Raw genomic sequence first — 70526 nt, forward strand, 5'->3', positions numbered from 1 at the left:
CCTAAACTCAAGCATCGATGTAGCTTTCTTTTATTTATTTAATTTTTGGTCAATCATCGCTGTAGCTTCAACCATCAACCAAGCCTTAATCCTTTTTGTTCCTTAAATTTTCATCCAAAACCACTTAAAGCCCAGTTCAGGATACCCCGTATTATATATTACTGCCGCAAGGTGCAGCCCACAATTCACTGGACTGTTTTTTATTCGAATCTATCTACTTAACACCAATCTATCTATTTGTTTAAACGTATGAAAATTATGCTGATCCCAAAAAACAAGTACGTGAAAACCATATAAGAATAATCAAGTTTAATAGTTAGCAATCGAGTGACAACTTATATTTTATCTTTTACTCTTGACCATCTAAATAAAATCTAATAATCGATATTATAATAAAATGTATTTAAATTAACCTTAACTATAAATTTACACTGAAGCATTTACCATTAAAATTTACAAAAATTAATTTTGCTAACACCAAAACAAGGACTTATACATTTAAAACGAGATAGCTGCGTTTACGGCAATACGTTTTGCCTTCAACAAACTGTTACATGTGAATATTTACAACACACGTTAACAATTAACACATAATACATTACACTTTCTAAGAAACTGGAAGTATTCACGAGTAGAGGGGAAATGCAAAGATATACAACAATGACCAAGTTTTTCCACATTAAGTGAGGTAACTACTACATAGATTAAACGATGTCAAACATCTCATTATAACTCATATCTATAGCCAAATCACTGACTTCTAAACATTTCTTAATAATTTTACACATAATTTTCGGTCTCTCGCTACCTCTAGCACTCCTAATTATTATCAATTGAATTCCTGTCCACCAAGGTACCAATTTTAGCTTTAGGCATGGCTAGATTAATTACATGTTGAATGAAGGCCGCGGTTTCGGTGGCATATAATAAGAATCACCACAGTCAATTGGAGTTTGTAAAAGTGGATTACATCTGTCAAATATTATACGGCCCCCTCGGCCAATTCTGCCACTGAATTTATATGAATGTGTTGACACCCCATTTTCTGTAAAAGAATCTGACGGTGGAAGAATGCCTGCCATGGCCAACTTCTCTGGAAGTAACGGTTTTGTAAACAACAAAACTGGCTCCAGAGGATCCTGCATATTCCAAATGCAATAACGCAACCATATTGAATAGGTAATAATGATAAATGTTAAATTTACAGAAAGCAACTGATACAAGAGAAAATACAGTACACAAAAGAACGAAAGGAGAGGAGGAAAATATTAAAAAGGGAGAACCAATTAGTAAATTACCAATTTATGAGGCCACCCATGTGGGATATATCGCCTCTTGAATTCTTGCTTTGTGAACATTGCAGGCAGGTTAGTATCATAGGAAGGTAGATTCTGTACTGCAGAAGGCCGTGTATGAGAACGGATAGTCATGATATCTTCTGAATCAAAAAATTCCTCCTCGGTGGACACAATCTTTGAAGAGAAGGGAGTGAATCCAGGAAGTGCTAAGCTGTCTTCCAAAAATTCAGTTTCATGCTGAAATAGAGAACCATATATCAGTCCACAAGTTCAAGCAGACTACTCCTTATACATTTTCCATGTCCAAGTAAATTATAATTCGACATACTAATATATGCACAAGCTACAACAAAGTTCCTAGAGAGGATAAGATTGATCTGGCTAAAGTGCATAAAATGATTTATTTTCAAGCAAAAAAAATTCCCCTCCAGCACCCCACCGTACTTTTAGACTAGGGGCCAAATGTTAAAACTATAATTCAGCAAAAGTATAATATATATGAAGCGCTTGCATTGTATTGGAATGGTGACTTGTGACTTCATTAGCATTTTCCATAATTCAGTGATGAGTCTTATCCTTTTAAAAAATACTCCATTAAAAAGTGAAAATAAAAAAAATAAAAAAAAAAGTTTACCAAATACACTAAAGGTCATTTTCAGCATCTGAAATCTAATCAAAGCAGCCTATGCTTAGAGACACAATATAACAAGCAAGCCTTTTATTCAGAATTTCCCTCTAAAATATTATCTTCTCCATTTAGTAACTTGCCTTAAATCTCCCCCCGCCCCCTCCCCTCTAAATTTAACATCTAGTTTGATTATCATTAGCGAAAATTACTTTCAATTACTATCAAATTTAAAAAAAAAATGGGTATGGGAGTGCCCTAAACTTATATTATAGGTGTTTAGATATTAAAAAATTTTGCTTTCTAATAATTTTACAAAGTATTGTAGTAAAGGCTTGTAATCTACCCCACACACCAGGAAAAAAAAAAGCTGGTGTAAACCTGCTTGGGCATAGCTGGCTTAAATATACATCTTTTATTGAGAAAAAGAAGAAAGCAAGCCAGAAAAATAATACAAGTACCTTGTACTTCATTTGCATCCGTTGTAGTGTAACTTCACTGTCCATCACTTTTCGTTTTTTCTCCTCCCGCTAGTAATGATCAGATACCAAAAAAATAAGTAGAAAGCAAAAGGATAAACAATATAAAACAGTAGAAGTCTCAACAAAAAAATCAAAGCCACCTTGATCAAAGCTTGCAACAAGCTTTTTGCTTGTTCAAGGTTGCGCCTAACCTGTTCACAGAGAAAGATTAAAATAAATTCTGTACAGCATATTGGGGGGGGGGGGAGAGATCTAATTTGAAAGGAAGAAAACAATTTGAATAGCCACTTTTCTCACTTGAGAGTAAGTTTATCCCAAATTTCCCACACACAAGAATGGCATTTTAAGAAAATGGGAAAGTGAAGCAATGTTAATTGCTAGATAAAAACAATGTAAATACAATACTAGGCTTTTAACAGAGAAAAGGGTTCAAGCTCATTTTACTGACTTCAACCCAAGAACCATAACCAATTTAAAGGAGGCTAACCTGGCGAAGCTTTTCAAATGATTGCACATTGTTTTCTCTCCTTTGCATCTGGACAGAAAATAAGCATTCACTCATTTCCATAATTACGAACTAATTTCGACAAATGAATGCCTTTGAGGAAAAAGCATTTACTCAAAATTGAGGTACAATGAAAGCTAAGTTTTCAACCTACCCTTCTCGTGTGAAGCCTGTGGGCCTTTTCCCTTGGCCGAAAGACATTATATGGGTTGGTATCGTTAGCAGGTGGAGGTGGCTGAACAAAAAATGCAATTAATATTGTCAAGTAACTGTAGCTACCACAGAAAATTTTGAATACAAAATGGATCCAAGAATGAATAAAACTTGCTTATTAGAAGGAAAATTAAGTAAAAAATAGTTGCATTCAAAGAACTGTAAAATATGTCACCAGTCATCACTGGCATGTCTTAAAAATGCCTAAATAACCAGAAAAGGACAAGGTATAAGAAATTCAATTATAATCCCTGATAAAAAATTGATGTAAAGGCTGGTTAAGCAGACAGAGGAAAAGCTTAAAAGAAAAATTATAAATTGCTTAAATTCTACAAAGATATTGTAGCTGAATAGACTAAAAGAATTCAGAAATCACAAATCCAATATATCAGTGACAAAATATTAATGAGCTGAAAACCAACCTGCAAACGTCGCAAAATTGGCTTTTGCCACCTTTCTCGCTGCACCCAAAATAAATATGGTAAACAAGAAAAGATAGTCTCAAAATTATAGGAATTTAGATATAGTAGGAGGAAAAAGTAGATAAAAGAGATTGAATACGCTGAGATTTATATTGACTCGTGATAATACAAGGGTTACAATGGGATGCAAAATACATAGCAATAACCCTTATTTATAGAGATAGATCATAATCCTAACTAAATAAGAATGCAAATCATAAGACAATAAGGAAACATGGAAACCAAGGAAATAGGAAAACTAATCCTAAGAGATGACAATAGATATTCTAAAATATTCTTAAGATATAATGTTGATATTATGAGATAATTTTCATACATTATAACATAGATAACATAAGGCATCAACATTTTTATGAATACTGAAAGTAAGTGCAAGAAATCATTATGTATCATTACTTATTGTAAGAGCAAACATAAATGAGAGAAAGAGAATCCAAAATTAAAAGTATCTCCAAGTTCTTAGTATATTAGTAACATGTAAAGCATATTCAAGCAGCCTGAAATACATCCCTCCATATTCAAGCACTCCACATTCAGTCGTGAAGGTGGGGTATCACAAACCCTGTTCAGTACAATTTCCAGTAATAGCCTGAGGCTCATAAGTGATTGGAAGTCATTCAAAAAGTTAACTCGAAGAACAAAAGGAAGCTTATTCCTGATAGCCTGAGGCTCAAGCCATACCTTCTCTTTCCAGTAATCATATCCAGGCTGGATAACTGAATATTTGATCGACTGGGCTTGTAGGGCCTAACATTTAAAGAAAAGAACTTTTATAATCCCAACAATAAACATACATTACAAGCATCATATGGCAAAAAAAATAAAAATTAATTGCAGAATAATTATATTAAATGCATTCTTAAATTTGAAAGATGCTCCAAGTTCAACAGTATCAAGAATTTCAATAAATATTAGCCTAAATAAGGAAATCTTTGTGGAAAACAATAATTCCTTGATATCATCAGACGGTTTAGAAGCAATAGCTATATAGAATAACCATATCCAACCAACATATAATTCATGATGAAGGGTGTAAAATAAACAAATAAAATATTCAACTTTTTTACCCATCAAGAACAGTATGAACAGTTTCATGAATTAATATTTCATCATAGAAAATGAAATTTCATAAAACAGAAAAGCAAGAAGAAAGTATACACAGCATAGGCAACAAAATGCTGTTCTCTTGAAACAAACATACGCAAAATGACAAAAAAGAAAGGTAATAGAGAAAATAAAAAAGTAGCAGGGATGCCATCTGCCCAACTCTACAAGTCATAAGGAAACACCATTAATAATGCATATTTTCACTACAACCAAGTGCATAAAATGCAGACTGCCACAGATTTCTGGGCCCATTGTTGCCAAAAACAATATACAGAAGCATATAACAGCTGTCAGTAAGCAAATAGTATCAGAAACATTAAAAAACTACAGAATCTAACAAGTATCACCTCAATGGCAGCATCAAGACGTAGCAGCACAGGAATTGGTGAACCAAGAGTAGGTGTTAAAACTCCAGCTCTTTCACGGGCCTTATGATCCAATACCTCCAACTTGAAAATAAGACTCTCAAACCTATTTACCAGACATTAAATGAAAACCAGAGGAACAACACAACATCAAATGTAATACACATTTGTATTTATATTACAGAATGATTTAAAAAGATTAGTGGCAAACAGTTAAAAACTCGGTATATTAGAAGACTGGCTGAATTTGAATAGTTTTGGAGCCCTAGAAGCTCCAACAGGAAGTCCTGCACAGGGACTACCATTATGAGAACTATTATGCCTTTAAATCATCTATTCTTTTGGCCAGTCAGAATAAAACTGAAGCTCTCTATGGATCATGAACTATTAACCAACTTAAGCGTCACAAAGCAGTAGTTGAAGTGTAGCTGTGATTTTCTTTTAAAATGACTCTTTTGTATCAAAATATTTCATCCCCAACATGGAAAACTTATCCAGATGCAAGGCAACAGATTAACAGATCCAAACTTAAGTCATCTGAAAATGATGCCTGCTACGAAATTCAAGTATTATGACTAGCTGAACATTTATGGGGAACCATCAATGGGTTACGCCTTCAGAACTTAAACTTTATTTTCTTGACTATAAATGTATCTCCTTTCATTGGGAAAACAGAGACAATTATATCTAGTTACCTATGTTATACCTTTCAGAAACTGCACAAATTGATTTTAAGAGGGAGCAGCCACAACAGCAGGTAGCAATTGAATTTTTAAAGACATTTGAAAAACCAGGTGGTGGTTTAACTAATTAGCAGTTTAGCACTTCAACCAATCTCAAGCACCTGAATTGGGGCAAGCTTCCTGGACCTGTAACATGGACCCACAGGAAACCTGTCGCTCTTCAGATGCAGCAAAATCACAGGACACTCTTCACAATATTAAAATTAGAATTTTTGCAAGGATAAATAAAGAAAAAAAAATTCATGGATTAGTTGAGGATTTAGTGAGAAACCTAGATCAAATGGATACTAGTCCAACTAGATCTAGTAGAGTGAACAAAGAAAATTTTTGGAGGGAACTGTCAAACAAGACCATCTTCAATAAGGTTTTATGTATAATAGATAAAGCTCAATGGCATTAATTTATCCATATAGGTGATCCCATCTAGGGAGATAAAACTTGATTATTGTTGTAGAAACTGGAGCACATTTGGAATAAAAATCTAGGGTGGGTTCAATGAATAATTTTCTTTTTACCATATGGTTATAAACTTGTAGTTTTGAATTATCAACTACTTGTTAAGCAGGAAAACTTATATGAACCTTTCAAGTGATGACTTGAGCCTCTATAAAATTTTAGCTATTTGTTCTCAAGGAGTGGCCAAAAACTTTTCTGAAAAAAAAAATAAAAATTATGCCTAAGATTTTAATTACTTGATTGACCTAACACAGTTGAGCTCAATCAAAGCTTTCATCTTCACCATCTGAGCAAAGGTTGGTGCAGATTATTGTGCAGAGCACGAAGTACAGAATAACAGAAGCTAAAACTAACCACAGTAGCATATTATAACAGTTCTGTCATGATCTAAACAGTATGCAAGATTCTTTGTATCACAGAATCCCAACTCAAAATCCAAAATCTCGTTATTAATTTATACACCATAACAGCAGATTCAGTGTGACAGAAATGATAGTAAATTAAACAATTAAATTAAGCCATTGTCAACAGTACCAACTGGACTTCAAGCAATCTGAAATCATACTCTTGGCAAGAGAAATAAATAAAACAATAAAAGCAAAATAGAATGATCGATGAAACCTATTAAAAAGTAACCAGACCAGAATCTACCAAGTACCAAACAAAAATTAATTTATTAACTGAAATCAATGAATCCATAATTCAGTCTAAAAATTTACATTTCAGGTGTCAGAATGTTCCTTTCTTTGTTAAACTCTAAAAGCCAATCTTCGTCTTCATTGTCCAAGTCATACTCAACAAACTCTCCAATCTCTGTCCGAGCTGCAACAATTGAAAGAATTTCCAAGAGTTAGGGTTTTCAAACAACCCTCCAAAATTACCCTAATTGAAAAATCTATGTTGTGGCACTGGCAGCACCTCCTCTAGCCCGCAAGTACGAATTTGGTTGAGAGAAAGTGCAAGAATAATCCCTTTCATATGTATCCACAACAACAAACTGAGGTATAGGTATTTCAGAAGCCCCTTTCTTGTTGGGAGTGTTGGGAACTGGATGTACCTAAGAAAAATAAATACAAGTTAATATTAAAAATCCATACTCAGGAAGCTTTGTTATTTAATGAAAGCGGTACATATCATGAGCTTTTTAGACTGCAGGCCACAAGTGAAACACCCAAACAAATTAACTGGTTTCTTTTCTCCTATCATTCTTTGATAGGGGACCAGAGAAATCCATCATAATTTTTTTAACATATAAAATTTCAACTGTCAAAACTTTCACAAATATTTTATTATGACGCAATAATTCTTAAATAACAGATTGTACAGGTTAACATCATCAACATTTTCATTTTGTAAACAGAAAGTACTTGTGAGTTAATAAACTAGAGTACAACAGTGAAGCTCCCAAAGCTAACTTCAATCCAATGTATAAGTTAGAACTTAGAAGACAGATACAGGTAATTCAAAAACTTCCAGACTTAATACAACCCAAAATGGTAGCTGACATACACCAAAAGTAAACCGATTAACCGAAAACAGTTGCAATTAAACATCACCAGGAAGCAAGAAAGTAAAACCCTTTTAAGGCAAAGTGCCCCGTACCTCATTATCAACCTCAGGAGCTACACGTAACAACTGCGAATTTCGGGTAGAAGTAGGAGTCTCATCATCATCGAAGTCCTTGATAGACTTGACAATGGGGAGCTTCTTGTGAATGTCAAGTGGCCGTGGCCTAAAAGAAAGCCTAGTCATTTTCTGCTCATCAGTTTATCTTCACTTGTTCAGTTTCTATGCCACCCCTTTTTCTGCCCCTGCGTTTCAAACCAAAACTGACAAAGTCTTAATCACACTAGCAACCAAAATCACACACACATGCAAAGATTGAAAAGCTGCCTGCATCCTCTAGCAACACAGTTACTCAACCAACATAAATTACACGAAACACCGTATTAATAACAAATCTGCACTGTATCTGCAAATGGACATTTGCATATTCAGCAAAATCATTCGAAAAAGCCAGTGGAATTCATAAAAAGAAATTGAATTTTTTGGTCGGAAACAGCAAGAGGTGAAACGGCTTGTTCAAATTCATCCTTCACACACAACCACGTGTTGAACATGAAAATGTACCAGACGCACACGACAAACAGTGAGAAGAAAAAGAAAACCTCCAAATTGATTGATAGAAGAAGCACAACTTCGATTGCACTCACAGGTAGCCGCGGACGATTGCGTCAATCTGAGTGGTTCCTCACTCCCAGAGTTTTCAGTTGAAGAAAAACCCTAAATTTCTCTCTCCCTCTCTGTTTCTCTCTATGTTATCCAAAGCTTCAGAGTTGTGTTTTCAGTGTGTCCAAGCCGACCGAGTCGAACCGATCCGGTTCAGCAACGAGTCATCCCGAGCCGGAGCAATGTCTAGACTCAATCCCCTAAAGCCACGATGATGGGCCTGCAGCCGCCCGATTCATCACAACAATTGAATCTCAATCGTCAGATCAACATGCGGCAAATAAAGCACAAAACTTAAGTGATGGGTTTTGTGGTGTTCGTGTATTATTTTTTTTATAAATTACCTTTTTTCATTAACTATTTTTTAAAAAATTACTAAAACAAAGTAATATTTATTAAATGTACAAGTATATTTAAATTAACATGATTTATTTTTTCTATAACACTCAATGTGATTTTAATCTTAATCAGTCATTTTCAAATAAATTTTGTTCTGAAAAAACGATATACACCAATGAAAGATCCTGTTACGTATGAAACTTGACTAATCATATATTTTTAAATTGAGAATAGTATGTACTTGGAAGCAAACAAAAAGTTGTTATAATATCATATTATATTATTCAATGGTATTAGACATTTCTTGATTACTGATTTACTTTATTATTATCGATACAGACAAAATATAGAATATTTAGGCAAAATTTGCTATTACAAAGTATATTTTAAAAATGTCACATATTATAAAATATCTATATTAAAAAAATACAACTAAAGATTCATTCCGTTTGCATGTCTAATATCATCTCAAAGTATTTGGATTGTTTAAAATAAATTTTTTATATTTTTAAATGGAAAAAAAAATTTAAAAATTTTATGACAAAACTTTAACAATTACTTAAAAAAATGGTATGAAACATATATTTAAAGTCGTATATTTGCGTAATTATTATTCATTATTTGCAATTAACGATTGGATCTCTAACTGTCTTACAGGTAAAGAATAACTTCAACAATGATTACAATAATGGGTGACGAGTGTGTTAATTATGATAAATTATTGTGAAATATTAACTAATTAATCATATTTAGCAAAAAAAAAACTAATTAATCATATAAATAATAAATTAACAATTAGATAACCAAGTTTATGAAGGATTTTGAGAGTACAAGGTAGGGTAGGGTGGTTTTGTCGGCGTAAGATCGGTTGGTGGGACCCAGATGATGGCGATAGTTAGTTATGTTACGTTACAGACACACCGCACCGACCTATGGAACGGCGTCGTACCGGGGTTACCTGAGGGCTTTTTTGTCATTTTGATTGGTGATTGCGATTCCCGTGCCCTCATCATAAAAGCATTTGCTTGCTTCCTCGTTAAAAAAGCCCTTCGTTCTTTCCCCTACGAAACCTTTTCAGACATAATGTAAATTACTTTTATATGTACATTTTTTTTTATATTTTAATTTCTCTTTTGATTGAATTTTAAAAAAATTCGTTATATCAGTTTTATTTTCAGATAAAAAATCAAGAATCATTTGTAAGTGTAAAAATTTTAATACTAATTTTTACTCGTGATGTATGATTGTTAACTTGTTATTAATTTTTTTTTAAAAATTACGTAGGATAGTGAATATTTGTGTCACTAAAAGTTAAAATTATTGGATTTAAAGAATTAAAATAAAAAAATTAAAATTTTTTATATAATTAAGCTTTTAAGTAAAATATTGATTAAAAGTTGATGATCGAAAAAGATGATTAAAAGTACGTGAAACTGATTCTGAATTAAATTTAAAAATGAGTGCATAATAATTACCCGGGATTTGCATTCCAAAGACAGAAGGAGACCTTAATTGTTAAAGTAAATTATTACTTAAAGACGTAATTAATCTCCCTATTGACCACACTATAAATACGTCAACACGAATCATCTTAACGGATCAAGTCAACCGTCAAAAATCAGAAAAATTCAAAAGAAAAGAAGAAAAAGTAAGAAACATTGGAAAGAAAAGAAGGTTCATGAATTGTCTTGATCATGTTAACGCTTGTGAGCATGAAATTTCGTGTTTTTAGACACATTTGAAGAAGAAAGAAAGGTTGAAGAAGAAGAAGAAGAAGAAGAATAAGATAAGATCACACGCATAGACATCGAAGAAAAAAAGAAGAAAGCAATTGCATCAGAAAAAGACACGCCCCACCCCTTCACTTCCCTTCGCTTGCGCCTTCTTTCTCTCTCTAACTTCCGTCGCTTTCTCTCTCTCTCTCTCTCTCTCTCTCTCTCTAAACCCACGAAACTTTCCCTCTCTTGGCGAGGCTTCAAATACGACCCACAGAAGCAATGCCTCGACCTCAATTCCAATTCTCTTTCTTTTTCTGACCACTTACTCACTCACTCTCTCGCCATCGCCATAACCATGGAGGAGTTCAAGTTGCAGCATCGTCATAATCTTCACAGGCTCCATTGCTCTGTGAAGAACTACGATTGGGGTCTTCCTGGTCGACTTTCAGAGGTTGCGAGACTCCACGCGCTCAATTCTGCGTCGCAATTCGATCCCGAGAAGCCTTATGCGGAGCTTTGGATGGGTACCCATGATTCAGGGCCATCGTTTTTGGTCTCCAATGGGGTCACTCTTAAGGCTTGGATTTCTGAAAACCCTGATGTGCTTGGTGACAAGGTTCTCCAGAAGTGGGGTTCTGATCTTCCTTTCTTGTTTAAGGTGTGTTGATGGATTATGGATCACCCCTTTGTGTTTTTGTGTTAATGGGTGTCTTCGGTTTATTACAAGATCGATTTTTTATTTTTTATTTTTTTATTTTTGCATTGCATGTGTTATTAGGTGCTCTCTGTGGCGAAGGCTTTGTCTATACAGGCTCACCCTGATAAGGAGTTGGCTAGGACTCTGCATAAATTGCAGCCTGTTATGTATAAGGATGGGAATCACAAACCTGAGATGGCTCTTGCAATGACAGATTTTGAGGCTCTCTGTGGATTCATCACTGTTAAAGTACGGGATTTTGGGCTTTTTAATTGTTTTTTTTTTTTTTTATTTTAGTTCTTCCGGTGTTTATGAGTTTTATAAGATTAATTGGTTTGGTTTTTCATTGACTGTGTGTCCAGAACAATTAATTTTTTATGTCCGGAGAACTGTTTGTGTGTATTTTGCAATTTAAAATTGATGTTCTGAGTTTGAGCCTTATTATATATCAGAAAATTGGATAGGGTTGTCTTGAATTGAATTATCTGTCTTCAATATTGTTGTCGTAACTACGGTGGAATCTTTTTATGAATTCATTGATTGTTTGATTTGTTAAAAGTCGCTTTTTTAAAAGTAAAATATTCATTATTCACGTTCTTTGAGTGATTGGATATGAACTGCCCACCTGTTAGGTATAATTCCTTATGATGTGACTGAATTATCTGTTTTCTTCTCGCTTTACTTTACTTTCGTTAATATGTCAATCACATATCCACTAGTTCATAGGGTTCTTTCTGATGCAATGAAACTTGTGATAGCCGACCAAACAATAAATAAAGAGCAACAAGTGAAAAAAATCAAATGATAACCGTTTGAGTTAATAAACATGGATGTGTTGGTTACGGAAGTTTGATACTTTGATATTATCGATCTGTTAGTATGGGATTTTGATGTGTCTTTGTTTTCTGTCCACCTGTACATCTGGCTCTGCAGTATGTGGATTTACTCATCGGTGTAATTGTGAGCAACTTGGATATATGGATTTATGGAACCCTTTTAATCAATTCATAAGCTCATATAATGATCTTGCCATAGCATATTTCTTTAATTCTCTCAGATGGGAATTAAATCTGCATTTTGTCAATTCCCACCTTAAATAATTAAAAAGTCTATTTGTTCAATCAAGTAAGATGGATAATATATTGCATTTACTAAGCTGCCGTTGACTGCTTGAAAACCAAAATCTTACGGGTTTGTGACATGAATCATTATGTATTTTAACCAAAAAATTCTCCTGTTTTGTTGTGCGATATAGATCAGTCAGTTCCTTTCATACCTTTTACTTTTCCCCCCTTCGTTCTGTCTTTCTAAGGGTTCAAGGTTGCTTATGGTGGATGCCTAGACATGTTTTATTGGTTTATTTAATGCATCATTGTAATTGTATTCACTTTGAACAAATGAGCAATCTGCCGTCTTTCTGTTTAGGAGCTTAAGGCTGTGCTTCATGATGTTCCTGAAATTGTGGAACTGGTTGGTGTTGAAAATGCAAACCTGGTCTTACAAACCAGTGATCAAGATAGTGAAGAGAAGGTAAAAGCTGTTTTGCAGGCTGTGTTCACCCACCTCATGTCCGCTAGTAGAGAGAGAGTAACTGATGCAGTAAACCAATTGAAAAGTCGTCTGCTTAAGGAAAGTGAGGTTAGTTGATTACTTGCTCTATTTTGTTTTAGGTTAGGAGTTTATCTAATGAGTATGGACTAACCTATTTTTTGTGGTTTTATTCCTTTTGTCCCATAACATTATTTAGTATTATATACATACATACATATATATAGTATGTATGTATGTATGTATGTATGTTGTCAAAGTGACAGGAAAATTATTCAGAGATGAATGACATGTTTTTTTAAAGGATCAGAAATATGTGGTGTTAATAGTCTGTTCTTAGGGTCACATAATATTGATGGTCAAGAGTGCTGGATACTACTTATTCTTCAATCATTTGTGTGTTGCCAGCATTATTAACTTATGCCATGATATTCTCATTTTGCATCAGGTGAGGCAGTTGACCGATAAAGAGCAGCTGGTGCTGCGGCTGGAAAAGCAATACCCATCTGACATTGGTGTCATAGCAGCCTTCTTTCTTAACCATGTAAAACTCAATCCTGGTGAAGCTTTGTTCCTAGGGGCAAATGAACCACATGCATATTTATCTGGGGAGTGTGTTGAATGCATGGCAACTTCTGACAATGTTGTACGAGCTGGCCTAACTCCCAAACACAGAGACGTCCAGACCCTTTGTTCCATGCTCACATACAAGCAGGTATATGATACATCATGGTTGTTACTGCATCTTTTCACTTCTCAATTTTCTTTCATTATCCAATTTTATCTTTCTGTGGATTGGTCCGTATTAGTGCCTTCTGTTCTTGCATCTTTGGACTTCATCGTGTCACATGGATTGCATGGTTGGTGATTTGTTTTGGCAATATTGACTCAATTGTGGGCATCTACATGCATTCTAGTAGGCATGCATATATATATATATCCGACGACTGAATGCGTCTTGTTCTTGAATGCTGATCCCGTATTTTTAGTTGTCTTAACTTTTTGAGGAAAGATGTAGATTTGAAATGGCAACTCAATAGATGGCATGAATACATAAGATTTGCTTGATGTCAATGTTTTCTGTTTTCTTACAGGGTTCTCCTGAGATCTTGAGAGGAGTTCCTCTTAATCCATATGTAAATAAATATACCCCACCATTTGAGGAATTTGAGATTGATAGCTGTATTCTTCCTCAAGGGGAAACAGTGGTGTTCCCAGCTGTCCCAGGCCCTTCCATCTTTTTGGTCACAGTAGGGAAAGGAACAATGAACACAGGATCACCCCAAGAACATATAGTCACTGAAGGTGATATTCTTTTTGCAGCTGCTTACAGTGAGATTAGTGTTACTAGTTCATCCGAGTTGCATCTGTACAGAACAGGAGTTAATAGCAAATTTTTTCAGGCTTCCTAAGCTTCAACAGCACTTTTTTGTTTTTCACCATATGGTTTTGAGAGTCAAATAATGCGTTCATGTGTCATAGCAGCAGTATAGTGTACATGCAAGAGTAGTAAGATCACGTAGTATATTGAGTCGGAAAAATCATTTTAGAGAGGTGGGTTGTCATTCGTTAATAACTTTATTATTCATAATAATGTTGGTTAAAGGCCTTTTCGGATGTGTTCCTCCTATTTATCAATTTATATCAATAAATGAAGTGCCTACAAATATTTTTTGTGTTCTTGCTTTGAATTTTGTTGCACTGGTCGAGGGACATTAAAAATTATAAATGAGAACATATATAATGAAGCTTGACGATCTATATTTATACAACTCATGCCTAACTCATTCAAACTGGATATGTTTGGATATCATGTTAAATCTTATAAAGAGTATTCTGACTCTATTATGGAACATTTTAATATCATTCCTACGATCATATTTTAAAATAAGGGAAATAATTATTAAATGCAATATCATGTAAAAGAAAGGGAACCCTTTCTTTAGTTCACTTGAGCAAGTGTTGCAAGTTGCAACTAACAAACTAGAGTAAGAATTCAAATCAAGACTTCAGAAATAATTAACAAGTTAGTCATTGTCAGAGTAATTACTAGTTACCAACTTCATAATTAACTTCATGCATACTGTTCTGGAGTTTGTTTTCTACAACTGATACCAAGCTAGTTTTTCTTAAGGGAACAATGACTTATGTTTGTTCTGTGAACTGGCACATACAAAAGTAAGTTCTACCTAACGTCACACTCAGTTTTGAAGACCTACTCCCAGTGTTCATTGAGAAGTGATATTAACAACATTTAGCAGGGCCAACCATCATCAAGCTTTATTTTTATGGCATTAGAAAATCCTATGTTGAAGAAGTTATATAAAATTATGAATCAATTAAGCAATTTTAACAAACAATTTGGTCACTGGCTTTAGTGAAAAGCCTTAAAAAAAGTTGAAGACTAAACTTTCCAAAAAAGCGCGCGCGCGCACATATATATATATATATATATATATTGTTTTCAACTGGCATCTCGATGGAACCTCCAGAAATTACACCCATAAAATTGGTATATTACAGTGAGGACAAATACTGGATACCTCACGACAATGATTTTATGACTAGAGTATAATTATATTAGTGCTCATTACGTCTTTGCTCTCGTAATGTTATCTATTTTCATATGTTGGCTTTTTTCCCTTTATTTTGTATAATTATATAGAGGGCTCCCAAAATATTATAATAGATCTCATTCATAAGTTAGTCTTTTTTTTAATAATTTTCAAGTAATAATTAAGAATATTTGAAATAACGTGTTAAAAAGTGTGATATATCTTAGTAACTACGAAGTTTTTTTAAATAAAAAAAATTCAATTGATGTTTCAAACCAACGGATACTTGAAAAGGCAAAGTACATTTGGGTGCTCATAGAAGTGCAAATATACAGCTCAATCACATTTCTACTTGGACCTATCTTTATCACCTCAGCTTGTAGCTTGAAAGGTTGAAGACCTTCTACATTAATTGTAGCGATTTGAAGCAGCACAAATATGTTATGTACTCCTAGCAAAATGCAAAAATGAAACAAAGATTTCCTCTGCTATTTCGTGCCTCTTACATCTCTAAATCATTTAGCCATGAAAGAATAATTTTTGCACCTTTCTCCCATGAAACGTCCAGCATCATGTCATGGGCAGTTTCTTCAACACATACTGGTGACACATCATAAAACTTGGCTGTTTCTTTCAGTCCTTCTGCATCCTATAACCAACAAAGGGGGAAAACCATCCCATGAAAAAAAGTGTGTACAAACAAAACTCAATCAATGTTGCAGAAGTATTGATAGAAAAAATAAGTGGGCAGTAATAATTCAATGAATTAGATAATATCATTGGAAGAGAAAAAGCACTTAGATACTTAAAAGACCAATTTATAGAGATAAAATTACCACAATGAAGTCATCCTTTGCACCCAACACAAGAATTTCAAGAGGGCAATGTGGCACTGAAGGAACTGGAAGTGATGCATTAAGCTTTCTCAAATCAAACAATGGCAGCCTCGAACTTTCTTTCATTAGCTCTTGATATCTGAAATGAGAACAAACCAAAAAGGCTTTGGGACTTGAATAAGCTTGAAAACCAACAAAAAAAGTTGAGGATAAAAAGATGTGATAATCACCATCTCATGACCCCAAAACCTTCCAATTTGGTCCCCGTGTGTCTGAAATCTTGCTAAAAGTTATTAACGGAAATAAATTCCGCTATATTTTTATTGTGGATTGACTGAAATATTATTAAAATGCATGAAAGTGGCTCAAGCACATCCACATTAGTATTCACGTACCAGATTAGAAGCAAATTTGTGGTTAAGTGTTGAATAAAGATTTCAATTTGAAGCAAACTAGTGCTGACTAGATCTTAATACCAACAAGCAAATAGCTAAACACCAAAAGCTTTGGTACATGACATAGTCCATTTTCACAATTGAGTTTCATTTCCATTTTAGACATAAATCTTTGTAAGTAGTAACAACCCATGAATATATATTATTAAGCAACATCTTTACATTTCAAATTGCAATGGAAGTGCTCATGAGCGAATCATTCCAGGAAATCAAACCTTTTAACAACATGATCCTCCATAGTGGCTGAGAAAAATGTCTCCTTACAAAGAGAAAGAGAGGTTTGAAAAGCTTTTGCTGCCAAGCTGCGTGTCACCTGCCAGGTGGTGGATACATGCATATGAGAAGATTAAAACAGAAAAAGTGACATTCTTTAGAAAATTCAGTCCAAATACCTTGAAGGCAGCAATTGGCTTGGTAAAGAGATAACGCCAGACTAGCCCACTAATAAAAATAAAGAAGAATTATCAACCAGTGCAATCACATTTAAAGTTTCTTTATCTTTCTTGCTTACATAATATCCATAACATACTAGAGTTTAGATAGTTACCTATTACCAGAAGGAGGTACAGAGCAAACAAGGACAGCTCCTCTAAGCTTTGGGTATAAATCTTCTATTTATAGAATCAAGCTCAAACAGAATTAGCATAATGAACCAGAATTGTATACATATAAATTTGATTTGGATTTGATTGGATCAAATTTTCAAATTACAGCCGAAGTTTGATTGAATCTAATTAAAAAAAAAATTCTGAGTTTTGAGTATATTCATTCGGTTTTTGTATTTATATTGGATTGAACCCTTTATAAACACCCCAAGTCATTCATTACCAGAAAAAGACTTCTTTCTAAAGACTAAATTGTTAATCTATATTAGAAATTTAAATAAAAAAGACCTGATTATTTGGCCACATTCACTCTGGTGTTTTCATCTCAAGGTAAAAGTAACCAAAAATAGGCATCTAGCGTAAATTATTCTAAACAATTAACCATTGTACGAGCCTAAAAAACCAGAATCCTATAATCTAACCATTTTTCAACAAGCAACTGAAGGAATAAGCCAGAGTGAGAAACTACCATTGATTTTGCGACTTCCTAAATTGGAGATATAATACTGAATAATAAGTCCCCCAAATGAATGCCCAAGTAAAACAGGTGGTGATCTAACGTTTCGATAGATAAAATCGGCAACATCTCTTGCATGTGTCTACTGCAGAACATGGTACAAACAAAAGAAAATATTATCTAACCATGAATAATACATCATTAAATTATCAAACAATAAAAATGAAAAATCACATATTAAAAAAAAATAAAAATCTGAACTAGTACCTCAAGTGTACCAGCAACTGAATCAGCAGGTTCATCACTTTCACCCTGCACCACACGTGTGCAAGAACAGTAAGTGAAGAAACATAAGAGAGAGAGGGAGGGAGGGAGGGAGGGGGAGAGAGAGAGGAGAGAATGTGGCATAGCATTGTACCTGTCCTAACAAGCTAAGAGCATAGCAATCATAGCCGGAAGAAGAAAAAAAGGGGAACCAGTGTTCTGCCCAACACCAAGCAGCGTGGTAGCTTCCATGAACAAATACCAAAGGTGGGTATTCCACATTCTTGTTCTTCTCTGCATCACCAACACCCTTTTGCACAATCACCTCCATGCTTAGACCAGAGGGCAGCTCGTGGAATATACGAGATTGCCCTTGCTTCAGATCGTAGTGGACACGCATCTTCATCTTGTTGTCTTTGCTTATTGTTGCTAAGGGCTTCAAATTCGAAGAACAATTCAGAAAATGAGTATGGAACCGTGAAACACACACTGCCATTGCCCCTTTTCGTTTTCTTCTTTAAAGTTTTGGTCTTTAACGCCAATAAGATAAGGGTCACGCCCACGCTGAACCTACACCAACACCAACCTCTTTCTTTTTCTCTCTTCAGTAAACCATAGCAGAAACCTATGTCAGTTTGGAACATGCATTGAAGTTAGTTATCTTAGATTTAAACAAGTGGTTGAATACTTTAAATGTAATTAAAATATCTTCAATAACAAATCCTCATTTGTTGATTTATGTGATGAAAATAACTATTCATTTTGAATTCAGTCCAATAAACTATAAATAATTATTAGATTAGTTTATCTAATTTTATTCTATTAGATTTTATGTATATTTGGATAACCAAAATCATATGATGTCAGCATTTCTCTAATCAGTTTATGGCAACTCCATTAGAAATTTAGAAATAATGATCTTAGATTAAAACAATCTCAAAGCCAAAATTCAGTTTTTTTGGGTCAACAAAGCCCAAATTTAGTTGAAGTGGGCCGACACGATGCATTGGGCCAAACATACCACAAAAGGAGAGTAAGATCCTATTGTTGTTCAATTGAGCAGCCACACACACCCTTCGACGGAGGTAAACCCTTTTCCTTACGTTTCATATTTTCTCATTTTCTGTTCAATTGAGTGTTCTTTTGTTTGAATCTCAATCATTGACTCATTTCACCATATTTTATTCATTTGCTGTCTATTTTAGCTTCAGTGAGTGAAATCTTGAAAGGTGTTAAATGTATTTTTTTTGTAGATGTACAGTTTGATTAAATGGTAGTTTTACCCAATTGTGGTCTATGCTGACTTTGATGCTTGGGTTTGTGCTGAACCTTACAACTGTGTGTGCTTGAGAACATGGGTTTAGGCTGAGGATGTCTTTTGGACTTCCATTTACACAAGTAAATGGTTTCTTGGACTTGAATTCTGAATTTGCTTGCTTGTTTGCTTAAATATGCACAGCATGAGTGCAAGATTGTGGATTCGGAATCTGATGATTGGATTTTCATGTTTTAAGTTTGATTGATTCTTTCTGAGCTTTGTACTTCTGTTTTTCTTATTCTTGAGTTTTAGAACTAAACCAAATCACATATTATTGAGCTTGATTTGGAGTTATATAAGACTTTGCCTACATTAACAAATGTAAATGCATGTTTGTTGTGCTTGGTAACTTTGAGGTCCTGTTGTCTTTGATTAGTATCAGTGCCACTTTAAATAAGAATAATGCTTAATAGTACCATTTTTTTTAGTACAAAAGTCACGAAAACTGTTTTTAACCATGATTGAATGATTCCTGTCCAGTAAATCTCATTTTAAAATTTTAATGGTTTAATGTTTAACCAATAAAACACAAAAATATCCGTTCGAACCAATTTTGTATGTCATTTTTCGTACCAAATAGCAGCAATCCTTAAATAATGATTGAAGCATCCAACCGTCTTTTGTTCCCTTCTAATAGTTCAATATACGGAGATGGAAACGGAATCTTGTGATGCTGTGCATCCTAGGCCCCAGGTGAAGGCGACAATTTCACTTGGATCAGAATCATATTCTGTTCAGGCAAACAAAGGTTCGTTGTCAGAGCAATTAGTTTCACTGAAAGAGGAAAGCATGACCATATTGAAGGATTTCATAACAAAGCATAATGTTCCTCATGATGTTCCAGACGAATCATTAGAAGCTTCTTCAGATGAGGATGATGAGGATATTCCGGAGAAGCCTCAAGTGACCTCTAAGAAAACTAAGTTGACTTAGCTTTTGAAATATGCCATATGAGTTTGAAGATTTGATGTATGTACTGTATGATTTAACATATAGTTAGTTTGTTGAAAAATTTACGTAGTTTTTTTTAACAGACGAAAACAAACTTTCATTTTAATGGAAACAGGGTTGTACCTTCACTCTTCATATGTTTCCAGTTTGAAGTTGCTCTTTCGTTTATTTGCCCTTGTCTGTGTTCTATTGCAGCTGAAGTAAGGAACCTTCAACGGTTTTAACTCTCAACCAGACAGATACATGATAAGAGTCCATGCATTACGCTTGCTAGTTTAACAAAATAACAAATTTGTGCATTTTACCCACATAAAGTAATGTAAAATATAAAAGGATTAACAATTTTTTTTATATTAGATGAAAATTCTAGATACGAATGATGGATACAATTTTATAATTTCTCGTTGCTTTTACGGTGTGCATGGCAGTTACATAAGAATTTGTCTTGTTCTTGAAATGTTATATATATTACCTAAATTTGGAATTAAATATAAATAGGACTTGTAATGGTACTACTGTAGTTTATTAGTGGATTTTATTACACAACTGCAAAGTTTATATTTAAGTGATAAATATAAAGAGAAGTTTAATTGAAAGTTTGCTTTGCATTGGAAATAGATACGCGTGAGATAGAACAAATAACTGATTATGTAATATGTGAATTGAAGACCAAAGATATAAAATACCAATGAAATTTATATGTAACTTCAAGTCAAACACGACTTCCTAAAATTCTTAAACTTCAAACGAAATCCTAGTTTACTTCTGTGCTTAACAGTGCCATCTATAAAGTATGACCCTCTTTTCTGGAAGTTCTGGTCATGGCTTTGGTGATGACATGAGTAAGAATCCCAATAGGGCAAAAGAACAAGCAAAAAGAAACCGAATGCCGAGTTTCAATCTGATTCTCCAGTCCATCTTGGAAAACCTGCCTGCATACATAACCACAAATACTATTAGAAAAATAACTAACAACGGGGTGCAGAGGGAAAGCAAAGAAGATAGATAAAATGAAGGACCTTGCAGCAAAAAGATCAACAACCAACAGGTGAATCCAGGCAGAGGCTAAAGTCAACTCACTGGAGAACATTTTTCCTATACTAGTCAGCTGCACATAACACGGTTTATCAGTCGAATAGAACTCTTTTGGGAAAAGAAACTTCATTGTTGAATGCATACTCACCTCTGGTAGCAAGTATTTACTTGCAAAAATCAATTGGATTGTCTCAGGGGTCCAAGAAAGGTACAATAAATATGCATATAGAATGCCAAGTACTACATACGGTATACTACTTTCCATAGACTTCTTGGTCTGCATTTTTGCATATAAGGAAAATGAATTAGAGACATGGACTACAGAATCAAAACCCAATAGAAGATATGAGAAAGAAGAATATCCAAATTCGCCCAAAAGAATAATTTTACAACTACAGAAAAAAATAGGTCCAGGTATAAGCACGTCTATGTATATAAATTTTTTTTGCATATTATATATACTTAAGAAAACGTGTTGTTAAATGAACCTAAAAGTTGCAGCTGCATTATGATTACCAATTATAAATTTTCTCAAATGTAGTAAGAAACATACTAGCTCAGATTTTGGAGCTAGAACCATGAGTGTGTAAAATGGGAGCACTGCTATTGTTCCAATTGTAAATGCATTGCTAGCAAGTTGAGATCCCAAGAACCCTGAAACATGAAAGCAGAAAAAGGAATATAAGGAACAAAAATAGTCACCACCATTTATACAGAAAGAAGGAATGTTCAATCAACTATATATAAAGAGTACAGTTGACTATCGCTTTGCTCCTTACCATTATTAATGATAAAAGAATCATTCATTCCCATTACATATTACAGCACTACAGAAAAAATTACTAGGATATTTAGAGTTTAGACTGGAGAAAAAGAATGATTGTAATGATTTCAACAGTTAAAAGCAAAACTTTATACCCAACCAGAATGATTGTAATGATTCTAGGACATAGACTGGTACATGAGTAATAGTCAATCTCCCTTGGACTAGGGAAAGGTGGGAAAAAATAAAACACAACAAAATAAGGGGTCTTTATTCTTGTGGAATCAAGACACAATCTACACAAAAGAAACTCACCAGATTGGTGCAAGGATTGCACAATAGATGCAGTGAATCAATATTAATTCCCTGGTAAGACAAATCCAACATTTTTCACAAAAGAACTAAAATTTATCCCAATTAAAAATCCCTCACAGCACAATTCTACTGAATGATAAGTTATATCAATGAAGAAATAGCTTGCACCAATGATATTATATCAATCAGAATGCACAGAAAATTTCCATGGATCAAAAAGACCTCAGATCACTGAAAGTAATTTTAAAGCAAAGAAGCCTAATAACAAAAGCTCCAACTTTACCTGTAGGAAGCTCTGAGAAATGAAAAAGTGCTATCAACATGCAAAACCAAAACACTAGAGACTTGGTAAAAAAATTGGACCAGCACAAGACACACGAATTGTAAAACTGAGTTTCAAAAGTAGAAAATGTAGCATAAGAAAGGGTTACATGAAGCATGTATTTGACCGCATTTGGGATAATGAAGCAATCTTGTGGCTTTTGGTTTCACAATAAATTTGGATCCTCCTATGAAACTCCAATCTCCGCTCAAATTGACTCTACTTCTCACAATGTGTCTGTTACAAAGCTCAGCACCTTTACTTCTGATAGGGAAAGGAAAATTTAGCCCCTTCCCAACTGAATTACAAGGTTTTACAACCTGCCCCAAACGTAAGAAACATAATCTCAATCGTAAGCAAAATTCTTGAGCCCAGAAATACACATTATATTATCAATGCATGAGAATAAATGAACCACATTGATTGATATCTAACATTTCTTTTTCTCAGTGTGAAATTATCAGGTTGTGCTGACGATTCTTTAAATGACAGATTAACTCAGTTCAACATGCAAAGATCACTCGAACAAACCCATGGATTTTACATTAGAGGAAAAGTGAGTAAATTAAGCTTGATTTTGAAACGAACTCCATTTTAATATAGATCCACAAAAAGCAAAACAAACAACCATGTCAAATCTAACAAATTTAAAAGGGAAAAAAATGCACAGACGCCCATTTCGTTGGAAATACTTTGGTGATTCAAATCTATACCAGAAAGCCATTTCAATGAGATATTCAATCAAAGTTTAAATCTTTGAAGTTCAAATAGAAAGCCCATTTAAGGGGTGGTGAAGAAATGAGTAACAGTCCACAAAAACTGCCTCAAAAAGAATGAAAAGAAAAAAGACAAGAAATTGCAGATAAGATCACAGAAAGAGTACCTCGAGTGGCAAAGGTGAACGGGAGAAGCATGAAGAGAAAGACATGACTGAAGAGCAAACACAAATTGGGTAACAATGGGCACTTCTTCATAAATGGTAATATGAAGAGTGAAGTGAGAGCATTGATAGAGAGGAGAGAAGTGAGCAATTGGAAACAAACTCAAATAGTTGGAGTTGTGTGGAAGGTGAAGTCAAACAAGTAAAGGGTGTGAAAATGAAACTGAAGTGTTAGCAGTGCTCTCTCTTTCTCCCACTTGCACCTTCTTTGTTTGTCCTTTCTTTGCTTCTCCATGTTGGAACCAATTAATGAATGGTTGTGTTTTCCATAGTTTCAAAATTTATTTCTGTAATTTTTAATTAAAATATATATTTAAAAATAAATTCAAATTAATTTATGTACATATTTAAAATTATTTAATATTTTATTTATTTTAAAATATATGTTTAAAGTAATAAATGTATTTAATTATTGAACTTTAACTCAAATATGCAATAAGTTAATTATGTCATAACACTGCATATTCAAATAGATATCTATAAATTATCTTATGAAGTAAAGTTTGAATAAATTAATAAAAATAATTTATAATATTAAAAATACTATTTATCTTATAAAAAATCTTATTAATTCACTTAAATTAAGATATTTTATTAATTATAATATAACTTCTCATTAATTTATTTATTCATTAAACTATAAGATATATATATATATATATATATATATATACGATCTTTAAATTAAATATATAAATTTTTATTTTTTTCAAAAAATTATAATTTTTTATTTAGTATTTCATTTTTACATTTTTTTAATCAGTCTACCAGTTTTTTTAAAATATATATTTTATTCTTGTAATTATCACTTATTTATAAATTAATTTTTTATATTTTAATAATAAAAACTTAAAAATTAAAAAGTAATAATATATTTGTATAGAAATTAAAATATAGAAATTAATTTGTAAACATACGTGATGTGTGCATTTATTTATTTTCATGTAATATGATACCTACAATTGAATCAATGCATGTAATCAAGTGCTGTACACTGTTTATAAGAACACACAACAGATTGTATAATTTTCTGGGAAAATGGTTCATATTTTCCCTCGAAAGGTCAAAGGAAGTTGTCACTCCTGAAGTAGATGCCAACTTGGTTTTCTTCAAACACCAAAGCCTTCCACTTGTGTTCACAAATGCTTTGCTTTTCTCTCAACTTTCATTCTTGTTGCCCTATTCAATGTCTCTATCATTACCATTTGTGTTTTCTAATATGCAAAAACATAGCCATTTTGGTCTGATTTTATTTTTAAACACAGAACTACGACAGTGCAATGCTACAAAACAGTACCTATTTCAATTTAAGAATTATATATATATATATATATATATATATAACTTTTATTATTAATATAGTTATAGGAGAAAAAAATTCAAACCAATGTCATCAAATAAATAAACTTTTTAAGAATGATAACATACAAGCTTATGACATAAATATTTTCATCATTGTCTTATCACTTAGCTTTTATCACGATATTTTACCATTTGAATATGTCATATAAATATAAAGTTTAATTGACTTGCATGCCTTACTTATACACTAATTTTGATATGTGTATATTTGTATATCAATTAGTGTTTATTGTTAAGTCAAATGTTAATAATTTCCATAAATCCTAATTATATGCATAGAAATGTAACTAAAAACAAAGAGAATAAACATTAGGTATACGTACAAATTTTATTAATTTCCTTGATTTAAGTAATGCAAATAGAGTCATATAATTTAAATTAACATCAACCACTAAAAGATTTAACAATCAAAGCCCAAATTTCAATTTACAAAAGATGGATCCAGTTCGACGATTAATCATCAAGACCAAATTTAGGATTGTTTATTTTAGATCTTAATATTTAAAGGTAAGATAAAATAATTACTTTTATTATAGTAAACTAAAATTATTTTTTTACTTAAATATAATTATGTTTTGCAAAATTTAATGGGTTATATAAATAAAACATTTTTTAAAGTGCAAATCAGTTCAAACAATACATAGTAGTATTATGTGAGAAAGTTCTTTTATGTGAGAATAGAAAAATAAATTTTAATTATTAAATTTTATTTTTATAAGTGATTATATAAATTTTTAAATCTTATCATCATAATAATTGATGTATCATGTATATTAAAAATTCATTTCATTAAATACCTCATATATATATATATATATATATGACACAAATTGACTTTTGCTTGAATATAAACAAACACCTAGCCCACATAATAACTTGAATAATTGACATAAGATTTAAGAAAAAAACCTTTATCAACAAAGAAATTTGCGTGTTTATATGAATTTAATTATAAGAATCATTTTCAACTTTTTAATTGAAACAAAATCTCTTTCAAAAACATATTACTATATTAATGTATTAAAGAAGAAACCATTATCTGTTAATTTAAATAGTAAATAATTTAATTTCTTTTAAAAGTAACATCTTAAATTCAAATTATATTAGCATATACTTTTATTAATTTTAAATTTTAAGATTAATTTAAATATTCAAAAAAATATTCATTATAATTTTACTATAATGAATACTTTCAAAATAATTTAACATTTTTAATTATTTAAAATCGGCTAAAATTGACATTTTTCAATAATATAACATGATTGTAATTGACTAATTGTATTATTAAGGAAGAAATCGTTTATTTAATATTTTTATTTTGAGAACGACGTCGTATAGGCTTTTGCCTCTATCATAGTAGCTCATAAATTGGATAGCTCAACCTTCGTTCTCTTTTCCTTTCCTCTTCCCCACTGAGGCAAAGCTTCATTCATTTCTTCATTTGGAGGATACCCTCTCAGGTCTCTCTCTCTCTCTCTCTCTCTCTCTTGATTTTGTGAGAGTTAGCTGGTTAAGTCAAACCCAAGTTTGTTTTTTTATGTATCTTATCCTGGCTCTTTATGACCCACCCAGAAGAAAGAAAAAACAAATAATGAAGATTTTTCATGGTTTGGACTCAGATCTGCTGTTGATTTGTGCACTTAATTCCACACTTTTTTTGTATATAGTAGATAATTGGGAGTTAGTGAAATGGGTTGTGCAATTTTCTTTTCAAGTTTGTTTATTTATTTTTGGGTTTTGTTTTGATGCACTGAATTGATCTGGCTAAGTAGATCTGTTAGACAATTGCAGCTGGGGTTTGTGCTCTCATTCCCTTTGTAAATAATTGGGATTAGGATTTCAGTGAGTAAAATAAAGTTCAGGCTTTTGATATATTTTGTTTACATTTCCTGAATGTTTATATAATATTAATTTTTTTGGCCTTGTTCAGGCGTTCTACTGTGGAACTAAGCCAATTTTGAAGATGAATTGTTATAATCTTCAGCAGAATGCCTTTGCAGTTGGTGAAGAGATGAGAGGTTCTCTTCCCATTGCTGATCAGAATGGCCCTGTCATTTGCCCTAAGCCACGCCGTGTAGGGGTTCTAATGAACGTACCTATTCGGCCGTTAAGGTGGCATTTGAGGTAAGTTTTAAGGTGGATTTGTTGCCTTTTGATGTCATTGTTGTGTTAGAAGGCACTGTGAATCTGATCTGTTCTGTGTTCTGTTTCGTTTATTAGTCAACAAGCTGAGGGGTCTGATTCAAAAGGTGGCGCAGAGCTACTTGACATTATTCTCAAGAGGGTAAGTGTTGAATCCGTACAAGTTGTTTAGTTTGTGTTTGAACCAAGGTGATGAAGAGTTCTAATGCAGAATAAATTTAACTTTCTTAAATATTATTTTAGTCTCTTAGTAAATCATGGGTCTTTAATGTGATATTAGTTTGTTGCTTTTATATGGGAATGACTTGTGGTAATTCCCAAAGTTGCATCTTCAAATTGCCTTTTTTCATTGGAACGATTTTGGGCTCAAAGTTGTATAGTATTTACAATTTTTTGTATAGATGGATCTGCTTACAATTGGCATGGTCGTAGTTTTGCTGCAATGGATGCTGTCTGACATTGATCTTTGATTGGTTAATTTATATTTTTCTTTCAATAGGAGAGTTATGGAGAAGAATTTGGCAATCAGGTACCCTCATCTCCTCCATATTTTTGTGGATCTCCTCCAGTTCGGGCAGCTAACCCCTTGACTCAAGATGCTCGATTTGGAGACGAAGAGCACGCTATTCTGTCAACAATTTCATCGCCCTCAAGCTTACTGTCTCCATCTTCAGCATCTCGTAAAGGAGGATGTGCTCGGATGAAGTTTGGACTTAAACCAGCTGCAGTTAGAGTAGAAGGATTTGACTGCCTCAGCAGGGACTGCCAGAATTCAGGCATCCCCGCCGTTGCTTAAACTCCATTCATAGAAGTGTATATAGAAGAAGCCAAGGGCCACTACTTTATAAAACGTGACTTAGAGAGAATTTTGAATGTTTTGGAGGGAAGTGAGAAATTGAGTTAGTTGTGTATATAGCAAATGTTTTTTGTATGGTGATCATCTCATCGTGATTATCCATGACAAGTTTAGGGAACTGCTGAAAGCAAACCTTCTGTTCTTGAGAAGGTTTGATGTGTAAAGAGCATGTCTTTTTTGTAATATTAGGCGGTTGTATCTGAGTGTGAAAATTTTTAGGTTATCCCCACAAAATGTTCTGTATAGAATTGGTGATTTTGGTTTTCATCCCTGTAAATATATTTAGGTGACTTTGCAAGTGTCTACTATATTTAGTCTTTAAACTTGTATTTTCTGTTCCTAAATGTAATTGGTAAGCATTCGTTTTGAATTTATGTGGATCAATGTTCAATGGCGACCAAGTTACTAATTACTAGGTGCATTATTATTGAAGGGATCAAACAAAATGCTGATAAACATAACTAATAGTACATTTATACTTTTTATTCTTCCATCTACACGCACCTTTTATGTTAAAAAGAAAATAACGAGAGAAAATTATTTCTTTTGATTTTTTTTTTCTTATGAAAGATAAATGCATAAAAGAAGATGTAAACATTTAAGTTTAAAAATAACATTGCTCTTAAATAAAATTTAAAGGAAACAGTAAGATTGCATAGTTTATGAATATAATATTCTTTATTGTTAAGAACATAACAAACATAACAAATTCATATTAAAAGAAAATAAAACAAAATTATTATCGTTTAGTATTGTGTTTCCTTTTAGAATCTCTACACCTATTCCATTGGCCAGTCACAAATTGCAAAGAGGAGGAAAAAAAATCCAAAGAAAATGCATTATATTGCCTTTTCCTCAACCACAGGTGTGGTGTTGATTACAACCCTTTTTTGGTAGCTAAGATGATGACAAAGGCTTGCCTCAGCAATCAATACAGTCCGCAAAACTTATGTTAATAATCCTCCCAAAAGAACATTTTCTTAAATGGTTCTTCTCCAGAAAATTTATGAAAAAATAAAATAAAACGCTAAGAAATTAAATAAGTCTTATGTTAGAGAGAAGTTTACCGGATGACACATTTTAAACTTTTCTTGAATAAAATGAATACTTTTGTTTTCTCATATATTCCCCATATTTTTTGTTGATTAGTTTTCCATTTTGAAGAGTTTATTTGTATCTTGTACATTCAGCCAGCCGTGTGTTATGTTAGCTATAAACGAAACTTCTTGTTTGTTTCTTAATCTTAATACGGTCTTATCCACAAGTGTTGCTATCTAAGGGTCTTGTAATTAATGCAACCTTAAAGGCGTCGAGGTAGGCTATTATCTATCAAACTCATCACTGCTGAATGATTAAGGTCCTTTTTGTTTAGCTGTGTCAAGAGAGTTCACACATTAATTAGGGTTAAAAAAGTGTTAAGAAGTTAGTTTTTTCAAAGAATTTTTTTTTTCAATTCCCAGTAACTTCATTTAAACTTTCATACAAACAGGCAATAACTAGTTAGTAATCCCTGACTTCCAGCTACAAGTTCCAAACAGAAAAAGAAAGGAATCGCATGGTTTCCGGATACTGAGTAACACGACATGATCTTAGAAAGGGAAAGACAATTTTTATCAAATATAAGTAGCAAGTCTTACAACAAATCATGATGAGTTTTTGTTTCATAAATTTTGTATTATTTTATAGAAAACATTATAATGTTTTGGCACTTAACACCAGGAAAGATCCAAATTCAAAAAAGTAATTAGAGAATAGAGTTGAGATTAATTCTCAGCCATGATCAGATGCTGACAAATATTGGGATTCGGGTGATTTCAGAAAATTTGTTTTAGTTTGGTAGTAACAAAGTTTGATCAAATCCAACTGTCTTTGGCTTTATGTTGAATTTGGATTCATGCGGCCCTTTCAAAACTACAGTTATGATTTGTAAGTTGCTGAAAGGAAAGCGAAGAAAAGTCTCAAATGTATCATTCAATAATATAGCAGATTGGACAAGAAAATACAAACTTATAGTTAAGGACGTGCAAAAGTTGTAAGAATTATTTGGTCTTGAAAGTTCAGTAGCTTCATGGAGTATAAGTTGGAAGTTATTTACATCACTTTGGATCACTTTGGACTGGATTGAGTCCTTCTGTAGTTCAAAGTTATAGCTATATTAGTTAGAATACAACTTTGTTGCCTATCAAGATGCACATCAACTCTTTGCCCAGGAAAGGTATTGGCTCGCAACCAACTCTTCAAAAGTACTCCATTTTACCTTTGATGTGGAATTGAATTCAACTAATCATGAAAAATAAACACCATATTGCTAGATTAACTCCCTTAATAATTTCTTGGCTCTGCAATTGCGTTAAGAAACAAAATATTTCAAATTATAATTTTAATTTTGAAGAGAGGGGAAAGGTTTTATATCTCTGACACTGCACCTTACTTAGTATGGTATCCTGATTCATGCCTTCAGTTCCTTTGTTAGTTAAATTTAGCAGAAATTTCAGGGGAAAAACCACTTACAATGGGTTATTAAGTAAACCTTTCATCCAGTCATTTGCATTTGGAACAGAAACCAAAAACAAGCACAGGATGATGACATTTCCGATTAATAGAAAAAAGCAGAAAAATGGGAAAAGCAGGTCCTTACTGAAGTAACATTTAAACAAGCAGATCCCAACAAAGGGAGGGGGGGGGGGGGGGGCACAAATGTCAAATTTAGTAGCCTTGGGGCTTGTAGGCAATGAAACTGATGCACTGAACTTGGCGAACATTGTCAAAACCAATGATACGGACAAAAGAATTGGGGTATGCCTTCACTGCCTCATCAAGACACCTGAGAAGCCTCAGTGCAACCAAACATGGGAAGCTTCCACATGGTCCAGTAACGTCCATCATAGTATCCAGGTGACCTGTGGTTCTCACGGTACACAAACCCATGCTACACGCACACAGTGAGAACAAAAAAATCAACCATACTAATTCAAAACCACAAACATGCAAAACAAAGGGGTGCAACTAAATTAACCTTCAACTCGAATTCCAAGCAAGGAATCCATCCCTTTCTAAGAAGGTATTCTACTTCCTTTAACAGTTGCTCTCTGGAGAGAGGTGGCAGCTAGGATAGAGTCTCGAACTTGTTCTTGCCAATCGGTGGCATACCTAGTAGTATGCATAAAATTGAGTAAAAGAGTTGGTGACAAACTTGTAATTGTGATTACATTTGGCAATGATGCCAATGCCATTTTAAGTAACCTTATAGTACAAAAATATGTAGCATTAGCATGCATTGTAATCATTTTGATGCCTTTACGTGCATGGAGCTGTCTTACCTGCATGCATTGCACTCTTCCACCGTTGCTTGCAAGGGAGGTAATGTCATTGTTGACCTTTCTAACTGGGAAGCCAGCCATTGACTTGAGGCCAATGAATGGAGCTACCATGCTAGCCAGTGCCGGAGAGGCACGGTTAACGGTGGTGACAGCTGGGGAAGAAATCATAGAGGAAGCCATTTCTCTCTCCCTTCTCTAAATACTGATCTTGGAGATGCAAGGCAGAAACTCAAACTTGCTATATATAATGGTTTGATTTTAATATTTATAATCAAATGATATGAAAAAGAGGATTGGCTAGTGCCTAATTACAATAGTTGGATTGTGAAAATGGTGGCATTGCAGCATAATAGCCACACCAGAGTGGAAAATTTTGAATGCTGGCCTTATGGTTGGGCACCACTATGTCAGTGCCACGTGGATGAAGTACCATTATCTTATCCCCTCATGAGAAGAAAGTTAATGTGTGATGGTGGTTAAGTTGATTTTTTTATTATGACTTGGTATTGTATCCCTGAAGTAGCATTGTATGTTTGCCTCATGGAATTTTGTGACCATCCCTTCTTTACAAATATCTATCATCCATGGCGTGGGTTAAGTTAACCTTTGTCGTCTCACCAATGTAAACTGAAAGATAGTGTCTTATCCCTTTTGTTTGTAATCTGAGAATGTGCTTCTGTCTTCACTAGTGCATGGGGAAAAAATTTCTATATTTCCTCTAAAAGCCACAAAAGCAAAGTGGATAAGCAAAATGTGAATATGCTAAGCCATGCAAGAAGAATTGACTGATTGGACTCCTTACCTTTCTTATAGTTGGTTAATGGAACAGCTCATATGCTCAAAACATGTATTAAAAACATTAAGAACCACAAATTCGTTGATTGATAAACTCTAGCAAACCATACCATCAAGAACTAAAATGTAAATCATGAACCAGACTTATCTCCAAGTGCATTGCAGTGGATAACAATGCAACGCAAGAAAAATAGAAAGTCACGTATTTTCAAGCAGCTCTGACACATGCTTTTGAAATTTAATATGACAAAGTAAGAAAATAAGATACGAAATAAGGAGAAAAAAATTTGCAGTGAAATTTCACAAGGAAAATTCCGTTTCCGTTTGTTTTCACGTTCCAAAATAAGATACGAATTGAGGATCTGTTTGTATTAACATTGGAACCTCCATTGTTTCGCGACAATTTTTTTTTTAATCTTACAAAACGTACCTCATAAATCATGTGAACTCCGTTTCATGTGCCGTGTTTATAAACCAAACAAGCCCTAAAAATGTCATTGAAACTTGGTTTCACAGAAATGTTGCATACACAGATATTTCGTGTACTCAATGTTAGATATTTCGTTTTCTTTTTTTATTGAGTTTTGGCAAAAAGTTATTTGATCACAAATATGGGAGAATAAAAGGTTCACTTTAATTTTAAGGCATAGTTTTTTAGATACATGTATTAAAAAAATAAAAATTAAAAAATATAACTTATATGATATCACATACAATGTGTGCTTTTTTATGTTCAAATATCAGATTTGATGAGTTTTGTTTCTCTTTCAAGAGGGAATCTTTCCAGTTTCGTTTCTGTTGAGTTGTAACTATCTCTGCTAAGCTGTAGTGGCGTCAGCTAGTAAGGATATTTCTTATTAATCAATAGAATGCAAGAGTGTTAGAGTTATCCATCTCTCAAATAAATAAATAAATATCTACAGGACTGTACTTGTATCAAACTTCGCTTGATGGTTACATCCCTAACATGACAGGAAGAAAGCATATATATATGAATAGGTACTAATTAGTCTTCAGAAAATGCATGATCAAGAAAATATTCAGAGAAGATATTCTCCTAGCTAGTTACTTTTCCCCACATCTCGAATCCTTCCAGAAATCACAGCCAGTTGGAGGTTTCATCATCCTTTCAATTTTTCTAATATACTCACAAACCCTCCCTTCTTCAGCACATCTTAACCCACTGAAACTTGGCAATGAAGCCAGCACCTGAACTGCTGCAGCCTTTCACAGCTGTATTGAAACAAATTCCCTTCCACTCCACCTGTGTTCACCGCATATTGTAAACATTTTCACAGCAAGCTTAATTTTTTCTTCGAAAGACCCTACTTTCTTTCAACTTACTCGTGACAGAATAAAGTTTTCAAGGAAGAATGCAGGGGTACAAAACCAAGGTCAGCAAGATGAGCGTCTCACTGGTTCCATTAAGATTGCTAAACGGTGAGGAATCACTGTTTTCTTTTTGCTTTTTTTCCTTCCTTCCTCACACCATGGACACAAGAATTTACAGTCCTTTATGGACCCAAATATCCAATATTATTCAGGATATATCACTAATACAATATTATTCAACCTGCCAGCTTAAGTGAATATTTTTTGAACCTGATGTGAATGGCATCACGGTGCAGGTATCATCTCCTACAATACTTATTAGACCAAACCTGATAAGAAATTAATGACCATGAATGTGCTTGGGTTCTTGTTTCGGGTGGTGTGGATTTTGACTTCCTCCAGTAAAACAAGTTTCAAGAAGATGATACTCAATGTTATTGAACACAATATATTTCTCGACTCCATGTTCCAATAGTCATCTTAGAAAATTTCAGTTACCATACAACTTATAAAATTAAAAGACGATATCAAGAATCAAGTTATCAGTGTGGATAAAGTGCCATCGAGCATTGCCTTTATAATTCTTCAGTATTTTAGGGATATAGACTTGGGAACAATATTTTCAGGGCAGGTATTTCCATGCAAAGGTAATCCCCCAAAATTATCCGCAAGATGGAATGAATGCATAGATTCCCAAGGGCATGAGAAGCATGATAGATTCATTAAAAGAATTACAATTTGCAGGATAAGATCCTATTAAGAGAGAAAACATGGCATCAGGTGCCAATTTCCAAAATGTTATTTATGAACAACAACGAAATAGTAGCTACTAGTCCTAGTTTTTGTTCCGAAGACACTGATAATTTTCATCATCCATTAACACATTAAGCGTTTTAAAACAAAAAATCATTCAATTCCTATCCCCCTTTTCACTTTCACTTGCAACACCAATCAAGATCAGAGCAATTAACCTAAACAGCATCACCAATCCATTCCATATGCCTCATCATTCGAAGAAACAAAATCAAGCAACAATTAAGCAACCAAAATTTAAATTAAAAATAAAAGTGATAAGTTTAGTTTTACAAGAGCAAACGGCATCAAACTCAACGCGCGATGCTGTGCCAAGAAATCGCTGCTTTACGTTTGTTCCTATGCACCCACGCATCGCTATTCCTTCTCCAATGCCGAACCTGCAACGTTTCTTCCCCTCTCTCCCGCGGCGCGAAAAACGCTGGCCTCGCCGCCGCCACCGCAATCCTCGGCAAACCCAACGAAGAAACAGATTCCGATTCAGATTCAGGTCGCTTAGCCTCCGATGAAAACGCAGAGAAGAAAATTTCCCTGGACGTCGTTCCAACGGGCGGAAGCATCGAATTGAACGCGAACACGCCGCGGATGCCGTTTCTGTTAGCAGCGGTGGCAGGATCAAGTTGGACGACCCTAGAGGAAGCAGCGGCGGCGGCGGCAGCGGAGGTGCGGCGTTGGGGAAAGTGGACGCCGTGTAGCCAGCGAACGAGAGCGATGTTGGAGGAACGGTTAGGGTCGTACTCGATCCTTTCAACAATGCCGATAGAAGAAGCAGTGTTCCGTTTGAGATCGACGGTTCTTTGCAATCTCTTTGCTCCGCCGCCTCTGTGAAAAGACGTTATGCGCCCTGACGAGTTCCGGCCGGCGGTCTTGCCGGCGCCGAACGTGAATTGCCTCAGTGCTCTCTTAAGGCTAGACATTCTTCTCTCACTACTTCTATGCTGCTTCCTTTCAAGGTTAAGAATACACATTACTTCTAATATTAACATAAATTATTTGTCTTAATTGTATTTTGCTCTTGTATATTTTTTTAATTGTTAAAAACAACTATTTTATCTTACATTTTATTTAATAACTAATTTAAATATAATATAAACATTATGCAACATTAATTTGTATAAAATGGTAAAGAAAAATAGATAAATTATTTAAATAATATACATATATATATAATTAAGTTTGATATTACTTTGTTGTTAGCAATTTAGTGAAGTGGACACAGAATTTTGAACATTGTTAAAATGTTATATAGATCAAACGTAAAAGGAAAAAAAAAGTATATAACTATTTATTCTTAGCATTGTAATATTAATTAACATGTAAAATGGCTTTGCAACGAGTAGATATTGGCTAGCATTCTCTTCTTCTGAGCCTATATAACAAAATAAAATTAGAAAATAATAATAAATATTTATTGATATTATAAATTATAAAACAAAACAAATTGACAATTATTTGAAAAATGAAGTAAATGAGACTTATTATTTATTACTTTTCTTTCATTTTATTTGACAATTACTAGGACAAATTTTTTTATTTAAGATAATATTAATAAATATAAAAATATCTCAAAAATTGTATTTTTCAATAAAAGATTATTATCAGTTTGGGTATATGACATCATCTTTAAATTCTTGTTTTAATAGAAGTATTTTTGTCAAATAATGCTAGCTTGTTATAATAATATTAATTAATTAAAACACTTACAAGGTAATTAAAAGCATAAGTGGCAATAATGAATTCGAAGTTGAATTTATGTAATTAGGAAAATAAAAGAATTGGCATGGATGAAAGCATTTAAATGCAATAGTTTATGGGTGTTTAGAGGATTTAAATCTTCAGCAAATAGGAGTTGAATAGAGAGATAGAGTTGGTCAGCAACTAGTCCATTCCACTGCTAAAAGGCTAATTAATAAGTGGATATCAGTTATCAAGATTTTCCCATTAATCAAGCATTCAATTCAATGAACATGAACTGAAAATTGGGCGGTGGGAACCACAGAAAATTTGTCAGCCCATAGGACCGAATCCAAACCAGAAACCAGTCATTGGTTTTTGAGAAAACCAGTGTTAACAACTTAATAACAATTAATTAAGTTAATTTAATTGAAAGAGAGTTCCCAAAAACCAGGAGCTAAAGAAGATATTATGAGATTCCAAATAAATTGGCAAACAGATTTTCATTTTTTAATGGCCGCCATTCTGACATCCCACGCGCTCTGCTTCACTGCTCCCATCAACCACACATTTACCACTCTCATCTCCTTCTTTTTTTTTATAATTTTTTCATCAGTTAATTCCAATATAATTAATGCAAAGGGATTTTTTAATTTGTATAAATTAATGTAAAACTAAGGAACAAAAATAAAACTTCATATTAAATTATATTGGCGTGGTAGGTTGGGACTATAAGGCGCCCACAGGCACATAGCATAGTTTGGCAAAACTGTGTTATTACTTCTTATTCTCCTCAAATTCTGGAGGCCATAGCTGTCCCACTTTCCCAACTATTTCTCATTTTTCTGTGGTTTTCGCCTACTTTTTCTTCTCATCCTTATCTTCTCTTTCTTCTTTCACCTTTTCATCTTATCACTAATCACATTTTCTTTTCCCTTTCCAATCTCCATAACTCTTTAAAGATAATTGCTCTTTTGTCTCCCTCTTGATTAGGACTTTGTTTTCCCTACTCATATACATATATCAACATTTGAATACAGAAATAAATTGAATTTTTTTTATAATTATTAAAACTGATCTATGTTTATATATTTTATAAAAATCTAATGAAGTTAATTATTTTAAAGCAAAAAATGGTATGAGTGGGTGCATGGCAATGTGTCGTGGAGAGCTAAACGTGGCGGCTGAAGGGAATGGCCTCACACTAACGTGACAGATAGTCAGAATGTGAGTTGGACAAGGCGTATGCAAATCGGGCTTTTCCTTCCCCTAGCTTGGATGCTTTTGCATGCTCATGCAACTTGCCTCCACTACCTTCTTTTTATTATAAATGAAAGAGACACTGAAAATGCTATTTTTTTTTATCACTATATAAATAAAAAAACTATTAAAATATATGTTATGAATTTGTGCTGATAATATGTGAACATTTAATTATCTGTGCTAGAACGAGCTGTGCTGGTGAATGCTTATCAATGATCAGTGTTTGAGGAGGATTATTCTTATATTATAATCCAAATCAGCTATCATGATCGGTCATAATCAAAGATTGATTCATGTACATCACTCGATTGCATTTTAAGATTAAATTTTGCTACTAAGATACATAGTCACGAGTGTATGTATGAAAGGTGTGGAAAAATTTGTCTTGGGTAGTTGGGATAGATATATTTCTCCAATTAATCATGCTCGTTATCCATTTCACAATAATTTATTTTTTGAATAAGTTTTCTAACATTTTCATTAATACATTAATTTCAATGTAATTGTCTCTTATTATAAAAAAGGGTAGAATTTAACTCTGGCTGGTGTTTGGTTTTTTAGTTTTTAGAATGGGCAGAATAGTCTCAAAGTTTCCACATTTTAGCATATATAGTTAAGTTTAACTTTCTTAGAAAACATCTATTATGTTTTCATGTTTTTTATGTAATAAATATTTCTAATTATTTAAAAATAATTCCAAGACTCGATGCAATGTTTTCTTTAATTTTATTTATACAATATTGACCCCCTCTGGCTAATTGAGCAAGCCTAGGATGCCATTGAAGCTTGACAAAGAATAAGAAACTTGGTCTAAGTTTGGGAACAGCTCACATCTCAGTCCCATGTGTTGTTTGCAATATTAAGCAAAACGAATGTCTTCTAAACAAAGTCACTTTCCTTTAATTTCTTCCAAACAATTAACAGTCTCCCATTCAGTTTGCAACTTGTTTATTAAAATTTGTTCACATATTAACTTCATAATGTTCAAACATGTGAGTAATTAAATAATGTCAAAGATGTTGCAAACTAAGAATACAGTCTAAATTTTTTATAAGATACAAGTGGCTTTTTTTCCTATGAATTGATTGATTCAATTCAAATATGAAGTTATTCGAATATGATTAATCTTGTAATATTCGACATGTTAGATGTTTAATCTTAAATTAAAAAGAAAAGTGAGTTTCCTAATTTTCACACCCCACCAGCTGCCATCACTGTGAACGATGTTGGTGTTGCTGATTGTGGAATGATAGAATATTAGAATTGCTTTTAAACTGTGCGCGTTGTGGTATAAGCTAACACAGAATATCTAAACTAGTTATCATATATTAATTTCACAGCCGACGGAATGAGTTTGAGTGAGTGTTCATTATTTTAATTTTATTATATTATTCCAATTTTAAAATCAAACTTAAGCATCAAAGAATTTTATAGAGAAAATCAATGTAAGATTTAATTTTAAAGTTAATTTATAAAGAAAAAGACTTTCAATTTAGAAAAAAAAACTTTAGAGATAATTTTACTTTTAACATGTTTTGACTAAACATAATCTGTTGTTTAAAAGTTTTCTAATTTATAAGCATGAATCTTGAAAGCATAAAATCTACCTCAAATATCTATAATTAGGTTTAGCTGTGCTTTTAATTTTAATATGATAGCCAACCTAATTAATTTATTATAATAATTTTCACATAACTTTTAGGTTAATTTTTTTCCTCAATGTCTCCGTGAACTGAATCCATTAGGTTGTTTTAAACTGTTTTTCATATCGGTCTTAACATCATATCATAAAATTTCAAAATAATATCGTTATATATTTAACATAAAAAAGTATTATTATTTTTTAATGCTTAAAATTAATTTTTGAAATCAGTAATACTAATTTTCATAAAAAAAGCAAAGGAAGATATACCATTATTAAAGAATTGAATAATAATAATTAAAGAAGAAGGCAAAAAAGTGGCATTGGATTAGGAAAATGTTTAGGAAAAGTGGAATGGTGTTAATTTGGGAAAATGGGGATATGGATTAGTGTTGTAGAAGTAAACAATGTTTATCATTGTAATTGTAATTAATAAAATAATTAGAGATATTGATACGTAATTTGGTTTGGGAGTAGTTGATTAGAACCAAATGGAAGAGCCCAGAGAGAGAGAGAGACACCGTCTCCATCCAAAACCATTGGCTTTAATACTTTCCTCTCTCATGCGCCCACAGTCAGAACCACAAAACCGGAAACCAGTCTCCGGTTTTGCTCCAAAACCGCTTTCCATCCAATTCCCGAAAACCAGGAGCTTTTCCCATTTCTATGTTTTTTAATTTTTCATTCCAAAACCGCTATGCGCAGAGAGACAGTGGATCCTTATTCCACAATATGTGGCGATTCGACCGCACTCTGTCACCTGACCGTGCCCGCCACGCGCCTCATTCTTCCTTCCTCAATTTTTGTACCCATTTGCATGTTCCACCCACCATCACTCTTTTCCTTTTCTCAGTGGCAGATTCCGTAATAAAGCCAACAAATTCTAGATGGGCTTTGGAGGGGTGCCCACGTCAGCTACGTCCCAATGACAAAGGGATGAGTGTCCCTATGATTGGGAGTTGATCCCACGCGCCTCATGTGAAAGTGGACTTTGATTAACAAAAGTGGCTGTTTACTTCCTCGAACCTCAACCTCCTTGAATGTGGAAACCGCGGTTTATGTCTGTGTGTTGTTATTATAGTACTAGTACTATAAAACAATTCTTCAGAAACAGCTGCGTTCCCCACAACCCAGTACCTGAAAATTGAAAATTGAAAACTCCACTCTCTCTCTCCCCCAACAAATATATACCCTTCTTACCCACAATTCTATGATCACACTCTTCTTCTCTCGCTCCCTTTTCGAATCGCCATCAAGTTCTCCTCTCTCTTCTGTTCTCAATTGGGTTTTCAACAATTCGTCACAAAAATGCGCATGAGTTGCAATGGATGCCGGGTGCTGAGAAAAGGTTGCAGCGAGAATTGCAGCATCAGACCCTGTTTGCAGTGGATCAAGAGCCCTGAATCCCAAGCCAATGCTACCGTTTTCCTTGCCAAGTTCTATGGTCGTGCCGGCCTCATGAACCTCGTCAACGCAGGCCCAGAGCATCTTCGACCAGGTTTTCCATCGTTTTCCCTTCCCCTTTTCTCGGGAACCAAACAGAAAAGAATAAAGTTACTAACGTTTAGTTTTGCTTTTTCTACTTGCAGCGATTTTTCGTTCGTTGTTGTACGAGGCATGCGGTCGGATAGTGAACCCGATTTACGGGTCCGTTGGTCTGTTATGGTCGGGGAGTTGGCAGCTCTGTCAAGCCGCCGTGGAAGCTGTCTTAAAAGGAGCGCCAATTACGCCGATCACTTCCGAAGCCGCCGCTAACGGGCGGGGCCCACCTCTCAAGGCCTACGACATACGCCACGTGTCTAAAGACGAGAACTCGGCCGCGTCAAACGAAACCCAGCAGCGAGTCAAGACTCGTTCCCGCGTTAAGCGACCCCTCCCCAAGCCAAAACCCACCAACGAAAACACCACCAACAATGATACTACTACTACTACTACTACTACTACTAAGGGAACCGAATTGGGTTCGGGAGAACCGGGTTCTGCACGCGAGCCGGAGCAGTGGACCGAGGGGCTGAACCGGTGTGGGAGTCACGAGTCGTCGCTTAGCCACCAATCGGAGGCGGCGAATGAGAGCAAAGAGAGCGAGAGCATGGTGTCGGTGGAGACGGCGGAGACTTCGATCCTCTTTCGAGATGAACCGGAGTCTAACCCGAAGCGGGTTGATCGAACCGAAGAGGGTGGTGATCACGTGGGTCTGGAGCTAACGCTTGGGTTTGAACCGGCCTCGCTTGTGGTTCCTGTGAAGAAGAGAAGGATTGAGTTGAAGGATTGTAGTGGGTCGTGCAAGATGGAACTTGGCCTTGAATACACGCCTTGAGGGACTCTTTCTCGCCTCAATTTTGACTCTTTCGGCTTTCTCTGTTTTCTTTTGTACAAGAGATCAGAATGTTACTTTTTACCTTTTTTATTTTCGTATTTTGGGTTATTAACCCCCTCTTTCTTTGTCGGTTGTGAATGCGGTGCTGTACAAACTACAGACATGAATGGTAGCTCCATCAAAAAATAACATTTCATCTTTGTTGGCATGTGCTTCTCAATTTCAAAATTACTGGTTGGCATTAAGCTTTTGAGTACTCACCTCAGAATGATAAAATAACAATATGGACATAATGGAAATGTAATATTATGGAATATTCATTACAGTAATTGGAATTTTGAAAAGAGAAGTAGTAAATTTTGGTAAAATTATGAAAGAAAGGGTGCTCACATATATAGTGGTTTTCGAGAAGATGAAGTGCATGTTTTTGAAAAGGATTTTAAGAACAATTATTTTTGGTAAAGAAGTTTATCAACATGAGATGCTACAATAAAGGGAGTGGAAATGAATAATGGACGAGAAACATGCTTGTTTTAAATTTAGAGGATCTTGAAACATGATGGTAAAAGGTTGCTTCTCCGACAGGGTGTATGCGTGTCTTAGATGTGGGGACTGAGTTTTGAAGAGCGAGGACTTTGGGGGTTTTCCTTTGCCTCTTGCAGAGGTAGAGGAGTCGTACGAGGGACTTGGACTCTGTTGTGTTGTCAGCTCCAACCTTCTTTGTCAATCTCTATTATGTGGCTCTGTTTCTCTCACAGTTTTTAATAATGTGTGAAGCAGTGTGTTATTACTGTTTTTTCCTTCTTCTTTGGTGCAAAGCATTTCTTAGCCCATTACTTCTTTCATTATTGGGCTTGGCTCAGCATAAAAGTTATATTGGGCTGGATAACCCGAAACAGTACTGGTGTCATGGTGGAAAATAAGAGACAAGTATCTGAAAATAAAGGATTGGTTTAGCATTTTTTAATTGTAGACTCAAAAAAAAAAAAACCAACCAGGCCATTCCGAGGTGAACGAGATGAGAATATTTGTTTTGAAGAACAAAAAGGGCCCTAATTAGGAAGACATAATAACAATGAGCCCAAAGAACCAAGCGGGCCAGTCCTCTGTGGATTAGGCCATGTTAGCTATGGTTGTTAGGGTAAGCTCTCTCATTGAAGTTGCAAACCATGTTCATGTTCATAAACCAAAATCAAGACACAAGGTTGGTTGACATGGTGGCACATCCTTTGGGCTTTTTTATTAATGTAGTATGTTATGGTCATTGTAATTTTAATATTAGTCCCTTTCACATCCTTCACTAGTCACTACTCTCCCTCTCCCTCTCCCTCTCCCTCTCCCTCTCCCTTCCTTTTATATTTCGGAATCTCTACATTTTGTGCTTACACTCACACAAGCACAAAAAGAGAGATTAATTTACATTACTACAAATTCAAAATGGTTTATTTATTAAATATTTATATGATGTTTATTTAACTAGTTATATATTTAAATGATACTTTTTTATTTATTAATAACAATTTATTCAATTAACATTAAATATAATGAGATATTAATTTGTTAATCGCTTGTAAAATAATATTTTATTAATCAAATTTAAATTTTTTAAAATATTTTTCATTTATATTTTACCCATACATTATTTAAAATATCTGTAAAATGTAAAAAATATTTAAGAAATAGTTATAAAAATAACTATTAGAAAGAGGAAGATACATAATAACATATTTGAGAAAACTTCATTATAGAATAAAAAACATTATTTTGAAAAAAAATCTCTTAAGATGCTATGAAAAAACACATTTTAAAAACAAGTGAGTTCAAAATCACACTAACGAGAGATGGTAAAAACAAAAAGAAAGATCTATTTGGGTTGGCGATATGACTTGTCTGCTATTGTACATGACATTTTAACTTCAAACAACTATTAAAAAGAACTATAAAAAGGATTCCCATTAACGGTTCTTATAAATAACTCAACTTTAATTCATGAAAATGGTTGAAAAGAAAAGAAAATGTGGGCAAGTGACAAGGTGCAGAAAGAAAAGTTCTTATCCTTACGAATAAGGTAGTGTTAAAGAAAATGGTGTCACTTGATTGACAACACACTTGTTCCATTTGGTACAGAGAGAAAGTACAATCTTGGGTACTGTGTTAAGACAAATTCCATAGACCCCATCTTGTAATAGAATGAATCTCTTAGGCAAACATGCTCCAAGTCTTCCCCTCATCTTCTACAGTGAAGTGCTCATCCACTTTGGCCACTTTATGGTGCCAATCACTGTTCACAAAGTATCACAATTTCTTGTTTGTCTCATCATAATGTAAATGTAAAACCATTTTTCTATTTTATCCATAGAGGGATATATATATTGGAGTGGTCACTACTACTAGCACGTTCTTGGCTTTGTAAGTGCCTTGTCAATTCAATGCAAATTTATCAAATAACTCATCAAAGACCATTGCCTTACCATCCTTTCTCACCCGTCACTTCTCCAATCTCAGTGCTCCAACTTGCCTCCTTCATCAATGCAAGTTTCAGAGGTTTTATGTTGGACGGTTTACCTCCTAATATTGTTTTATTTTGTTCATATAAATAAATGATGCATTATTTTTTTAGAACTACACTCGAAGTGTATATTTGTTTATTTTACGTTTATTATAATGCATAATTTTTTTAAGTACACAAATCCCTGATATAGTATAATTTTGTTTTACTTTAATATATTGACTAGCTATAGATTCTCACAATGCAGGATGTTAATTCTTTCATGATCAATGATAAAAATGAAGTTATAAAGTTATTTATTTTTTAAAAAAACCTTTTGAAATTCAAAATATAGGTAATATATGTTTAACTATTATTTTTTTATTTTATTTTTTGCCTTTGTTCAATTTCGATAAATCAAAAGAAAAATAAAAATAAAACAACGAGAGAGTCACTGAGTTAACAAAAATTTTTTTTTTTGAAAAAAAGGTCAATTAAGAAAAACCTTATAACTTCGGCAAAAATACAAAATGCAAGTTTGATTATAGTTATTGCTTTCGAGTATAAATAGACAATTCATTTCACAAATTTTATAATCAACGGTCAATATTCATTATCTTTTTTAGTGGAATTAATTAATAAAAAACCCTACTAATTTCCGATTTTTACTTATTATATAAAGTATCATATCTTTATTAAACCTTACACAACTAAATTCCTTCATATTTTATAAAATTTTATTAATATAATAAAAAAATTTATAACTGTTAATTACTTAAATAGTAGAAATTTAAATAACATCAGAATAATAAAAGAGAATATATATAATAAAATGTTGTTTGTATATTTTTAAAATAATGAGAAGCACTTTTGAAAGTACAGTAATAAAAGTTTAATCATATAAATTGAGAAAACATACTAAAAAAATGTATAAAAAATAATTTACTAAGACTGATTCGATCTCAGAAATTTATTCATATAAATTGAATTCCTGAGAATGCATAAAAGTATTATGAAAGTAACAAATATAAATTTATTTTCATAAACTAGTAATTGATAAGTTCGTTCCAAAAAAGAATCCATAAACTGGTGCTATTATTTCCAATAACATGCTTGCACCCTCCAACAGTACCATAACCAAGGTTAATTGTAAAGCTTTTTTAGAAAATGTTAATTGGTAAACAAATCGCTTAAAATCCGATATGATAAGGGTAAGTGATCGATTATTATGGAATGCACAGTTTATTATGTTTTTTTATCCCACACAATGGAGAAAATTGGCTTGCAGTTGTTGCAGACTGTTGTAGATGTTAATAATTTTTGCTGATTCTACTGCCTTCCAATAGTTTCCTCACTCTTTTTAATATGCTTTGTTAGTACTTATTTATTACCCTAAAATTGAAAACCTCACCTACTCTATCGTTTTATGCAATTACATTCATAAAAATAATATACAAGTTATTATTTACGTGAAAATTCTTAAGCATAACTCCTATGGAGCTTTTGCACAAGAAATTGAGAGTCAAAAAGATGAATGGTGATACCAATAAAGTCTGGGAAGATCACTAAATTTCTCCCATATTGATTGAAACGAGATTCACTTGGAGATTTTGCATAGACCCTGAGAGTCAAAAGAGTTTTTAGTGAAAACACTAGCAAATTTGGGATAGATAATTAAAATTCTCAAATATATTAATTGAAATTCAATTTTAAGTTATGTATGTTAAAAAGAAAAAATGCTTCCTTCGAAGATATTATAAATGTAAATATATATACTCTCATGTTATACTCACCATATCTTCAGTAGTATGATAGGATACTATTAATTAATTGGTCGACCTCAACATGATTTATATTTATATTATTTTTAAAGATTTTTTATAAACAAAATATAAAAAATGAATAAAACTTTTTTTACATGTTAGAAACAATTTATTTAAGAGTAAACATCTCTTTTAATTGTTTAAGTTACCTTTTTTTCATTTGAACTACAAGTATACTCTTTTAAAAATAATTATATTTCGATGAAATGAAACTATTATAAATAATAAAATTTTTCTTTTAAATATTTAATACAATTGCATTTATTTATGAGTACTTGTAATTATAATATTTGCTTTAATTACTAAAATTAAAATTTTAAGTTTTTTAACTTTTAAATAATATTTTTAGTTCAATTTATGAGAAATAGCTATCAATATTAAAAATATAAAAAACAAAAATTCTTTTTAAAGATGTGTTAATTTTCAAAGAAAATTTTATACTTTTATATCAGGTTTGTGTTAATAAAGTACCTACTATTCATGTATAAAAAATCATATATTTATTCATTTAATATAAATATTATTACACCAAATTAACTATTTAATATTAGAAATATTTCTAAATTAGAGTTTAAATTTATAACAAATAACCATTTTTTTTATCAAATATTATAAATTAAATATTTATTTATTTCGTATAAATAATATCATGATTGTAATCACAGTAGAATTATAATGGCACACGTTAACGTTATGTTAGTGTAAGGATAATTAAAGAAAAGGTTATCTTCATCCATTGGGGAATGGGGATTTCTGAATTTTGGTTTAGTGTCAAGACTCTATCCCTAAGTCGGACCACCACAAGTGTAGAGTGTGAACAATAACGTAAGAACCTTTGAAGATACTTGGTAGACATCCTAAGAGTGTCTATAAACAGAGAGAAAGAATGATTAATGATAATGTGATGTATAAAAATAAAATAAAGAATAAAAAAGTGTTAAATATGTATTAACCATGCTTGTGTGTTTAAGAATCGAAGTTGCCAAACCTGATGACAAATCAGTCAATTTTACAGATTCTGTGCCCAATAATGCGTACCGACACTACTCACTGCTCAACAAATGGATGGCATTGGATATGCAACATTCTGTGGCATTAGGGCAAAAATACACCGAAAATTCTCATCACCATTGAGAGATGGAATAATAGCTAGCCCTGTGATTATGATTCATGTTAAATTGGCGTTTCTAACACTTAGCTTGTGTCCCATCACTGACCCTCTTTTATCAGGGTCAACCATTTATGTGCCCCATGAAAGCTGTGTGGCCATTAAAAGTCAATGGATTCGATCAACGATACGGCAACAACATTCAACATTTGACCCTAAAAAACGGAAAGATTGCATGATAAGTGCTCTTATAAAAGTGTGTCTAAACAGACTAGCAAGACATTATGTGCACTGTTTTGTATGGAACAAAATCACATTCATCATTCTTTTTAATTTTGGATAATGAAGTTTCAGTATAGCTTTTTCGAATTGTATGGTATATGGTACCTCAAAATTCTACCATTTGCTCTATCAAGGTCACACTGCACTCAGCCGCCCCCACATTAAAAGCAAATTTTACTAACAATACTAACATTAATGGTTAATACGTTGTGGATCACCTTCCATTGTAGAAAACTTTGCCAATGTCAATTGACACGAACATGAGGGGGACGGTGGCCACCACCCTAAACTACCTTTCAATGATAAAGACAATAAAGTTGAAAACGTGATTTTTTTGTTAAACAGACAGTGATGTTTGAAGATGAATTTTGATCTAGCAAATTAATTGAAAAACCTTTAGTGAACATTTTTTTCATGGTTCTAAACATGGAGCTTTCAATTAAAAGTATCAGGACACGATAAAAAGTAATGGGGAACTTTAATTAACCACTACTTTGACCCGAAATTGCGTGAATAATGACAAAGATGAAAAAAAAGGGTGCTTTAAAATTAGATACTGAGTATGTATTGTTCTTAATTTCATATGCAAACTGAGAATGACTTATTGGTTTAAGTGAGTGAGATGATCATTCATATGACATGTAAATTTTGTTTTAATATTCTCCCATAATTAATATTAATATAATGAACCTATATATGTAGAGTTAATATTGCTTCATTGTTTAGTTTTCTGGAACAATCAACACTGCACATGTTGCTCATAAGTTCTTAATTCCTCATTTTCCTTCGGAATGTACCCATTTAATTATTTGGTGATGCTTTGGGAGCATCATGCATTTGGGATTACAAAAGCTACAAGAGCTTTCTTATTACTTTTGTGTGGCTGATAAAAAAAGTCATATATAAGAAAATTGCTTTCACTTTCTTAAAGATGGCATTATTCAGATTTCTTCGCAATCGAGCTTTCTATTTCGGAAATGGTGGAGATAATGACGATGATGAAGTCAAACTAATATATCAAAGGTTGAATGAATATTTTGCATAGATTAGAAATTAACATTGATGACAAAGAATTCGCGGAAAACAACATTCACTTTTATTCTCACTTTTGGATCTCTTTTCACATATGCCAGAGTTGGTTCCGTGTATATGCCAATATTCTAATCTTAATTCTGCAATAAACGAACACACTACCAAAAAATAAAAAACATTGTTATATATAGTAGTTTAACGTTATATTAACTTTCCTTAGAATAGTTATTTTTTCATAAAATTCAAACTATTATTTTAGTTAGGTGATAAATAAATATTATTTTACTATTTTTTATAATTTTTCATTGAAACTTACTATTGTTTTTAATATTTTAGTAATTATACTTTGTTCATTTTTATTATCATTTGTAAAATTAATGAACGATTAATAGTTTAGTCATAATTTTATTCTTGATAATTGGTATTTATTTAATAGAAGATAATAAACAAATGAGATAATTAATATAAAAAATGAAGAGTATAATAGGAGGTTAATTAATATATAATTTAGAATACTAACCATTATTGAATTACTGTGTAAAACTTTAAATATAAAAATGGAGAAAATATTTTTTATGAAAAACACAAAATTTATATGATAAAAAATAGGGATATAGATAAATTTATATTAATTTAAAATTAAAATAATAAAAATATATTTTAAGACAAAAAAACGCTTTTAAGAATAAAATCATATAATGATATTATGATTTCATAAATATAATTATATACGTATAAGTACAAAATTAATTTTATAAACAAACAAATAAATAAATACACACACATAAATTTAGTTTGTATTAGCTTTAATTAAATTTGAAACTTGAATTCACAATTTTAATCGAATTCAATATAATAAGAAGAAATTAAGTTTATATATCTTTTATTGTTTTCAAGTTGTTGAATATTTTCTTTTTTAATTTGAGTTTTACGGTTTATATTAAATTGGATCTCCATGTCACGCAACATTGTGAGGATGACGTAATCATAATTCACCTAGTATTATCAATTATCATGCGTATAATTATCAAAGCATAATCAATAACTTTATTGATTTTACAACACTAATCCAAGATATTGCCTCAAACTCGAAGATCATCTTTCTTTTAATCATAATCTTCCAACTCTACCAGATTGGTTAGTGGGATTTGCTGGGATTTTCTCCTGCATCAGTCAAACAAGATATATATATTAAACTCTCAGAAATAGTTCTTGCACATTCTTTTTTTTTTTAATGAAAATTTAAGTGACATATATAGAATAAAATGCTAAAATATCACCATCCTTATGCATTTGATTCATTAAAATTATTTGACTGTCGCACCATTCTCTTTTGCTTTATAGACATTTTGCCCAAATTTGTTCACATATAATCGTATAGTATTTTGTCTTAAAACTAGTTCTAGCTATTTAGACGTTTGACCAAGTTAAAGGCCAAGAAATTCAAAGGTTTGACTTAGATATAATAATTCGTCCAATTTAAATGCCCACAATAAATCAAGTTCGTATGTAAAACTCAGTATTTGTAAGTAGTGTTGTTAATTGGTATTTTAAATATATTACTTACTAAATTAATAAATATATTTTTATTAAAAATTATCATATATTATTATATTTTAAATGAAATTTTTTAATTTTCAATTAATAATTTAAGAATAATATTATATGTTATAAATTTTATAAAAAATAATAATTTTATCATGCACAGTAATGCATTTTATTTAAGATTATTTGAAAGTGACTTAATCACTCGTTGTGTTCTATATTATAGAATGACGTGTATTTTCTTAAATTTTAGGAGGAAATTAAATTAAACATTTAAATTATAATTATTGATATAATCTTTTTAAACTTTAATCACACCTTTTCTTTTCATTTTTTTTTCTTTTAAAATTGAACTGAATTTTAAAAATCCATGCATCGTATGCAATTAGGAGATACCTTAGTGCTGCCACCAGGAGAGAAGAGAAAAGCACATCCATACTGGGGCTTTTTTGCCCTTTTAGGGTTAAATTTTTAAAAAATTACCAAAACAGGGCTTCATGTAAACATATTCCCAGTCTGGGGTTGGGGGGTGACGTGGCAAGAGAATCGTCCAGACCAGGGACGACACATATGATGACGTGGCAAACTGTGAGAGTGTCGTCTCACTAGTAGCCGACACTCATGACAGTGTCGTCCCATTATTAGACGACACTCATGAGATGTTGACACGTGTCGCTCAATGATGTCACGTTCTATCTTAATCATTTTTTTTTTCTCCTTCAAAAATTATATCCTCATTTCCTTCATATATTCTACTATTTGAATATAATATAACAACAATTTCATTCATCTTGCATTACAAATAAGCCAAATTTATAATATAATAAAATTATATTTAAAAATTAATTTGTAATTACAAATATTTAAATTTTTTTTAATACTTAAAAAATTTATATTACAACATTAACACTTAAAATATTATCCAAATATAAAATAAATATTATTATTCAAAATATAAATTCTTAATAGCCAATAAACAAAATTATATATTTATAATACTTAAAAAAATTTAACCTTATTATTGCTCTTCTTGCAATTTCTTCTCCAGCCTATCCAGTTACAATTTCTTCTCAAGCAGCTTATTCGTTCTTCAGCTTCACGGTTAAAATGTGAAAGTTTCATATTTATACACATTTGAAGTTGGATAAAAGAATATATCAAAATTTTTATCCATTGGTCACATTAAAATCGGGTATCTTGGGCCGGCACTAGAGTCGTCTTTGTTATAGATGCTACTAAAACCGTCCAAAAATAGACGACACAACTTTATTAAGCGACACGTGTCAATATCTCATGAGTGTCGTCTAATAATGGGACGACACTGTCATGAGTGTCAGCTACTGGTGGGACGACACTCTCACAGTTTGCCACGTCATCATATGTGTCGTCCCTATTGTGGACGACTCTCTTGCCACGTCACTCGCCCACCCCAGATCGGGAATATGTTTACATGAAGCCTTATTTTGGTATTTTGTTTTAAAATTAACCCTAAAAAGGCAAAAAACCCCATACTGGCTTAAGCATTTGCGCCGTTATGTGTGGAAAATTGAAACCATAGTCATCGCCAAAGCCACTAACTGATGGGCACTATTTGATTTTCAGATCATACCATGATCGATATCCATGGCAATCCATAATCATCCATAATCATAGAATAATAAAAAAAAGTCACTTAAAAAAGTTTAGTTAACCAATCTTAGAAGGAAACTAATCATTGGTTAAAGTGTATTTAATATTGAAAGTCTTTGCTTATCTTAAAAAGTAACTATTAAGTTATTATTACATTTTTAATATAATAAGCTTTTTACTAAATACTTTTATTTTTATTCGTATTATAAGAGTACTCATTAGCATTTTTCACCAAAAAATCAAAATTATTTGATACATTTGGTGTTATTGTAATACATCATTACATCATCTAGAATTAATGCAAAATATTTTTTATCCATTAATAAATAACATTGTAATGAGTCAGTAAGAAATAAGTTTCATCATATGTTATTAACGGCGTATTTTTTTCAGTTACTAATTATAATTTTATCGGTTGTCCTTAATCATATGCTAAGAAATCGAAGAAGGACTTTCTCAAAATATCAATAGAAATAATGCACAAGAACATCATGATACAACGGTAAAACAGCTAATTTTTAGAGTGAAAATAAATTATGAAATCTTTTCTAATAACTTGAAGCATATTTAAAATCCTAAAATGCTATTAACTTCATGCATAATCGAGTGGAGCAACATATAGATTCCCACTTGTTTTTGACATACTGTAATATGAATCTGATGTTTATTCTTAAAGAAACATAAAGTGATGAATCATCTTTTTCCATATAGTGAATGAGTATTGGGTTTCTTTCTCATTGATTTGATTTTTAACTCAATTCTCCAATTGAAATATATATGCCCTTATTTTGTCATCAATGTCATAATGAAAATATTGCTTATAGCTCATTTGATTTCTAGAAGAAACCAAATAGAAGTCATATAGAATGATTATAAACAAATCACTTTCTGTTTCCATATATATGAAGCACAAACCAACTTTATAGTTTAAATTAAATCATCATATATTATATTGTTCTAAGCATGTTAAAGTCAGGGACTATATGTTGAAATTAAGACAAAGTGATAGAACTAAGCATTGATTAGATAATAATGGTCATCCACCGAATCAAGCAAGCATGTAACTAAAGAGAGACAGTTTTGATTTGAATATCAATTCCAATATTCTGATCAGACGAGACAATGTGTGTGGGCATGCGAATCAATTTTTATTTTCTTTGTACTTTTGAACTGTGAGCCACTTGTTGCTCAGTACAGAAGGCTACATTATTTAGTGATTTTCTTAAGGTTTTGTGGTAATGACAGAGTGTGCGAGGAAGAGGGATGTGGTGGTGGGGTTCATATTAATGGTGCACCATGATTTGATATCTTATAGCAATTTGATCATAAACAACTTACATTAAACCAGTATTATTATTTTCAAGTGAAGAGACTTATCATCTTGCTTTGACTTCATATATATACCCTTTCTACAATGCTAGAGTTTCATAAAGGAAAGAAAAAGGAGGATATATATTTTTTACAATTATTTTATTAAAAATTATTTATAATAATAAATAAAATATTATGTTAAATTCGCATTAATTTATTATTTTATATCTTTAATCCCTCTGCAAATATTATTTTTCTTTCTGAATTTTATTATTTGAACTATTACAAATTAATATTGTGTATAATATATAGTATATATAGTTTTTTTATACGTGTATCTTAAAAATTAATATACTTAAAAAGAAATGTGTAGAAACATAATTTTCCTTTCCCTTATCTTCTCTCTTCAACTTCGCCTTCACTGAATTTCTCGTCAACTTCTTAATCCCATTACCTTTTGTTCCTCTCATAAACACATGCTCGTTGTATTTAAATTATGAATCGCATCAGGTGATGTGGCTGCAATATCATCATTGAAATAGTATTTGCAACCACATTGCTATGTAATTGTAATGCATGTTCTTAAATTTTATAGAAAAAAATTGCTATATAGCACCACAACGGTCGCAATATAATGGGTGCAATGACCACATCAAGCTGCAACAGGTCACATCAGACTATAGCAGATATTGGAATCCTCTCACACAAATTATTTTTTATTTTTATGTTGTTTACTTGGAATTATAAAGGGGTTAGAGATGTTTTAGATGAGAGTGAATTCTTATTTATAATAAAAATAATATTCCATAATATGTAAAAATATAAAATAAATTCACATTATGACTGTCAAATTATGAATTTTATAGCATTAAAAACTGCATGAAGTACATGTAGAAAACCTCGTTGGAATTCGATAGTTGGATCTTTGTACTAATTTAATAGAGCCATTCACTACAGTAATCATAGTCGCCGGAGGTGGTGATGACAAGAACTTGAAGTTGAAAAACACCATCAAAAGCGAGTGCTCAAACACTTCTCATATCTAGACTTCGCTGCTGTTGCAACCTCCATTGATTTAGACCATAGAGCTATCTTTGTAGTAGTAGTAGTAGTAGTAATATTTTATTTTATTTAAATGGTTGAATAATTAAATTCTATGTGCAAATTTATATGAAACAGTAAATTGTTCATCAACTGTAAATTTGAGGGAATTTTCTAAATGTATGAATGACCAAGCGATGTTAATACGAGAGAACTATTAATATAGTTTAAATTTGTTATTTGATCCTGATGATAAAAATTCATTGAGGCCGTTTTACTTTTTACTTTAGTCATTCCTTTTTCACATTAGATGTTAAGCTTCCTTAATAGAAAAAATAATATATTAATGAAAATTTTGAAAATAATGAAATTGTTAAATTATTTATGAAGGTTTATAAAGACAAATATTGAAATGATCAATTTTGGATAAATGTAAATATATGCAGTAACATTAAATATATGTGACTGTTATAATTGTCATGACCCCTTTTATAAGGAACCGAGAACATTGTTTCTACATCACAAACTTATTTAAAATAAATAAAGTATAGAGAATATAAATATGAAATTCTCTTCTCATTCAAAATAAAACAGAGTTTCTTACAACAAATATCCAATAAAACAACACAATATTACATTTAGTTCATAATATTCAAAATACTCAAAATTATACTACGTAACTCTCTCTACATGAGGTCTCAAAATATAAGGAAAAAGGACTTTGATGCAATATTATTCGACCCCAGCTTCAATCATTTCTTCATTGGCCCCTCAGCCTGTGAAGTAGATGCAACACCTGCCACATCTGCTCACGTACCACCGTACGATCATCGCAGTACACACGCACACAACGACATAGAAAGAAATGCAAGGGTAAGCTTACAAAAAGAAAATAAAATCATATATATAGAGCAAAATATTTCTCACAGCAATAGCCCCATGCATTTCCAGCCCATTTAATGCACAGCATGAAAACGGTTTCCAACTGGTTTCACAGCCTAAATAATCCAGAAGGAACCGAGCCGGTCCGGGAGCGACCCATTTCGGTATCTGGATCCAGACAGCACAGCACAGCAGCTCAGCATGAACTTACCGTTACATGTCTACCCACCTAAACATGTAACTCGGCTCTATAATGATGCAAAATATATATTTCAGCATGATGCACACCGCCAAAGTTATTTTAACAGCTCAACTAAAGCAAGTTTATAATAGATCAGCCAAAATCTCAGCATTTTAAATCAATTAATAGCAGTTACAGCTTAGAAAATAGTTTTTATTCAAAAGATCTAACAAAATCATATCAAAACATCTTGAAATAGCATATTAAACCGTTCAAAATGTAGTTCATAGGTTAAAGTAAACTCCCCTTACCTCAGAAAGATGATTCACACTAGATCTACCGAATATTACGTGTTTTAATGCAAGATTCATCGAAGATTCGGCTTTAGAACGAAGTTTCTCCTAAGAACACCATGAACTTCTATGAGAAAGAGAAGGAAAAGAGAAACGAACGGTAAATCTAACTTCAAACTTAAAGAAACTTACTTCAAATCCTTCAGAATAGACGTAGGATCTCAGATCTGGCGAGAAATCTAAGTTTAGGAAGATTTAGTACGAGAGAAATGGTAGTTTTTGGCCTTAGAACCTTTGAGAACCTTGGATAGGGGTGAAGAAATGAAAATTTCGTGTGAAGCCCCCTTTTTATAGAAAATTTTCGAAAGTTACTGTTCATCGCCTTACTGTTCATGCCGGAAACACTGTTCAGGGCACTATTCATGCCGGAAAATACTGTGCACGCGTACTGTACACGCACTGTACGCGTATGTGACGTCAGTCACGACGTCATGATGATGTCACTGATGACGTCAGCAGTCACTGTACATACACGGTTTTCACTGTTCATACGCGGTTTGCACTTCATAGGCGATTTTACTGTTCATCCGACACTGTTCATACGGTACTGTTCACTCTTTTTTTTTTTTTTAAATAATTTCAAATTCCATCTAAATCTATTCCAGTACCAAATAATCCTTTAATTAACATTGAATAAGTATAAAATATTATAGATTACTCAATAATAAATCTCTAGCCTGACAATAATATGATTTGTTGGAAGACTCACAACTTGTTTAGGATTTGGCCTCAGCTAATAAGCTTGTTTAAGGCATAAATCGGTTTTTAATATAAAGATTTTTTTAATAAATTTATAAATAATTTTTAAAAATTATTTTTAGTCCCAATAAATTACTTTAATTTTAATTTTGGTCTCTATATTTTAGAAATTTAACTTTTGATCCTTATGATTTTAAAAATTTTGCCTTTTGTTCTTACTATCACCAATTTGCCCCTCTTCACTTGTATATGTACGCGTGCTATTCACTTAAAACCCAAAACAAGTATTAGGGGTTGAAGCAAAGAATTGCTAACCAACAATGAGTGGACCTAAGGTTGAATTTTCAATATAGGTCCAACGAGGTTAAGTTTTGAGGTCAAAACAAAGGAAATAATGACAACATTGGCACAGGTCACGGTTGAAGTTATTGTTGACATAAGAAAGGAATGACAAGACACATAATATAAAGGTTGTAATATTTTTGTAGTTATTATACAAAATGCTAATTTTAAAATTGATTGTTACATGAAAAATATTTATAAATAATTTCTCTGATGAATTTTTTAATATGGTCCCTATTGTTACCTAACATTATGGCACAAAGTAGAAGTCTATTTTGTCGAACAAAATTTCCATGTAACAAGTTCTTTTGGTAACATTTTGAAATTTGGATATATAGGATGTCAAGACACAACAACTCTATTAGGAAGCCCTAAAATTCTCACCCTTCAGCCTTTATTTGTAGCCTTTAATGGTCAACTTTCTAATTACTCACCTCTTCTTTTCAAGCTCCATTTTTCCACCTTCCTCCTCACCTTCTCATATCATTCTCATCTCTTCATTACTATTTTTCCTATCATTTCGTTTAACATGCATAGAAAAAACCCATCTAATTCTCACAAATCACAATATGCAAATGGTCCCACACCAGCTCTCCCTAGAGCCAAATGAAGACTTTGACATCTCGTTAACATATCACATCCATTACCCCAAAATATCCATGTCTTGATGGAATTACCCACCAACAAGCTACAAGGAGCATGTTATAATATTCCAATTGCAATATCTTCTAAATGAGGGAGCTAGGTACCTCAAATGAAAATGAATCATGAAGCGAAGTGTAAGACATTATTGATAAATTTGTGTTCACGGTAGGATTGGAAATTGACTGAAAAGTCATTAGGTTCATGTCGTTATTGTTAGGAAATTGACACGAGATTGGATTGATGTAGCAAATAGATTGCCAATATAATCTCTAATGTATTGTATGTGTTAGAAACTGAGACAAAATACATGAAAAGCAAATAATACACATGCTAGAAGGTATAGGAAGAGACGCTTAGAAGAACGTTATTTGGGATGCTTGAATAAAATAATGACACTAAGAAAAAATTAAAAAAGTACTTTGATAAATAGAAATTCATGAGTGCTATTTAATTTATAAATTTTAAGCTTACATATCAAAACATGTCAATTAACATTTATTGATAAAAGTAGTGATTTACACTAATAAAGATCAAAATATAAAGTTCTTATTTTTTATCTTGTTGCTGCAGCAACAACTAACACGTATAATGCATGATAAAGATTTTTTTTTTTTCAGTAATTAATATATCCTTATTTTTTTATAAAAGACTATAAAAATTCATGTCAAGAAATTATAAAGAGCAGGTTATATTATTCTATAAATCTTGTAAAAGAATATGGTTGCAAAACAATTAGTTAGACTCAAACATGATGCTTTATGGATCGAGGTACCTCAGTGGTCGACATTAGTTGAGCAGGTAGAGATTTCTTATTTCATTATCCATGGAGAATCAGAGAACAAATTAATGTGAGGTTGAAGTTTTGATCTTCGGGTGTAGAATGTTACAAATTTAAATACCTGTCTATTGAAGTAAAGAAAACAGACAATAACATAACAAAACAAGGATTGGGAAAAAAGTTTTCTTTGTTGTAATCTTTTAAAAATAATTTTTAGCGTATGTTTAACTTACACAATAACAATATAATAATAATTTTTTATTAAAAATCACAAGATATTATAATATTTAATGAATTAATAATATTAAATATTAGAATTTTAATAAAAAAATATTATTAATTACTTTTTTACTGTATGTATTTAAATACAACTTTAAAATTGTTTTAAAATTTTAAAATAAAAAATAATTTTCCATATAAAGAAGAATAAGGAACAATTTGGAAGAAGCAAAGGGAACTTGTTTATAAAATGTGTTAACTATAATACACCAATCAGTTGCTCAGTTAACATACGTTGAAGTAGGGGAAATTTAATAGAAAGATAAACATGTGCTTTGGTTCAGCTTGTTTTAAAGAATTTTTTTTGGGGGTGTTCTAAGAAAATAATTGAAAAAAAATAATTATGTATTAAAGCAAGATTTATTTAATTTGAGAAAATATTTCGTTTTGCCAAATGATTACAAAATGTCACATTATTTCTATTTTATTTTATTTAAAAATTTGTATAAAATATTTAAAAATAAAACCTAAAATAAAATATTATAATATTTTTATAATTAACTAATAAAATGTAATTAATTAGCATCATTATAATTTCTTTTACATCATTTCATCAAAACATGACTCGCCAATATCATTATCAGTTTCGTGATTTCACTTTATGTTGGTGAGTATAATAAGTGGATCCAAGTCTCAATTAACCAGGTTTTTAAATATGAATAATGTAAGCATGTTTTCAAGGGCAAAAGGTATAACCATTGAAAAATTTATATTATTCGCCCGCATATAAATTAAAGAAATGGAAGCAACCATACCAAATAATAAATTAATAAAATAGTTTATTTGAATGAAATTTGTTTTAAAATAAAGAGAGAAAAAAGTTATTAGTAGTTTTAGAATATCTTGTTGGGCTAGGTGGGCTTCTCTTGGATGAACCCAGCCCAGCCCATTGACAGTTCTGAAGGTCAACTTGATGAATCCTTTGGCACATATCAAGACAATAAATAGAAGATCAAACCTAAATAAAACGTTTTTGCATGCTTTGGTGCATATAAAATTTGTCCACAATTTATTAGATGTCAAGCAGTGATAGAAAGAATGATGGTTGCAATAAAAGAATGATAAAAACAAAGTAGTGGGAGAAGCAGAATGGAGGACTGGTGGAAGCAGATGATAAGGTGGCTGAGAAAACAACCCCTTTAACTCCAAAATGGAGGTAGTGACCCTACATTAGTTTCTGTCACACACAAGTTGGCTTATTTTTCATTGATCAAAGTAGAGAGCACTTAATTAAAATCATCTTAATATAGAGAGAGAGAATGAAAGAATCATTCTTAAGCGTTATGGAGCATCTTAAGCTAAAAGGGAAAAAGGCCCTTTGTACCCATCACATCCTATTTGTGTTGTTTTTAATCTTTTATGATTGTTTGTTTAAAAACTTATCTAAACAGCTCCTCCAATTTGTTTATCATGAGTGCCAGTTTTTGAGCTACTGATTCAATTTATGCATTGAAGAGATAAATACGTGTGCTTTCATTCAAGTTTTTTTAATTTACATATCCTAATCCTTGCAATCATTATTTCATCTCTATCTCCTCATTGTAAAAAGGTTGAAAATGAAATAAAAAATTACAAGAATGCTCATCAAGATCAAGATGACCACATCATCCGCATCATAAAATTACAAAAACTCTCTTTCAACTCTCCATAACTGATGACGCCTCATGGCTCCAAGGGCTTCAGACAAATTTGAACCCCATATTTGGGCTTAATTGTGAGAACAACCACAGGGGCATGACGGTAATTTTCGGAAATAGTGAAGCTAAACCTAGAGATCAACATGGCTAAAATAATCTTAGCTTCCATTAATGCAAATGCTTGTCCAACGCAGTTTCTAGGGCCATAAGCAAATGGCAAAAAGCGACCAGGAACAAATGACTTTGAAGTAAACCTATCTGGGTTGAACTCATTTGCATCTTTACCCCATAATTTTTCACTGTGATGAATAGCCAGCACAGGAATCCAAATTGATAAGCCTTTAGGTATATATAAGTCACCTAGCACTATATCTTCAAAGACCATTCTAGGGAGCACTGATGCTGGGGGATACAGCCTCATTGACTCGTTGATCACCATATGCAACTGCAAAATCAAACAACAATTAACTCTGGTTAGTTCAATTATATACCTTGTCTAACTGTTGAACTTTGACCTTGTTTTATAAAATCTAGCAATTAAATATAGTAATTACTACTGCACAGTTTGGTTCACATGAATATTCTGTTCAGTCTTCGGAGCTATCTATCAATTGAAGAAAAAATCCAAATTTTTTGAAGTGGGTAGTCATGAACCTTGATTGTTGAGTAGGGTCAACTTTAATTTTTTGTCTTTTATTAAGAAAAATACATATGTGAAAGTCACAAAGGCTGAAATTCCGAATATGAATTTTCCTTTGTTTTATTTTCAAAAAAGTGTGGCTCTATCGTTATTCAGAAAATGAAAGAAAAGCTTTTAACTTTTGTGCACTTGGACACTCTAAAAAGAAAGCTAACCATTATAGATATTCTTTATAAATTAAAATAATTCCAACTACCGGCGCACGAGTGCAGGGAAGATCGTTAAACAAGTTGTTTTTGGTTTGTTTTTTTACACAGATACATTCGAGTTAGACTAAAATATTTCTATGCTGTCCTCTCTGAACATCGTGCGAATAATGACTTAAAAAAAGCCTAAGATCCATAGATTAATTAGCCTTTTGGCCAAAACTACGCCTATTCTTACTTACACTAATTATGAATGAAGACTGCTAATTATATACATATTTTTAATTCTACTAAATTAAATGGCCCACAGGACCATTACTCAATTAAAGTTTTCCTAAAACTGTTTTCGTGCAGAGTTTTAAAAGCAACTTTGTGTAGGCTCTACAAAAAGTAATACTTTACACTACCGAAAATAAAATACATAAAATCAAAATAAGAATCAAATTGAAGAAAAATGGATGTGTATAAGATACAAATTTGACCAACCTGCCGCTTCCCTCTCATCCCCTAAAAATAGCCTAAATTGACCCTCTCTCTCTGTGACACAAAAAAGGGGTTTTCTCTCCTTCATCACAGAGCAGAGAAAAATATGAAGCAAACCACGAGAGAAAAAAAATAATTTATGAAAAATGCTAATATATATCTTTAATACAATGATTAAGAAATTAAATTTAATAAAACAATTTATCTTTATGATCTTTAATGCATTCTAATATATTTTTAAAGAAAAATTTACTATCTATTGGTTTGTTAAATAGGGTCCTTTTAGAGAATTTTGATTAGTGTTGTTTATTTAAAAAGGGAGTGATTGTTTTGTTACTTACTAGAGTGAGCTTGGAGAGTTGATCCACAGAGGGAATTCCTCCATTGCAGACAGTTTTAACCTCAGCTCTGACTTTGTCTTGCCAAGATGGATTGGTGGCAAGTAACATAACTGTCCAAGTGAGTAACAGTGCAGTGGTTTCATGGCCAGCAAAGAAAAATGTTTTGCATTCATCCATAACTAGCTGAAGATCAAAACCATTTCCATTCCCTCTTTTCTTCTGCATCTCATTCAGAAGCATACCCAACAAATCATTTCCATAGGAATTGCTTCTACCAATCTCCACACAGTCTTTTCTGCTTTGTATTATCTCCATTAACAGAGTCTCCACCTCCATCTTCAAAGACTTAATCTCTCTGTTATACTTGCTTGGTAAAAACCTATACATAAAATTGAAATGAAATTTGACATCAATGAAAAATGAAAATAAAAAAAGAAAAGAGGGGGACAAGGACAGACAAATGCTCACACATAAAACAACAAAGACGGAATACGACCGACAGAACTAAAATGCAAAACTTTGGAATAAGAAATAAGAATGTGACTATTCACATGCTTGTTGATAAAAAAGCGAAGAAAAGGAATCCACTCACATTTTTATCACAAAAATTAAAAGTAAAAAGAAAAGGTTGATTTAGAGAAAAGGTTGATTTAGAGAAAAGGGTAACCTGCTTCCAGGAAAGCAAAGATGACGACTTGCTTGAGCACAACGAGTTTGAAGCAGTGTGAGAAGATGGAATATTTTCTTGCCCTTTTGGTAACTTGTTCCAAACTCAGTTCTAGAGATAATATCTGCAGCTAGTTTGGTCACGTAGTGGCCAATATCAACCTCAGTTTGGCCACACTCCAACGCAATTTTCAGTGATTGGAGCATCTCCTTAGTGCATTCCACCATGTTCCCAGCATAGCTCTGTGAAAATTTTAAGACCAACCATATGTAACCATTAATATCTGTGAAAATTTTAAGACCAACCATTTGTAACCATTAATAGTACTGCCCAAACAATCGGTGATACCCAAGAATTTTAAAAGGAAAAAAAAGGGTGAGACACGCTATAAACAGTGACAAAATTTTATGTGTGACTGATGAGTATCAATACCTTAAGTCTGTCTCCCATGAATGCAGGGGCAACGATGTGACGTTGGTGGTACCAATCTTCACCATTTGCCATCAACAGTCCTTGCCCAATAAAATTTTTTGAACCCTGCCTTTGTTGCCAGGATTTCCCAGATACCGTACTGTATTTTGATAGAAACTCCTTGATTAATTCAGTCTCTGTGAGGCACAACCTTGGCTCTGTACCATTCCAATATACAAACCTCTTTCCTTCACAACATCAAAATAATCAAAGCTTAATTATTAAATACTAAAAATATATCTATGTATAAGTATAATTAATTAGTTAATTAGTAATTTAGTATAGTATGCACATATATATATATATATATATATTTATTTATTTATTTATGTACGTACATACCAAATTGGCTAGACCAAAGTAGAAAATGTGGCAGAAGGCGTCCAACAATGTCATGGCTAATGTTTTTCATGTCTTTGGAGGTTGCTTTGGAAACAAGAGAAGCCATGTCTAAGATATTGCCAGTGAAGAAGCGAGGTTTTGGGCCACGAACACCTTGCATCTCCATGATTTTCTTGATGCGTAGAGGAGTGAGCCAGTAACATGAGAGGTTGTCATAGGCAAGTTTAAGTAGCAGAATAGCAAGTATGGCCAAAAGGGGTGTGAGGACCATCATAGCCATATGTTGTTGTTGGGTTGAGAAGTGTAAGATGGATTATAGCAAGTGTGTGAGATGATGGGAATTTGATGCGTGACTCAACCTATATATATAGTGGGAATTTGATGGGTATCCCTTCCATTTTATATTATACTAAACTACTAGTGAAGCCACAGTTTGGTTTGGTTTGGTGGTTACTGGTTATATATACCGATGTTTATGTATGTGTTCTCCATCATCTTCATTACTCATCATCGAACCAATAGCTAGAGTTACAAGAGAATTTATTCGTGCTAATGCACTTGTACTTCTGTGAGACTTGCTTTGTTGCAAACTAGTAACACCTATTTCTAGAATACTAGCTCCTATTTGACTCACAAATGCCATGAAAAAACAATGTTCTTGTACACTTTTTTTTACAGCTAATAAAAAAGGTAAGATGAGTGATATAATATAGTTGAGAGATATAAAAATATTGATTTGTAAAAATTTGCCATAAAAAATGTACATCAAAATTTGTACAAAATACACTTCACTGTAGAACCGCAAAGTGTTGGGCCTTCCTTTGAAAACAAAGGGTGTACAACCTTAAAGGCCCCGAGAATGTTGCACATGGTTAATGAGAATCCAACGTGATGGAAAAAAATGAATACGTGCTTATGAACAAATTTTAAAAGCAAAGTCTTGATTATGAAGTATCTATAGATTTTGTAAGCTAAACTTAGATTAGCTTTTTATATTTTTATAATTAACTTCTCAAGTTAAATAATGATAAGATAAAACTCACTTTAGTAATTTTGACAATTTTTTTTTAAAATTTGATCTTTGCATGAAAAAACATTGATTCATACCGTTAAATTATAATCATGTTAGATGTCTGTTAGGTTGGCAAACATGTTGAGCTGGTCCGTACTATATATATCATGTAGAACAAACATTTATTAACTTAACAAACATCTAATATCATCATAATTTTTGGAAACAGTGAAGACCAATCCATAAATATTTTTATGTATAAATTCAAAAATATATTTTTTATTTAGAAACTAAACTATAAAATAACATTAAATATAGAGACCACGTTTTAAATTTAAACTAAAAATATCACAAGTTATCAATTGATTAAAAAACTCAATAAATAATAATAATATAAAAAATTGATTTTTTTTTATTCATTATGTAATTATAGCAAGTTACGGTCCCAATCTATTTCGTGCGACTGCACTTATATTGACATTTTTTCTTTTAAAAATCTTAAAATTATAATTGGACATAATTTAACAAGTTTATTAGGTTTATCACTTGTTATCTTCACTCATTCAATTTCTTTTTTTTAGTTAAAATATGACGCGAAACCGAGAAAATTTTATTGTTTAATGATAATGTTTTCTCTCTTAATTTTTCTATTATTTTTACTAGTGAGTTAATTTAATTAGAAGACTAAAAAACATGTTATTTCATTTCTATAAATAATGAGTTGACATGTGGCAACCCGTTTACATGGCTTTACACGCTAATAATTTTTCACATGCATGTATATGAAAAATGAATATGTAACAATCTTTCTAGCATAACAAGTGATATAGAAATTTCATATTTGGCTTTAGATGAAATCCAAAATTGTTCCAAGTATATAATACTTTCAGAGTATGTAACAATCTATTTTACATGGAATATGAGATAAAATTTAAACCCATTTTATTATATTAATTTGAAAGAAAACATAGATAGTCGAATACAATAATCTCTCCATATAAATGCCCTTGTATTATCCAGACAGATAGAGTACATGATCAAAGAAATTTCAAAAGCGTTCTTATTGGTGAGATATGGTAGTCGAATAGGGAAGTGGACCTCCTTCTTGTTATGTCTCTGTAGCTTGGCTCTTCAACTCTAATCTTATTATTATAAAATAAGAAAGAAATAATGGTAAAAAATGTTATTTATTTGTCGAAAGACATTAAAAAATTAGAAATATTTTTAATATAAATGATGAATTAATTTTAATTTTTTAGTTTATGTTATATAACTTTAAATGACAGGTAAAAAAGCAGAAGTAATAATAACAGGGCCAATGAATTGGGTAGGTATTAAAGGAGTGTATAATAATGTCCTCTTTTAAAGACTCTTATGGTACTTTAATTCTGTATGACTTGGCATATCAGCATATGGGACATGAAGTTAGACTGAAATAATGTTTTGAATAAAGATCCTAATTGAAATTAACAAATGTAAAGAAAAACATAGGACACAGTGCCACTATCCGCACCAGCAAATTTTTTATGTTATTTGAAAAATGATGCAGTGGTCAAAGAGGGGATCTCCACCTCTTCATGTTTCCTACTTTGTGTTTTTAAATTAAATCCTACTGTTTTAGACACAAGGAGTTGCTCATTCGAGTAGCTTAAAGCTATGATTTAAATTTGGGTACAAAAGTGTTACAAGGACAATAGTTGAAATAAATCATATTCTTTGTCAAATATTTTTTTTACTATTAATAATAACATATATTTTTGAGTTTTCAATGTGCATAAGTATTGGCTTTGCTATTTAGAGTCTATTTGTTTCTACCTTTAAGTTTAAGAAAAACATTCTTGTTCTGAAAAAAAAAAACTACTTTTAAAAATTTTTAGTATAATTATTTAAAATTCTGAAAAATAAAATATGAAAACAAAGGTCAGATTTATGATATTTTGATAAGTTATCTAGAGTAGTTTTTTAAAGAAAAAAAGAAGTTAAAATCATATCTCCAGAATTTTTTAACACAATCTTAAAATTACTTTGTTTTAAAAGTTTAAACAAATGTCCCTTAATATTGTGGCAATTATTTTGAATTTCAATTTTCTGTTTCCAATAACAATATTATTCTCATCACTTCCGCAATTGTCAAATGGTGTACTGTTACATATTTAAAATGTTATCTTCTAACAACTCGTTTGATTATTAGATTTTACTTAATGAGATATGCGTATCAAAATATAGTTTTTCTAAAGGAAAATTTTTGTTTTTTCATGAGCAGAAACTGGGAATCAAACCTCTTCCTGGTAAAACAAACAGGCTTAGGCATATTTCTTACAAAATTTTGATATTTTCACCCTCAAATTCTTTAAATTACTTACCCTAACATATCTTATATTTGATGGGAAAGAAATACGAGAGAAATAAATAAATTTTCCTCTTTTTTAACATAAATGGGATTGTAGGAGTATATGTAAAAGAATTGAGTGTAGAAGAAACATTTTTCTCACTAAAATGAGTGAATATTGTAATTTTATATGAATTGTGAGATGTGATCATCTGTCTTGCTGCATTACCCAATTCTAACTGCTACATGTTAACATACAATGTTGACCTATTTTTATAATGTGAATATAATTTTGACTTATTTGTATATGCAAATTATGCTAAATTATATCTTTGACAAAATTAATTTATAGAGTAGTTAGAAGTTGGAAGTGCAAAGCTAATTTAAAGCACAATTTTGATTAGTTTAAAATGATGTAAAAATGCATATTTAACCTTTTGGTCTTAATTTAAAATTTGCTACTTTATATATTTCAAAATAATTATCAATTTTATATTTTAATTTAAATAAATTAAAAATCAACTTATTTATCTTATTAAACACACTTTTTATTTCCTTTTTATGATATATATATGATAAAGATTGTATACGATTCGACCTACCTTTTAGTAGTTCAAATTAAACGTTCAAATTTTACTTTATTTCTATTATGACAAAGAGTCTCACTGGTATTTCATATTTATTTAATATTCAAAGTCAAGTAAGGGCGGGTTCAAATTAATACTCATCACCTAGTCCTATTTAAGAAATATAACGGATATGCTTAACCATTGAACAAGAATCCATCAGCAATAGTGCTATTAGAACAATTTCGTTCAATGAAGAAATGAAGAGAAGTGAGACACCAATCCCAAGCAACTTTCTTGCAAAAATGAATGAGAAAACCAAGTCCAAGATCTCACTTTAACAAGTCTAAGATACGAAACAAACCAGATTTCTCTGGTCTAAAGATAGCTTTATTACGTATGAACCAAATATCCACACAGATTTGTTTCTGCTTTTCCTTTTTCCTTCTATGTCGCATAAATTGTCTTACTATCCAATTTTCACATGTTCATATCAAGTGTAACTTTGAAAATATATTAAAAACCTAATAGATACAATTCACAACAGTAAATGTTAATTCACATTTATTTAAATGAAGTTAAATATGCCATTAATTAACTCATGTTATTGTTCATACGTGAGAGAGAGCTAGCAAAGAAAATTTTGCATATTAGAGGGTGCAAAAGGTAGAGAAAGATTCATCTCGCAGGGTAGCATTCTGTAAAATGAATAAATAAATAAATAAAGTTGATTTGCACAAATATTCAGTGGATCCATCTAGAGACCACAAGCACTAGGCATCTTCTCTCCCAACCAGAAGAATAACACTAAAAAAGAGTACTAAGAAATTCAGACACAAGGGATTCTTCCCACACAAGAAAAGGCCATCTCCAAGGAAACTTCCAATCCCAAAGATCACCCTCCACTTTCCAATTAACGAGTTTTGATTTTTCATATATAGAAAATAGTCTCCAACGCGCTGTGCTTTGATAATCATGCATTATCAAACCAAACATCATTCCAAAATGAGGTTGATTTACCAGATTTTCAATTATCTATCTATTTATTTAATTTTTATTCTAATATGCTAATACTCTAATTGTATTAATTTAATTGTTGAGTAAAGAAAACTTAATTAAAATTTTTTATTAGCCTTTTTTTTTTCCATTTTGTTCTCTCTTTCACTGACCTGGTAAATTTTGATGGCTTCTTGTATTTGATGTTAGCAAATGTTTATTAATAGTTTTGTTGTAATACTTTTATCATTTATATGTTGAAATTAACTTAATTACTCATCTATATATTTTTTTAATTAAAAAAATTGATAATTTTCATTGTCTTATTTACCAATTGTCTCTGTTTAGGCTAATTAAATTTCATCTTAGTTTCCATCTTAATTAAATTTTTTCATCATTAAGTTCTTTGGGGTTAGAAACAGATTTGGGTCTAAAAAATTCAACCCAATCAAAGTTTTAGATTAAGTGTGAAAAAATTATAGAAAATTAGTGTGCCTAAAATATCTACATTAAACAACTTGATATGGGAAAACAACATTTTGAAAGTACTTTTAAAAAGTGAAAGATAAGTGATGCTATTCATATATAGAAAATTGTTCAACCGTTCATTGCACCCAATGAGGGATAGCTACCATCAACTAGATCAGCTTGCACAGAATATATGGCAGGCTTTGTTCTTAGTCTAGTACCTCTCCAGTTGGGGAAAATTTGCTTTTCAGCTATGTATAAAGAAGAGTTCAGAGTGCAGTTAGTAATGCACATTCACCCTACCTGTCAAATTTGTGTATAATATTAATTTGATTTTATGTATATAGTTATCTATTTTTTATAATTTTTTTAAAAATTTGTATAATAATGCACAATATAAGAACATATAAATAATATTTTTTTATTAAAAATTATAATATTTAATAGTATCAATATATTTAATTATATTGATTTTATAATTTTTACTAAAAAATTATTATATCTAAATCCTTATGGAACTTATAAAAAAACTGTTTATTAATATTCATATAAATTTAAAGTCAGGAGGACAGACAAGGAGAGTATTCAACGTAGTAGTTAATTATCAGTTATTAGTTGGGACAAAAGGCTGAAAATAAAGAACACTTTAATTTACTGTGGTTCTTCTGCTGGACTGCAGCTAAGTCAGAAAATAAGATTCTGAAGAAATTAAACACCATTCAAAGAGAAGAGTATCTTTCCAAAAAGCATAAAGGTATAAACAATAAAAATTAATTAAAGATGGTAATAAAAACATATTATATATAGGATTCCTAGCTTAGTTATATGTGGCACTCTTCAGACACAACTAATTTTAACCACTATGTAATGCTTACTGAATGGGCTAGAAATGTAGTTCAAAATTAGCAGTACTTTCCACTTGCTGCTATATATGCTTGCTTAGCTTGTTGCTTTCCCATGTCTTTACAACTCATGATCAACTACTCCTCTACTCTGTTGTATTTAGGTTTTATTTATTCTACCGTATGCAAGCTGCAGTTTGTGGTATATATAAATAGAAACTATTTGTTTTGAAGATGATCCATACAAATCTTAAGAAATGCAAGCATCTTAATTTATCCCCTTTGAGAGAGGATTTTTTTTTGTGGTCTGATTAATCTTGTGTACAGGGATTCAGAATATAATATTAAATTATACTTTTAATGCATGAACAATGATATGATTAAAAAAATTATAAATTTTTATTAAAAATTATAATATTTAATATATTAATAATATTAAATATTATATTTTTAATTAAAAATATTATTTATTAAGAAGTTATTGTTAAATATATGTCAGTTTTGCAGCTTTACCGGGTTCTTGACCCAAAAGGAAAAATTACAAAATGGCAATGTGTAGTCTATTTGACAGAACTAATAATTTTAAGATACATTGCTTCGGTTTTTGCTTTTTCATTGGCATAGTGTCATGCGGGATACAAAGATTGACTTATATAAGGCTAAAGAGAAAGAATGACAATTATCTCAATCCACAAAACACTCACTTAATATTATTAATTTAATCGGTTAGACACATATTAATCTCAGATACTTGATAAATACTTTGAATATTTTTTTATTACATTTTATAGTTATTTTACTTTTATGTAAATTAAAAGCTTATGATAATTAAGTAAATTGTAATAAAAAAAATTTACTCATATGATTAATGTCCTGAATATTTTGAGTGGTTTAACATTTATATTGTAAAAACTTTGATATTAGATTTTAAAATTAGGTTTAACTTACTCCAAAAAAATTAACTTAAAAGAAAAACATTCACATTTTATAAAAATATTTTGACTTTATTTATAGCTGATGTGAAATCTTCTAACATTTATTAATAAATATTGAGTAATTAAAAATATGTTATCATCTAGGAATTAACTTTTATCGTCACATGAACATCCAATAGATAAATGTAAATGTTATAATGTAACATCTTCAAATAGACTATAAATTAAACCCACTAGTCGTATTTAAAACTATGTTTTCTTTTTTTACATATCTGGATGCTCTCTTAATATTCATTAACTGGAGGGAATTCAGATCCTTGGTACTAGGATGGAGACCATTTTCAAAAGGCATAATTTATTAACACCACTAAAAAAGTTGATACCCAACAACAAAAAAAGCATTTGATGGGACATAAATGATTCTAAAAGCAAACTACCAAGAAAGTTGGTTAAACAAAAATATGATTCAGTTTGAAAAGTATTTATAAAAATAAAATTTATTTTATGTTAAAATTAATTTAATTATTCATTTTAAGATTTTAAAAAATAAATAATTTTTAAAAAATAAAAATATAAAAGTCAAAATAGTCATACGTGAACAAATCTTTTACCTAAAAAACAAAAATAGAAACCGAAACTCATGTGAAAGTGTTTAGAATTCTAATGGTGCAAAAAGGAGCTGTAAACACCTTTTGTATATTATAAGATTATATCTTATATTATAAGATTATATCGTCGATTGTTATTGTTATTAATATAATTATCTGTGGCACAATTCATTCCATCTAAGCTTTAGTACTTTCTAACTAAACCTAATCTTTATGTTAAACTTAAATTTAATTACATGATCAATAATTATGTAAACAACATTAGTATACTTAGAGTTGCGAAGAAGATTTAGAAGTACGTGATTTTTGTTAAGACTACCCAATTGATTGTAGTTTTGGAAATTAAACAATTGTTTCGTACGTAAACACTGTTTATTTCCATGGCTTTCTGCCAAAAGGTTATCTTAATATTACAACGAGGGCCCT

At 31.8% G+C, this 70526-nt stretch overlaps 8 protein-coding genes and 1 pseudogene across 21 annotated transcripts; 3 read left to right on the forward strand and 6 right to left on the reverse strand.

Annotated features, from left to right (window-relative positions):
- Window positions 1-496: 496 nt before the first annotated feature.
- Window positions 497-8593, reverse strand: LOC113863699. 7 transcript variants are annotated; one of them, XM_027497360.1, is made up of 13 exons: window positions 8445-8593; window positions 7879-8087; window positions 7195-7333; window positions 6996-7098; window positions 5060-5183; window positions 4287-4352; window positions 3546-3584; window positions 3065-3145; window positions 2893-2940; window positions 2546-2596; window positions 2385-2453; window positions 1299-1535; window positions 497-1139 (listed from the first exon to the last, which is right to left on the reverse strand). In XM_027497360.1, the coding sequence occupies exons 2-13, from the start codon at window positions 8026-8028 to the stop codon at window positions 888-890; spliced, it is 1359 nt and encodes a 452-aa protein (XP_027353161.1). In that variant the 5' UTR covers window positions 8029-8087; window positions 8445-8593; the 3' UTR covers window positions 497-887. The 7 variants fall into 7 exon arrangements, with proteins under 7 accessions (XP_027353161.1, XP_027353165.1, XP_027353162.1 ...); XM_027497361.1 differs by having other exon boundaries at window positions 563-1139; window positions 8475-8591; XM_027497358.1 differs by having other exon boundaries at window positions 563-1139; window positions 8490-8587.
- Window positions 8594-10708: 2115 nt separating this feature from the next.
- LOC113863700 (mannose-6-phosphate isomerase 1-like) lies at window positions 10709-14388 on the forward strand. 3 transcript variants are annotated; one of them, XM_027497365.1, is made up of 5 exons: window positions 10709-11220; window positions 11341-11508; window positions 12685-12897; window positions 13256-13522; window positions 13902-14388. In XM_027497365.1, exons 1-5 carry the CDS (start codon window positions 10918-10920, stop codon window positions 14217-14219), a joined length of 1269 nt encoding a protein of 422 aa, XP_027353166.1. In that variant the 5' UTR covers window positions 10709-10917; the 3' UTR covers window positions 14220-14388. The 3 variants fall into 3 exon arrangements, with proteins under 3 accessions (XP_027353166.1, XP_027353167.1, XP_027353168.1); XM_027497366.1 differs by having other exon boundaries at window positions 13815-14036; XM_027497367.1 differs by having other exon boundaries at window positions 13820-14036.
- Window positions 14389-15701: 1313 nt separating this feature from the next.
- On the reverse strand, window positions 15702-18677 carry LOC113863701. 2 transcript variants are annotated; one of them, XM_027497369.1, is made up of 8 exons: window positions 18134-18677; window positions 17983-18027; window positions 17725-17857; window positions 17201-17261; window positions 17046-17094; window positions 16869-16966; window positions 16199-16337; window positions 15702-16011 (listed from the first exon to the last, which is right to left on the reverse strand). In XM_027497369.1, the coding sequence occupies exons 1-8, from the start codon at window positions 18473-18475 to the stop codon at window positions 15865-15867; spliced, it is 1014 nt and encodes a 337-aa protein (XP_027353170.1). In that variant the 5' UTR covers window positions 18476-18677; the 3' UTR covers window positions 15702-15864. The 2 variants fall into 2 exon arrangements, with proteins under 2 accessions (XP_027353170.1, XP_027353169.1); XM_027497368.1 differs by having other exon boundaries at window positions 17201-17264; window positions 17728-17857; window positions 18134-18673.
- Window positions 18678-20974: 2297 nt separating this feature from the next.
- On the reverse strand, window positions 20975-23751 carry LOC113863702 (protein ABA DEFICIENT 4, chloroplastic-like). 3 transcript variants are annotated; one of them, XM_027497371.1, is made up of 6 exons: window positions 23567-23750; window positions 22811-23003; window positions 21837-21937; window positions 21432-21560; window positions 21268-21356; window positions 20975-21180 (listed from the first exon to the last, which is right to left on the reverse strand). In XM_027497371.1, exons 1-6 carry the CDS (start codon window positions 23609-23611, stop codon window positions 21033-21035), a joined length of 705 nt encoding a protein of 234 aa, XP_027353172.1. In that variant the 5' UTR covers window positions 23612-23750; the 3' UTR covers window positions 20975-21032. The 3 variants fall into 3 exon arrangements, with proteins under 3 accessions (XP_027353172.1, XP_027353171.1, XP_027353174.1); XM_027497370.1 differs by having other exon boundaries at window positions 22793-23003; XM_027497373.1 differs by lacking the exon at window positions 22811-23003 and having other exon boundaries at window positions 23567-23751.
- Window positions 23752-26333: 2582 nt separating this feature from the next.
- Window positions 26334-28350, forward strand: LOC113863703. 3 transcript variants are annotated; one of them, XM_027497375.1, is made up of 4 exons: window positions 26334-26445; window positions 26916-27109; window positions 27206-27269; window positions 27627-28350. In XM_027497375.1, exons 2-4 carry the CDS (start codon window positions 26949-26951, stop codon window positions 27921-27923), a joined length of 522 nt encoding a protein of 173 aa, XP_027353176.1. In that variant the 5' UTR covers window positions 26334-26445; window positions 26916-26948; the 3' UTR covers window positions 27924-28350. The 3 variants fall into 3 exon arrangements, with proteins under 3 accessions (XP_027353176.1, XP_027353175.1, XP_027353177.1); XM_027497374.1 differs by lacking the exon at window positions 26334-26445 and adding an exon at window positions 26473-26592 and having other exon boundaries at window positions 27627-28266; XM_027497376.1 differs by lacking the exon at window positions 26334-26445 and adding an exon at window positions 26607-26827 and having other exon boundaries at window positions 27627-28266.
- A 2217-nt stretch (window positions 28351-30567) lies between these two features.
- Window positions 30568-31495, reverse strand: LOC113862629 (annotated as a pseudogene).
- Window positions 31496-34216: 2721 nt separating this feature from the next.
- LOC113863637 (60S ribosomal protein L2, mitochondrial-like) lies at window positions 34217-35171 on the reverse strand. Its single transcript, XM_027497282.1, has one exon. It carries the CDS (start codon window positions 35158-35160, stop codon window positions 34537-34539), a length of 624 nt encoding a protein of 207 aa, XP_027353083.1. The 5' UTR covers window positions 35161-35171; the 3' UTR covers window positions 34217-34536.
- Window positions 35172-39962: 4791 nt separating this feature from the next.
- Window positions 39963-41345, forward strand: LOC113863576 (LOB domain-containing protein 40-like). Its single transcript, XM_027497208.1, has 2 exons — window positions 39963-40320; window positions 40412-41345. The coding sequence occupies exons 1-2, from the start codon at window positions 40131-40133 to the stop codon at window positions 41137-41139; spliced, it is 918 nt and encodes a 305-aa protein (XP_027353009.1). The 5' UTR covers window positions 39963-40130; the 3' UTR covers window positions 41140-41345.
- Window positions 41346-59206: 17861 nt separating this feature from the next.
- On the reverse strand, window positions 59207-62618 carry LOC113863569 (cytokinin hydroxylase-like). The gene is made up of 5 exons (XM_027497200.1): window positions 62345-62618; window positions 61964-62190; window positions 61532-61773; window positions 60865-61243; window positions 59207-59639 (listed from the first exon to the last, which is right to left on the reverse strand). The coding sequence occupies exons 1-5, from the start codon at window positions 62616-62618 to the stop codon at window positions 59220-59222; spliced, it is 1542 nt and encodes a 513-aa protein (XP_027353001.1). The 3' UTR covers window positions 59207-59219.
- Between the last annotated feature and the right edge of the window lie 7908 nt (window positions 62619-70526).

Source organism: Abrus precatorius, unplaced genomic scaffold (assembly GCF_003935025.1).
Source record: "Abrus precatorius isolate BTA unplaced genomic scaffold, Abrus_2018 Scaffold3, whole genome shotgun sequence".
NCBI lineage: Eukaryota > Viridiplantae > Streptophyta > Magnoliopsida > Fabales > Fabaceae > Abrus > Abrus precatorius.

What these genes read in the sequence shown, in the direction of transcription:
- LOC113863699 (XM_027497360.1), bottom strand. Translation starts at nt 8,028, where the DNA reads ATGACTAGGCTTTCTTTTAGGCCACGGCCACTTGACATTCACAAGAAG. An exon ending in AACATTCTGACACCTGAAAT is followed by an intron (nt 5,184 to 6,995) that starts GTAAATTTTTAG and finishes TCTGGTAAATAG; the next exon opens with GTTTGAGAGTCTTATTTTCA. An exon ending in ATGGGTGGCCTCATAAATTG is followed by an intron (nt 1,140 to 1,298) that starts GTAATTTACTAA and finishes TGGAATATGCAG; the next exon opens with GATCCTCTGGAGCCAGTTTT.
- LOC113863700 (XM_027497365.1), top strand. Translation starts at nt 10,918, where the DNA reads ATGGAGGAGTTCAAGTTGCAGCATCGTCATAATCTTCACAGGCTCCAT. An exon ending in GTGGATTCATCACTGTTAAA is followed by an intron (nt 11,509 to 12,684) that starts GTACGGGATTTT and finishes CTTTCTGTTTAG; the next exon opens with GAGCTTAAGGCTGTGCTTCA. An exon ending in GTCTGCTTAAGGAAAGTGAG is followed by an intron (nt 12,898 to 13,255) that starts GTTAGTTGATTA and finishes ATTTTGCATCAG; the next exon opens with GTGAGGCAGTTGACCGATAA.
- LOC113863701 (XM_027497369.1), bottom strand. Translation starts at nt 18,475, where the DNA reads ATGGCAGTGTGTGTTTCACGGTTCCATACTCATTTTCTGAATTGTTCT. An exon ending in CAGTTGCTGGTACACTTGAG is followed by an intron (nt 17,858 to 17,982) that starts GTACTAGTTCAG and finishes GTTCTGCAGTAG; the next exon opens with ACACATGCAAGAGATGTTGC. An exon ending in GTACCTCCTTCTGGTAATAG is followed by an intron (nt 17,095 to 17,200) that starts GTAACTATCTAA and finishes TATTTTTATTAG; the next exon opens with TGGGCTAGTCTGGCGTTATC.
- LOC113863702 (XM_027497370.1), bottom strand. Translation starts at nt 23,611, where the DNA reads ATGTCTTTCTCTTCATGCTTCTCCCGTTCACCTTTGCCACTCGAG. An exon ending in GTTCACCTTTGCCACTCGAG is followed by an intron (nt 23,004 to 23,566) that starts GTACTCTTTCTG and finishes CGTTTGGGGCAG; the next exon opens with GTTGTAAAACCTTGTAATTC. An exon ending in GTTGATCTTTTTGCTGCAAG is followed by an intron (nt 21,181 to 21,267) that starts GTCCTTCATTTT and finishes TTATGTATGCAG; the next exon opens with GCAGGTTTTCCAAGATGGAC.
- LOC113863703 (XM_027497374.1), top strand. An exon ending in CCGTTAAGGTGGCATTTGAG is followed by an intron (nt 27,110 to 27,205) that starts GTAAGTTTTAAG and finishes TTCGTTTATTAG; the next exon opens with TCAACAAGCTGAGGGGTCTG. An exon ending in TTGACATTATTCTCAAGAGG is followed by an intron (nt 27,270 to 27,626) that starts GTAAGTGTTGAA and finishes TTCTTTCAATAG; the next exon opens with GAGAGTTATGGAGAAGAATT.
- LOC113863637 (XM_027497282.1), bottom strand. Translation starts at nt 35,160, where the DNA reads ATGTCTAGCCTTAAGAGAGCACTGAGGCAATTCACGTTCGGCGCCGGC.
- LOC113863576 (XM_027497208.1), top strand. Translation starts at nt 40,131, where the DNA reads ATGCGCATGAGTTGCAATGGATGCCGGGTGCTGAGAAAAGGTTGCAGC. An exon ending in CCCAGAGCATCTTCGACCAG is followed by an intron (nt 40,321 to 40,411) that starts GTTTTCCATCGT and finishes TTCTACTTGCAG; the next exon opens with CGATTTTTCGTTCGTTGTTG.
- LOC113863569 (XM_027497200.1), bottom strand. Translation starts at nt 62,618, where the DNA reads ATGATGGTCCTCACACCCCTTTTGGCCATACTTGCTATTCTGCTACTT. An exon ending in CTTTGCTTTCCTGGAAGCAG is followed by an intron (nt 61,244 to 61,531) that starts GTTACCCTTTTC and finishes TTTTATGTATAG; the next exon opens with GTTTTTACCAAGCAAGTATA. An exon ending in AACTCTCCAAGCTCACTCTA is followed by an intron (nt 59,640 to 60,864) that starts GTAAGTAACAAA and finishes TTGATTTTGCAG; the next exon opens with TTGCATATGGTGATCAACGA.